Here is a 72089-nt window from a genome sequence, read left to right as displayed (position 1 = left end):
AAATTACAGGCAAGAAAATACTACAAGCAGGTTTATGGTGGCCTACTGTGTTGAAGGATGCTCATCAATATGCTAAGGAGTGTTTGCAATGCTTGAAGGAAGGTCAACCTCTTGACAGGGATAGAATGCCGGATCATCTTGTATTACCACTTGAACCATTTCAAAAATGGGGAATTGATTTTGTTGGATCTGTCAAACCAGCAGCTAAAGGCACAGGTAATAAGTATATTTTGGTTTGCACAAACTATGCCACAAAGTGGGTGAAAGCACAAGCCCTCAAGGATACTAAAGCAGTTAGTGTGGCCAAATTTTTGTATACTAGCATTATGACTAGGTTTGGATGTCCTATTGAGCTAGTCAGTGACAGGGATAAACATTTTTTGAATCAAGTTATTCGGGACCTGACTGTCAGGCATATGATCCTTCACAAGAAGTCAACTCCATACCATCCTCAGGCTAATGGGCAAGCTGAGAGTTCCAACAAGATCCTACTCCGTATCTTGAAGAAGATCGTTGAAGATAACAGGAAGGATTGGGATGTCAAGTTGGATTCTGCTTTGTGCGCTTTCCAGACTGCATACAAGATGACAAATGGATTAACACCTTTTAGGTTAGTGTATGGATTGGAAGCTGTTGTCCCTATAGAATTTGTGGTTCCCAGTTTAAGAGTTGCTGTTGAACATAAGTTGGATCCGGAGCAGTCAGTGCAGCATCGGATGGAACAGCTCCTGAAGTTGGAGGAAGACAGAGTGTTAGCTGCTTATGTGTCAGGAATCACGCAGCAAAGGAGACAGGCTTGGGTAAATCGACACATCCACAAGAAAATTTTTGAAGAGGGGAATTGGGTAGTTGTTTATAATTCTCGGTTGGGAAAATTTCCCGGCAAATTGAAGCTTAGATATGTTGGACCATTTATTATTCATAAAGATATTGGGCAAGGTACATTTCTACTCAAAATTTTGCAGGGCACTATCCTGAAGCCTGCGGTCAATGGTTTTCAGCTTAAAAGACTACTGAAACCTTATTATCCACCTGTTAATTTAATTTTTCATGTTAATATAAAGGAATCAAATTGTGAAGATTACATGTGTGAAGGGTCACTTGTGCATGATGTTGACATGACATTTGGCACGCAACATAGTTCCCTTGCAAAAGACTTGGACCACTTTTCAAATGGAGAAGGAAGCAGGCATTCTTCGTGATTCTCCTCTTTCTCCATCACCGTGTGCTGTGCGCCCTATTCGTGCCGACATGACACATACACGCCAAAGTTCTGCCCAGAAGCTGGTTCTTCCAAAGCGTGCTCGCCAAGAGGAGGAGGACGATGAGGAGTATGAGCTGTTTTGGAGAATGTGTCTGATTCGAAACCATTCTCTTCAGTGGATAATGTAGTGCATGTTGATGATCAACATGTAGAGTCTAGTTCTCATCAAAAGGATGCTGACAGTGATAAGGTTTTTGCTGGCCAAGAGCAGCAGAAGGCTATATACAGGGACTTGATGCAGGTCGGCTATGATGAAGCCTATGCTCGTAAAGTTGCCTTGGATTTTGTTTCAAAGGATTCTGTCTCTTTGGATGATGCATCAATTCATGAAAATAAGGGTAATGAATATTTTCTTAAGTCTGCTGGTTATGGGCATGCTAAAAAGAAACCTAGAATTGGTAAGATTTGGTTGAGAAGCATGCAGGAGCCTCACGTTCAGCAGCAGACTTTTTCTAAAGACCTTATGGTATCTGTAGCATCTTTGGATGTTAAAGAGCGGGTAGATGTTGTTCAGCCCAGTGTTCCCTTGGTTCCAGATTGCTCTCGGGTGGATGAAATTGCTGTCAGTAGTGTGTTAGATGCTTGGACTGTTATGAAAAAGGTGATGTCATTTTTTTAGCAGGCTGACAAAAATAGTGCTCAAACTGCAGCTGAATGTAAACAGGTCAAGTTCCAGTTAGATTTTTAGCAGAAGCAGTATGATGCCTTGGTTAAACAGTTGAAGATTAAGCAAGATGAGTATGATGCTTTGCAAATAGAGTCTCTTGGCAAAATTGCAGCTTCACAGTAGTTAGTGGATAATATAAAAATGTCAATTGCTTTGTTTGAGAAATGGACTCAAGAGTTGCAAGATAAGTGTATGCATCAGTTGCAAAGTTTTGTTGATATGCATGCTAAATTGCAGATTGAGCATAAATTGTTGTTGGAGAGGTTTCAGCCTCTTAAACATGTTGAAGAGCAGATTTTGAAGAATTTGGAAGTAGATGTGGATGCCTCGGTTGTATTGAAGTTTGAATTTTTTGAGATGCAGCAAGCTTTGATTGGTGATGTTAGAAACAATTGGTAGCTGGTGATGGGAAAATTTGACACTTTGGTTTCTAGACCTTATAATATGCTTAAAAATGCTTTTGTTCCAGCTGAGTTTGATGCATTAATTCAGGAAAAGGATGCATTGCTTTAGCAAGTTGCAGATTTGCAAGCTGTCAAAGTGGATCTTACTGCTAAGTTGCAATATGCTTTGGATGAGAAGAGAAAAAGTGATGACTATGTAGCATCTCTTTTGCAGTGGAAGGATTTTAAGTTGGAAGATAGGGATGCTATTTTGCAGCAAGTTGTGTATGAGGTGTAGGAAGAGATTAAGGTTACTAGTAGTAGATCTGTTGAAGACTATGCTACTGCACGTTTGGAGTGTCAGATTTCTACTTGCACAGATATTATTCTTGTACACTCCTAGTTGGTTTACTACTTGACTTTGATTGTATCTTCTTTTTGCTCATGACATGATGTAATGACCTCTGCTAACACTTAGGATCAATTATGCAACTACACAAGAGGACTATGAGTATCCTAGAGGGGCTCTACTCATGGTTGCTCAGTGTGGCTTGTTAAGGGATGCAAGGCCTCTGGCAGTGCATAATTGTATTCTCTGGGTTATTTCTTACTTTGTATGCTTTCCGTTATATAGCTACATACTTGTGGGTTTGAGTCTTGACTGTCCCAGTCATCCACCGGGCTGTGCCAGGTGTTGAGCCTCGAATTGCACTATATTAGTACGTTTATACCTTAGTACTAGCATACATGTAGAACTAGCATATGGAAAGTGACCTAAGATGTCATATGAAGCATTCAGGTTTTTACCTGACATGCAAGCGCCTTCCTGACAGTCAGGAGTTCGTGCCTTTTGTATTCCTGCGTGATGAGAACTGATGTCTTTTTCAGGACAGCGCCAGATTCTGGTCGCTTATGTTTGGTTCTAATAATGTGTATCTGTGTCCTGACTATTTGCGCTGTCTACTGCAAGTTATTTGATCAAGAGTGAATATGATGATGATAAACTGTGTGATCGTTTTCAGGACAATGGTTCAACATTGATGAATATAATATGTAGTTCATGTTTGCATATTGTTCCTGAAGATTAAATGTACGAAATGGCTGTAAACTGTGTCAGGAAGTTCCTTGTAGTGCAAATTTCCTGCATTTTCTATTATGATCCTGAGGGGCCATAACAATTATTCCAAAAATGCCTTATCCTTGGTACTAATACTCCTTATGTCTATTGAACCTGCTAATGTGTGTGGGTGGTCTTGTGGCCTAGACTAGAGTTTTGCATGCTCCAATTCAAAATTTGAAGTTCTACCTAGTTCTAGGGCAACAAACCTAAGACTTAGGATTTACTAGAAACCATAGTTCTCAAATGCATCTAGAGACCCTTAGGGTGTATCATGTGAGATGGAGCAATTAAGATGTATCAATTGTTTGCATTAGTAAAAAGCACTATATGATTTTGTGAGGAGTTACAAGTTCTTAACCTCCTAAGATGAGGTTAAAATGTATCCCAAAGTGGTATAAGATTCAATTGCCTTAGTTTTAAGTGTGTCTATTGGTTATAGTTCTTGGGATGTGGAGCTCTACATAAGTTGGCATCCACTACGCATCTTGGTCATGTGGCAAGATATTATTCACTAGAATGTTAGGTGAGCAACATGAGGATGCACTAGAGATTCTACAACTAGACTACACATGTTAAGTCCATCCTTGGTTATGGTACATTTGTTGTGCCACCTCTTTTTTCCTTGGCTGGTTCATACTTAGTGACCACATGCACTACAATGATATCAGGCCATAGTGACGCCGATTAGCGACGACAAATAGCGGCGTCTCTATTTGTGTTGCAAATAGTGACAGTACCTAGAGCAAAAAAATGCGGGCCGAAACCCGAGCACGTTACATTTCGTGCATTCATGAAAGAGAGCGAGAGAGAGAGTGATTGTCTTGCTGAGAGGGAGAGAAAGAGAGAAAGAAGGCTTCTCATCGCCACCGCCACCGTTGCGAAGAGGAACCACCAAACCCTTCTTCGAGTCTTTACGGTGAGTGCATTCTCTCTCTCTTTTACTTGTTTTTTGAATAATTTGTGTATATTGAGAGAGGGAGAGGAAATGAGAGAGAGAGGGAGAGGGAGAGGGAGGGAGAGGAAATGAGAGAGGGAGAGGGAGAGGGAGAGGGAGAGGGAGGAAATGAGAGAGGGAGAGGGAGAGGGAGAGGGAGGAAATGAGAGAGGGAGAGGGAGGGAGAGTGCATTCTCTCTCTCTTTTACTTGTTTTTTGTATAATTTGTGTATATTGAGAGAGGGAGAGGAAATGAGAGAGAAAGAGAGGGAGAGGGAGAGGGAGGGAGAGGGAGAGGAAATGAGAGAGGGAGAGGGAGAGGGAGGAAATGGGACAGGGAGGGGGAGGAAATGAGAGTGGGATAGGGAGGGAGAGAGAGAGAGAAAGAGAGGGAGAGGGAGAGGGGGAGGAAATGGGAAAGGAAGAGGGAGGGAAAGGGAGAGGGAGGGAGAGAAAGAGAGGGGGAGGGAGAGGAAATGAGAGAGGGAGAGGGAGAGGGAGACATTGAACATAATAGGGAAATGAGAGAGAGGGAGAGGAAATGAGAGAGGGAGAGGGAGACATTAAACATAATAGGGAAATGAGAGAGGGAGAGGGAGAGGGAGAGGGAGGAATTAAGAGAGGGAGAGGGAGAGAGAGAGAGAGAAAGAGAGGGAGAGGGAGAGGGAGAGGGGGAGGAAATGGGAAAGGAAGAGGGAGGGAGAGGGAGAGGGAGGGAGAGAGAAAGAGAGGGGGAAGGAGAGGGAGAGGGAGGGAGAGAAAATGAGAGAGGGAGAGAGAGACATTAAACATAATAGGAAAATGAGAGAGAGAGAGGAAATTAAACATACGCTTGTACGGGTGGAGCGATGCGAGTGTGACCGAGTTGTTCAGGTACCTTGTACATACACTTCGTTGATTTCTTTTTGGCACTATTATTAAAAATATTTGTGTTTTTTCAAGGTGTTTTATGATTTTTTTTAAGGTTATTAAAATATCATATATTACCACCTGCAAATACCATGCCTGAGTCTCGTGATAATGCACGACATGTTTTAGGAAAGCTTGGCATAGACTACAACAACATCCATGCATGTATCAATGATTGCATACTGTTTCGAGGAGAATATGAGACTATGGAGACATGTCCAAAGTGTGGTGCTCACAGGTATCGACAAGACTTGCAAGGGCAAACCATCCCTCAAAAAGTTCTCAGACACTTTTTGCTTATCCCCCGCATAAACCACATGTTTCATATGTCTGGCATGGTGAGCTTGACAATGTGGCATGCACAGAATAGGTCCACGGATGGAGTTCAACAAATATCAGCGGATTCATGTGCATGGAGCCACATTGACTCTACCTTCCCAGGCTTTGCTTGAAAGCCAAGGAATCTTCTGCTCGGTCTTGCAATGGATGGCGTGAACCCATTCGGTCTACGCTCAACTTCTTATAGTGTGTGGCCTATAGTCCTTGTCAACTACAATATCCCTCCATGGCTTTCTATGAAGAAAGGACATCTCATCCTTAGCTTACTCATCCCTGGCCGCTACAAAGCCAAAAATATGGACATGTATCTTCGCCCATTAGTCAATGAGCTTAAGATTTTGTGGGAGAAGGGGGTCACTGTGCAAGATATGAGCAAGCATAATGGTCGATGGTCTGCCAATATTCGAGCCATTCTCATGTGGACGATGCATGACTTTTCGAGATCCGGAGAGTGCTCAGGTAAATAGGCTTCAATTCTCGTTGGTAATATCTATATTTTATCTTGTTCAAGCTTGTATTCACTGGGTCATGGTGTTGGAATAGGTCTGGTTACCTCAGGTTATCATGCATGTCCATTGTGCGGGCCATAGTTAGACTCCCGAAGGTCATGAGCCATGAAGAAGATGGTATATCAAGGACACGCCGCTTTCTTGCTAGAGGGTCATGAATTCAGGGAAGGTTTTCTTGGACGACCTCCAATACGTATGAATGCCGCAAGTTGGTACGAGCTGAAAATGGTCCACGCAGAGTCACATCCAAATGGAATGCGGTGGTTCTCAGTTTTCTACGAGTTGCCATATTGGACCCATTTACAGTTTTCTACGAGTTGCCATATTGATCCCATGCATATTTTCAAGAATGTGAGCAACTTGCTATGGGACCACATCACAGGAAAGAGAGACACTATAGGGGCACGAATGGATTTGAAGGAGGTAGGTAAGATGGAGCCACTTTGGCCGCAGTCGAGTGCTGATGGTTTCGTGCAGCTACCTTGCGCTCCTTGGGTTTTGTCCATTAAAGAAGAGTGCATTGTGAAGCAAGTAGTCAAGTCTATCCACACTCCGATGGGTATGATACGTTCTCTCAAGTCTGCATTTTCTAAAGACGACCAATTATCAGGGCTAAAATCCCATGACTGGCATAAGATATGCCAAGTTTGTACTACGAATGGATTGTAATTGGCATGCACATTTTGCTATTTGGAGTGTAGCCATTGTTCATAATGCTTTCTCATTTGTGGCAGTTTGTACTACCGATCGCGATCGCAGGATGTCTTACTCCAGAAATACGCAGGGCCATTTACAGGTTGCCAAATTTGGTGCAATGGATCTCACAGAAGGAGATTAAGACGTCCTCTATTGAATCTGCGAGGCGGGGAGCAGTGGAGACAGTCTGTCTCTTTCAGAAATACCTACCTACCAGCATGCTCACGATACAAATCCACCTTCTTGTGCATCTTGTAGATGAAGTGGAGATTATTGGACCTATCCATATGCGATGGATTTTCTTCTTGGAGCGCTTCATGAAAACCCTAAAAGGCTTTGTGCGACAATGAGCTCGGCCAGAAGGTAGCATGGCTGAAGGTTGGTTGGTGTCTGAGGCGCTAGTGCATATTTCACAATGGCTACCAATGGTGGATCCAGACAACAAAATGCTATGGTCGCTGAAGGACGATGATAGACTGACCGGAGATGTGGTGGTTGGAAATGGGGTAGAAAAAAGAATGGCTCGCCAAGTACCAGATCACTAGGCAAGATCGAGAGGAAGCGCGATTTGAATTTCAATGTAGTATGCGTCATCGACCGACTCGATATCCCAAGGGCATGGAGGCGATGCCACGGTTCATGTCAACGTTGTCGAAGCGGTTTTTGTCGAAAGGTCGAATCCAATGGGGATTAGAAGTAGAAGGAAGTAGAGATAGGAGATGGAAGAGAAGGTAGAGAATATCCAAGTGGTAAATACGACAAAAAAAAAATCACAATGAATTGAATAAATATGTATTGAAAGAACTTGGAATTTTTGCACTATTCAGGACCAATCTCTAGGCATTAGTTCTCCTAGAGCTCCTTCGTAGACCAAAAACATAGACCAGAAAAATTAGCTCTTTCTTTGCTATCTGGAACCCAAATCTGATGGCTTTGTTGGCTCCGAAAGGGGGGATAAAACCGCAGGACACTTGCTCACGAATCTCCCAGATCACTCATTTTTCTTCCTTCAGTTCAATCTATAGTTTTCAGCTTGTTTTCAACGATCCCGACGCGCACAATTTCGTCAATTTGTCTTTTTTATGAAAAATCTCCTAATTGGCTGAGAAAAAGCAACTAGCTTTTTGCATGCCATCCTAATCTAGAAGCTTTTTCTAACTTTTTTAGATTTTTACAATAAATAATATCAAAAATAGACTAAAGTTTTCCAGAAATCTAGTATTTTTGGATAATCCATGCAAATCACATTAGTACTAATGACTCAGATCACATTGACTCTCTAGATCAATAGAGAAGTGATGCATTCCATACTTTTTCACACTGTGTCCTCATAACATCACGACATCCACCCCCTCTGAACCTGCACATCCTTCGGTATGTGCCAAAATCCTAGTTGTCACCGGATTTTGAGTCCTCCTCATCCTTTGCAACCATATCCTTTGCTTCTTCATCTTCCATATCTTCCTGGCTAGCCTCTGTATCATGGCCACTATTTTCTTCCAATTCTGGCAACTCATAGGCAGTTGATTCCCGCCTTTTGAATAATTTGATTCTTTTCCCTGCTATCGGAAGTTTTATGGCTGTCCCATCCAGCTCATTTAATGCATAAGTAGCATTATCAAACGCCTATCTTACCACATAGGGTCCAAATCATCTTTTGGAAACTTTACACATGGCACTATGCTGGTTATCTAAACTGCTATTATAAACCAATACCCAATCCCCATCTTGTATGTTTCTTGGTCTCAGTCTATGTCTTTTGTCAAACCGTATCTTGTTTTGTATCCTTGCTGCCCTTAACTTTGCAGTTGCTGCCTTTATGTCTTCTGACTTTCTTTCCAATTGTCTAATGCGTAAGGCCAACAACTCCTCTCGATTCAACTCCTCCTCCCAAGATAACACACTCCATGTGACTGTCATCTCTTCTATCGGCATGATAGGTTTTTGACCATACATCAATTCTACAGGCATATATCCTGTAACATCACTATGAGTTGTTTTGTCAGCCCACAAAGCATAAGGGAGCAATCGTGGCCACTCTTTTATCTTCTCTCCACATGCTTTTGCCAATGCCTTTACAATAGGTGGATGACCTCTTTCACTTTTTGCATTTCCTTCAGGGTTATAGGCTGAAGTTAAAGCAAGCTTTATTCCCAACCATGCAAAGAAAACATAAGTTCATCTGCATCCAACTCACCCCTATCTGCTGTAATTTATCCCACACAGCCATATCGACAAAAGATCTCTTCTAAGAGAAAAGTACATACGGCATTTGTCGTCTTAGTACGTAGAGCTCTCCCTTCCACTTGATTAGTCAAGTCTTCACGAGCAAGCACAAGATACCTCATTTGCCAAAGACCTATGTAATGAAAGAGACCTAATTGTCCTAACTAAGGGGAAGGAGAGAGAAAAGGGCTGCACGAGAAGAGGGAGAGGAGAGAGAAAGGTAAAAAGAAGAGAGAGAAAGAGGGAAAAAGGAAGAAGAAGAAGAGGAAGGAGAAGAAGCCATGGAAGCTTGAGAAGGTGAAAAGAGAGTTTCTTGATAATTTTTGTGATCCTCAAAATACCCTCTTACACCTTATATATCGTTAGTGTGACTGGTATGTTCCCACGCCATGTTCCCGTGATCCCCGTTCATTACAAACCATCCCGTCTCATAAAGTTTTTGTCCTAAAAAACAACGGATGTGGTCATGTCCTATAAGAGTGTGCTGTAGGAAATCAGCCATAACTTTGTGTGAGAAACTCTGAATGGGACAATTGAGGTGTCGTTATGGAGCCCATGAGATGTACTTTCAGCCCATGTGGGTGGGGAGGGGCTGCAAATAGGTCAGGACTAAAACTGCTACAAAATAGAGGGTTGTCCAGGAATTACTAGTGTGCTATCCTAGATGGTATGGCCGGAGAAAAATAGCCATAACTTCCTCTAGGGAACTCCGATCGGGGCAAGTAAGGTGTTGGCACAGAGCCCTTGAGGTGTACTTTCAGTCCATGTATGGGGGATGGGGCTGAAAATGGACGAGGACCAAAACTGGTGCAAAACAGGTGGCTGTCCAGACGCAGACTGCAGCCCAAAATAGGTGTCATGGTTAAGTTCCAGCCAATACGGCCTCCTTGAGGTGTGAAAATTCATCCAAGATAGATGCTGGACGCCAAGAGGCTTCCTCTATTGGTAGGCCTTACCATTTGATCAGGTATTTATGTATGGAACGGGTGCGGAGTTGCTTTTCACGTTGACCAATGATCGCTTTAGGAATATACTGGATAAGTCCCTCCTCATCTATGGGTGGTAGCTCCTCTACATGATCTTTGGGAGTGCCAATGAAAGGTTTCAATTGGCTCACATGGAAGACATCATGGATCTTAGTAAGGGGAGGGATTTGGAGATGGTAAGCCAAGTCCCCGACCTTCTTAATGATTTTGTAGGGCCCATAGTAACGGTGTGCCAACTTGTTGCAAGAACCATCCTTTAGTGTAGCATAACCGGACTTGGGGACCTTGAGGAGTACTAATTCACCCTCTTGAAAGTCAAGGGGTCTTTTTTTTGCATCAGCATGGAGCTTCATGTGCTCTTGAGCCCTTTTGAGGTTTACCTTGCATTGTTGAAGTAAAGCTTGCATGCGGTCAAACTCTTCTTTTCCAAGGGGTTGAGATTTTCATTGAAGATCACGGTAGGAAGGGCACCTGATAACCATTCAATGCTTCGAAGGGAGAGACTCCAATGCTCGAATGAGTGGAGTTGTTGTAAGAAAATTCAGCCAAGTGTAGCCATACATCCCAAGAATTCTGCATGTCATGACAAAAATATCGCAAATAGGTTTCAAGCCACTTATTGTCTCCCTCGGTCTGCCCATCCGTTTGGGGATGATAGGCTGTAGACGAAGCCAATTTGGTCCCCATGGAGCTGAGAATTGTCTGCCAAAATTGACTCATAAATTTGGAATCCCGGTCATGTACTATGACATGGGGTAAGCCATGCAACTTAAAAACATGCTCCATAAACTGAGTGACAACTTGAGATGTTGTAAACTGAGATTTTGTAGGGATGAAATGGGCTGCTTTAGTGAGTCAGTCAACTACCACATATATGCTATCCCAACCCTTCTTGGTTGTAGATAAACCAGTGATGAAATCCATGGTAATGTGGGTGCATTTTCCTTCAAGGATAGGTAAGGGCTGCAACAATCCACCCAGTTTAAGAGTGCTATCTTTATTTTGTTAACAAGGCACACATCTAGACACAAAGTCTTTAACATCCCACCATAGGCCTTTCCAATGGAAGCTTTTTGAGACTCGGTCATATGTTTTGAAGACCCCTAAGTGGCCAGCAATCAGTGAAGAATGCATCTCTTCAAGGATCCTTTGGGGAAAAGGAGAAGTATGGGGAATCACAATATAGCCATGGATCCAAATGAGGCCGTTGTGGAGCTGATATTGGGAGTTGTCATCCATGACACCTTGCTGTAATTTCTGGAAAAGAGGGCTAAATTCAGCATCAAGCAAGTATGCCTCTTGGAGCTCTTTAATCCAATCATGGTGGAGTTCAGTGATGGATGAAACCTTGCATGCCCACATGCGAGAGAGTGCATCAGCCACTACATTGTCCTTGCCATGGGTGTGGGTAATCTCAAAGTCATAGTTTTGTAGGGTAGCCACCCATCTACGTTGTTTGGGAGAGAGGTTGGGCTAAGTCAAGAAGTATTTGAGTACACGGTGGTCACTTTTCACCTTAAATCTACTGCCATACAAGTAGTGATGCCACTTTTTGATAGCATGAATGACTGCCAACATCTCCTGATCATAGACATGCAACTCTCTCTCTTTATCATCCAATTTTCGGCTCTCAAATGCTATTACCAAGTGTTCTTGCAGCAAGACTGCACCAATACCCTGTCCACTAGCATCACACTGGATGGTAAAATCCTTTGAAAAGTTGGGGCATACGAGGATGGGGGCTGAAGTGAGCAAGTCTTTTAGCTACTGAAAACTGCGATCAGCCAATTCATCCCATAGGAAAACCTCTTTTTTCATCCTGTCTGTTAACGAGGCTTCAATTGTGTCATAATGGTGAATAAATCTCCGATAAAAAGAGGAGAGGCCAAGAAAACCATGTAAGGAGGTAGTGGTAGTGGGGGTGGGCCACTCCCAGACACATTGCACTTTCTTAGGATCAGCTTGGATGCCTTTTTCACTAACAATGTATCCCAAGTAGTCAATCTCTGTTTGCATGAAGACACACTTGCTTTCTTTGGCAAATAGCCGGTGCTCTCTTAATACATCAAAAATTTGCCTGACATGCTTCAGATGCTCATGCAATGACTTGCTGTAAATGAGTATATCATCAAAGAATACCAACACAAACTGGAAAATCCATGGCTGCAATATTTTGTTCATTAAGCTCTAAAACGTGATGGGTGCATTAGTGAGCCCAAATAGCATGACAAGGAAATGGTACAAGCCACGGTCAGTCCGAAATGCTATTTTGACTTCATCACCTATCCTCATTCCGATTTGGTGGTAACCGGATCGCAAATCAATCTTGGTGAAGTAGCGTGCTCCCTTGAGTTCATCAAGCAAGTCATCAATTCGAGGGATGGGGTATCTATTTTTTATGGTGATTTTATTGAGATCACGGTAGTCAATGCACAACCAGAAGGATTCGTCCTTTTTCTTAACCAATAGAATTGGGGAGGCATAAGGGGAAGAGCTAGGCTCTATGAATTCCATTTCAGTGAGCTCCTTGACTTGCTTTGCTACTTCCTCTCTCTCACATTTAGAGAGTCGATATGGGGGTTTATTGATGGGCTTGGCATGGGGCTCCAAGTCAATCGGGTGATCCACCGATCTCTGAGGGAGAAGGGTAGTGAGGGGCTGAAATAGGTCCTCATATTTAGCCAAAAGCGCATTTAGTGCTGCATTTTTCTTCCCCAAGGTGTGTTGGTTATCATTATTCTTATGCAAATGCAAGACAAAGATTTAGGAGCGTTTCTTGAATTCCTTTTTGAGTTGTCTTGTTGTTATAAGCTGAAAATCAGCAATTTCTTTGATTCCCTCCAAGTGTACAAGCTACCCATGCTTTACAAACTCCACATATAGCTGAGAGAAGCCCATAGAGATTTTTTCCAATTGCTGAAGCCAATCACATCCCAAAACAACATCCACGGGGCCATATCAAGGGTAATTAAGTCCACCTTTGTTGTGTAATTTTGGGCTAGCATAAGAGACACTTGTGTACATACATGGGAGCTCACTTCCTCATTTCCATTGGCCACTTGAACCCGAAGAGGTTGCTGTAATTCAGTGGGAACACATGTCAAACAGCCAAGAGTCGATTTACTCACAAAATTGTGCGTGCTGCCACTATCTATAAGAATGTATACACTCTTGCCATCAATGTTACCATGTACTCGTAGGGTGTTAGGGCTCCTAGAGCCGGTCCATGCATCCATGGAGATCGAGCAGGCTGATATAGTGGTGAATGAGGGGTGCCAAGGGTCATTCCCAAGCATGTCATCAGTGGGGCAGCCACCAGGGTCAAAAGGAAACCTGTCCGGTGAGTCATAAAGCTGATCGGTATCAAGATCCTCTTCATATTCAACATTTTCAGCAAGTGTCATCATGGAAGAGTTGTCATGCAAGTCCTCTTCTAACTTGTCACTATCTTCTAGCACATACATGCTATTAAACTTGACAATGGTGTTCCTAAAGGGGCATTTGGATGCATGATCAGTCACGTACTTATCCCCGCATTTAAAGCACAAGCCTTTAGCTTTTCTATCCTTGATAACTTCAGGAGGAATGAATTTTTGACCGTTAGGACTGAAGCCATTCCGTGTCTTATTTTCAACATACTTTGGGTCACTTTTGGAGGGTGGTGTCTTATTTTCAGCATACTTTAGGTCACTTTTGGAGGGTGGTGCTGTCCCAAAACTGCCATATTTCCTTTCAACATTAAAAGTGGGGTAAGTAGGGATTTTGGGACTGCCATTCCCTGCATTGTTGCTGCGATAATTACTAGCATATGGGGGTTGCCTGATAAGGTATCTTTGCTGTCCTACAATGGGTTGCATGCCCTCATTGCGACGGTATTTCTGACCATAGCGTTCAACCAATTCTATGGCTGCAAACAGAGTGGCTGGTTTTTGAGCCATTACATCAGCTAAGAGATGCACATCTAGCCCATAAATGTATTTATGCAATTTGGCCTCATCACTAACTGCCTCAACATACATGGATAGGTTCATAAATTGGTTGGTGTGCTTCCTCACAGTGAGATTTCGCTGATCAAACTGATACCTTTGCCTAGCCAAGCATTCTTTTTCCACCGGGGAGACAAAAAATTAGATCATATGCATCTTGAACTCTTTCCAATCACAAAACTGTTGATTTTCTCTTTGAACGAATCTCCACCATGTGTGGGCAAAACCTTCTAAATGAAGGGAGGCAAAAATAATCTTCGCCTCATCGATACAGGGATAGATGAGAAAATAGGATTCCAATTTAGAGGTCCATTCCTCTAGTTCAGCTGGGGATGAGGACTGCCCATTGAGTTTAGTAAGCACAATCTTGTCACGCAGCTCATTTGGGCCTTGCTACCCATGAATGCCATGTGCTACATGCTGCCCATACATGCCTTGTTGTCCAATCCCCGGCTGTCCAAAATTTCCATGGGGGCCATGCTGCCCTTGCATTACATGAGGACCAAATTGCCCATTAGGACCTTGCTTTCCAAAATGTCCATGCTCCCCATTACCATATGCATGCTGCCCATGTACTCAGTGCATTCCATGCTGCCCAAGATTTGCATTGGAGCCATTCCCCTGAGTGTACAAATAGCTTCCGTTACGAGGGAGTTGGGGTGCCAAGGATGGGCTTGAAGGATTCGTAATAGGGGAGGGAAGGAGGGGTTCATCATATCGGGTGGAAGGCTCACCCATCTCATAAGTGCTATTGGGAATGATATGGGTACCACCGAGACCTTGTGGGCTACGCCCGGTCTCCAATGGGGAAGGGCGGTTAGCCTCATGGGAAGGGACATACTCCTTGGGTCGATCCAAGGGGGGGCAATGGCGGGGATGAGGGCACCCATGCGCTCTATGAGTAAGTGCATCTTGGCCATCATCTCAGAATGATGGTGATCCTGGCGGGTTTCCATCTCCCTGTGGCATTGCTCCATCTCTCAATGTCGTTCAGCATGATGGGTCTCATGTTGGCATAAGGTTTAGTTGAGCATAGATAAGCGGTCTATCTCGGGGGCACCCTCTTCAAATGCCTTCATGATCCTCTTGGGCTGAGCTAGGATCATTCATTGAGGCACTGGAGTCCCTTATTTCACGCTGGAAGTCCTCCTGGGCCTTTGTTTTACCCTTGTGGCCTGCCATCCCAAGTGCAGTCCACTAGACCCCTTGTTACAAAAACGATGATATCTTAAGCTAGAAAGCTCTGATCGTTAAAATTTTTGATTCAAATGAAAGCCCTCAATCCCCTCTATGAGGCTATGTAAAAATATCTCTGACAGTAAATGATCAGGCCTTTGCTGTAATCACTTTTTGTGGGCTGACTGTGAGGACTGCTGCCTGTCCCACAGTACCTCTGGGCACAAAACTGAGCGTATCTCCCAAACCATAGGGCAGAATGGGGAGATTTTAAGTTCAGATCGAAGGGGAGGATTCCCTCTTTGAATCAAGCTATAGATTCCACACTTAGTCACACAAGAAGGCTTTGATGTAATCAACTTTTGTGGGCTGACTGTGTAGGACTGGTGCCTGTCCCATAGTACCTCTAAACACAAAACTAAGCGTATCTCCCAAATCGTAAGGCAGAATGGGGAGATTTTTGGTTCAGATAGAAGGGGAGAATGCCCTCTTAAAATCAAGCTATAGATCCCGCACTCAGTCACACAAGAAGGCTTTGATATAATTAACTTTTGTGGGCTTACTGTATAGGACTGACTGTTTGCAGTACCCTTCAAAGACTCCTCCAAGGAGCATACCTTGTCCCAATGGTGAGGGTCTTATCCCAGACATCCAGGGCCTCAACGGTGGCCCTTAATGCCACATGGAGCCATACATATTTTGCATCCATAGTTCTATTGCTGAGACCATTTCCATGACTGCATACCTTGCCCTTCTTGCATGCATCCACCATACATTTCCAAGTGATTCATGACATTACCAATGCATGTAGGGGGCTATAGACTCAAATGATCAAGGCTCGGGATATTCCATCAAATATACCTACACCTACAATAATTCTTTGAGCTCTGGATCACCGGGAGGTGGGCAAAGTTCCCCCCGGGCTGGGTTGTGCACCCCTTCAGGGTCTTTGATGGCAAGGGAGGGTCACCCCTCTTTTGTCTTGCCACCTCGCCTAGCATCGGGCTTTTCCTCACTCAAAATATATGTGGTAGATATTTATTATTAAGCAACCAGCATGATATGCATTTACAGATTGAAGATTGGGCTTTTCATGATATGCATGATCAATAAGGAAATGGGATTGGGAAGGGGATTATCTCTGCAATTCAGTGACTCAATGATTGCATGACTTACCCTTCTTACAATTTTTATCAATAGGAATCAAACAAGAGCATGGTTAAGGATTAGAGTAAAATCTTAATCAATGGGAAAGAGACTGAAGATTATCCAGCTATGCATGCATTCCCAGGGTGTGGACTGAGGTGGGAATCCCATTGGCAATTATTGACCCAAGCATTTCTTCCATCTCTCTCATCAAGTGGCTGAGCTCAACAATTGGATGTAAAAGAGAGAGGAAGAACTGATTAACATACCTTGTTCAAGCCTGGGGAAGAGTTAATGGTTGCCTCCTTCAAGAGCTCAGTGGTTGCCCCTCTTCTTTCTGCCCAAGGTTGTATGGGGGAGTCTTCAATGTCGTATATCTTCACTTGTTGAAGCTTGTGGCTGCTCCCAAGGCCCCCGCGAACAGTATATTGAAGGAGATTCAGAGTGTTATGAGTTGGGCTGAAGGTTCAATAGCTGCCATGGCTGCTGCCCACAGTAGGGCTTGAGGAGATGCCAAGAACTGATGGGAGGGTCAGTACCCATGTTCAATCTTGTCCAGGGTGTGCCAAAACTCAAGAGAGGCAAGGGAGGGTTGGGGCTGAGCTGGAGCGGAGGGAGAAGGCCAGAAAGATCAACGCAAAATGCACTGTGATTTTTGGGCTGCTCCCTAGAGGCTCCAGACAAGGTAGGCCGGGCTTTATGCTGCTCTAGATGTTGCTTAAGCTGAAGGGGAAGCACTGGGACCAACCATTCTTGCTGAGGAAGAGGGGGAAGCAAGATTTCTGAGGTTCTTGAGCTGGAGGTTCCATGGCAGCTTGGAGGAAGGAGGAGAGAGAAGGTCTTCTTGAAAAGTAATTGAGCTTTTGGTCTTCTCTAACTGTGCTACACTCCTTTTTGCCCAAAACCCTCAAGAAACTTAAATAAAAATTAGTGACGACCTATCAAATTTTTCTGCCCGCCTCCAGATGTGTCCATGGTTCTTGGGAAAGTCGAAGAAAGGCTGCCATAGTCTTCAAGAGAGCTGATAGCCTGCATGAGTACTCCTATGTACCTATGAGAGAGATGTAACTGGAGTTTTCTAACTGTGGGAAACTGTGAGAGCCCTAAATCTATGGGAAAGAGAAGGATCAAGGACAAAGCTCTGATACCACTTGTAATGAAAGAGACCTAACTGTCCTAACTAAGGGGAAGGAGAGAGAGAAGGACTGCAAGAGAAGAGGGAGAGGAGAGAGAAAGGCAAGAAGAAGAGAGAGAAAGAGGGAAAAAGGAAGAAGAAGAAGAGGAAGGAGAAGAAGCCATGGAAGCTTGAGAAGGTGAAAAGAGAGTTTCTTGATAATTTTTGTGATCCTCAAAATATCCTCTTACACCTTACATATCGTCGGTGTGACTGGTATGTTCCCATGCCATGTTCCCATGATCCCCGTTCATTACAACCTTTAGGCATTGTGACCAAATCCACCACCCACTTTAAATGAAGAGATAATGGATATGTGGGTTGCAATCCATCCCAATGTCTCACAGTTGAATACATTTGACATGTCGTTCATGTTTCCACAAGGTGAGTGAGGGCTGAAATGATGAACGGGTTGCCTCTTACCCATCCAACCTCCAATCCTCACTAAGAGAACTAAAGAGGGGCACCACCTAGCCAAAGGGAGGATGGGCTAGGACATCCATTTTCTCAAAGAGAATCAAGAGAACCAAGACACAAATTTACAAGAGAGAATATATGTACTAGACACCATATTGAAATATAAGAGAGAGAGAGATGAGAGGAGAGGGAGACAAGAGGAGAAGAGGTAGAAGAAGCTTACCATTCTGCTACATGGAATGAGAAGATGAGAAGAGCGGGAGATAATAGGAGAAGAGGTAGAGGAAGCTTACCATTATGCTACATAATAAAAGAACTCACTCATAGCTTACCTCAAAGAGATGAGGATATTCTAGAGTGCTCTCATGGACTTATCATTGTCATTCTCCTTCTTTTCTCAAAGATAATCAAGAGAACCAAGACACAAATTTACAAGAGAGAATATATATACTAGACACCATATTGAAATATAAGAGAGAGAGAGAGATGAGAGGAGAGGGAGACAAGAGGAGAAGAGGTAGAAGAAGCTTGCCATTATGCTACATGGGATGAGAAGATGAGAAGAGAGGGAGATAATAGGAGAAGAGGTAGAAGAAGCTTGCCTTATGCTACATAATAAAAGAACTCACTCATAGCTTCCCTCAAAGAGATGAGGGTATTCTAGAATGCTCTCATGGACTTGCCATTGTCATTCTTCTTTCCTTCCTTCTCCATGGGCTCTTCATATAGCCTCCATGAGGGATTAGATTAAGCTAATCTTATTGATTAACATAATCCTAGATGATGTATGGCATCTTTGAAAATATGGAGCATAGTGAATGGGACAAGTCCCCACCTTGGTCATCATGCAAGAAGCCAAGGGTGGTAGTAGACAACATAGAGAAATGGAGCTAGATTACAAGAGGTGGGTGCCCAAAGCACATTATTATAATATATTTACAAGAAGGATAGAGTGGAAAGTTGGTGTGGTGAAAGAGAGAAGAAAATTGCATGTAGCCAGCAGTCTGCGCCTTTGTAACTTCAAATCCGTGAGGAATTTGGAAAAAGTTTCTTCTGCAACTTTGTAGACCAGGTTGAAACCGATCGGCCTGCGCGCGCGAATTTTCTTGAAATTCGCTTTTTCTTGGGAGTTATTGAGATGATTAAAAATGGCTTTCAAAAGCTGCTTTGACTTTAGTCCCCCACATGTATATAAATACATATAAGCATGTGACAAAAGGGGTCCATGCTTGTAAGCTTTTGTGTAAGATCCAAATGACACCATGATGTGGATATTGACTTGTGTGCAAGGGTGAGGTGTCCTCTAATGATGGTGATAGATTCCAAATCTTAGTGATGCAGACGGGGCCCATGTGTAGTTGGAGACTAGTCCTTTGAAAAATCTATGCATTCACTCAACTCCTAGGTGTAATCCATTTTCATCTTCACTAAGATAACCATCCCTTTGACCCTTTACATTGACATGCCTTCTAAGAACTTGTTCCCCCCATTTGCTAGAGTTATCGTAATCGAGAAGCAATGTAGCATACCTAGTGCTTGAAGAGTAAACCCAAAGTGATATGGTAAGCTCTTGATAAGGCCTTTGGCCAAAATTTTGTGGTAATAATCCAGGTTGTAAAAAACCTGGATCATTAGCCCTCCCCTTAGGCTAGAGGTATTCATGCCTCTAGCTTGATAATGATGGTCCAATAGAGCAAGGAGGACTGCACCCCCTCATTGGTGGCTCTTATTGAATGACTGCTCCAAGGTGTTCATATTTCTTTGAAAATAAGGCTTCAATCGCCATCCATTTACCCTTGTCTTGTGAACCTTCCCATCCATGTCACCGAGCTTATAGCTGCCATTTGGATATCTCCTTATGACCATGAATGGCCCTTCCCACTTGAACACAAGTTTAGCATCCTTTCTGTTATCAAAGTGGTTATCATAGCGTAGCACAAGTGATCCTTCCCTTATGTGTTTGCTAGCCAACTTCTTATTAAAGGTCTTCCTCCTCTCTTCAGCCTGCATGGAATAGTGTTGGACTGCTGCTTCTCTATCTAACTCCAGCCTCTCTAGATCCAAGATCCTTTCCTCTAACTTCTTATCTTGATTCTTCTCTTGATTGGCTACTAAAATACGCAAACTGGCCAGTTCCACCTCTATAGGAAGCAAAGCTTCTTGGCCATAGACGAGGTGAAATGGAGTATAGCCAAGTGAGGTTCTAAATGAAGTCCTGTAGGCCCAAAGAGCTGCATTCAATTTTTTATCCCAGTGCTTGGGGTGCATGTGTACCTGCTTGGTAATTATCTTACAAATCCGCCCATTCACTTTTTCGACCAAACCATTACATTGTGGATAATAGAGAGTAGAATGCCTGTGCTTGATTTTTAGCCTTTCCATTAGCTCCCCTACTAGGTTCGCCCTAAAACCAGGACCCCGATCAAAGATAATTTCCAAAGGTGTGCCAAACCTGCAACAAATATTTTCAAACACAAATTTTCCCACTTCTTGGACTGTGATCCTACTAGTTGCTGAAGCCTCTGCCCACCTCGTCATGTAGTCTACTCCCATTATGATGTATTCCTTGCCAGATTGAGTTCGTGGGAGTGGCCCTATTGCATCAATCCCCCATTTCTCAAATGGGCCATATGTAGTTATGGGATTTTGTTCCTCATGCACTAGCTTCCTTGGTCCGGTCTTTTGGCAATCGTCACAAGTGCGGCACCAATGTTGCACATCTCGATGTAGACTAGGCCACACAAAACCGGCTTGGAGAATCTTCCTGCTGGTTATTTCTTGAGCAAAATGTCCGCCACAAACCCCTTCATGGTAGCTCTTAATCACATCTATAATTTTCTTTGATGTTGGCACCCTTCTAAGCACTGCATCCTTTCCTTTGCAATACAACACATCATTTATCAAGCGGTATTTAGTGGCCTTAGTAGCTAGCCACCTTTTCTCACTTTTACTCATATGTGTAGGTGCCTCACCATGCTCAAGAAAATAAAGCACATCTTGTAGTTGAAACTTACCCTGAAACAAGGGAAGCTTTACTACAATGATACCCACCATTATCTCTTTCAAATTTTCAGCTGCTAGAGCATCTGCGTGGCCATTTGTGCGCCTTGGCACAAAATAGATTTGGGCTTTCTGTAGCTTTCTCATGAGAGTTTTAGCTTTCCTCATTTTCACTGCTAAGTTATCATTTTTACAAGCCTAGATTCCTTTCATTTGCTTAACAATTAGCATAGAATCCCCAAAAACATTCAGTCGAGTGACACCATGTGAAAGACACCACCTCAAACCTAAAAGCAAGGCTTGATATTCTGCCTCATTGTTAGAATGGACATCCTCCAAGCTGATACCTTCTCCATAAAGTTTGTCACCTTTGGGACTGAACACCACTATTCCTGCTGCCGCTTTGTCTTTAACACACTTGTAGGCTCCGTCAAAGTAGAGGGCATGGGCATTCTCCACCCGTGGCGGCTCCTCAAGAGGAGGTGTCTCCTCTTTTACCTTTCCCTTCTCCTTTTCCTTCTTTTGATGGCATCTATGGGTCAACAAATCACCTAGGCAAGCTCGAGTAGAATCCTCCACCTTGAAGGTGTAGTCAAACTCTTGGAGTTGTATCACCCACTTAGCGATTCTAGCTGAAACATCCATGTGCTATAAGGCATAGGGAAAATGCTCTTCTGTCGTGATCACTGTGAATGGCCTAGGGAGAAGATAAGGACGAAACTTTCTTATAGCAAACATTAGAGACAAAACCATCACCTCGACCATCTTGTACCCTCGTTCTGATGCTGTCATTACTCTACTAGAAAAGTAAACCGGTCTCATTAGGCCAGTTTTAGCATCCTTTTGTATTAGTGCTACCCCTAGAGCATCTTTCCCAAAACTTGGATTGACAAAAAACTCCTGATCCCAACAAGGCTGTAAAATTATAGGAAGGGTGCTAAGAGCCTTCTTCACCTCGTGAAAGCACCTTTCGCTGTCGTCACTCCACAGGAGCTCCTCAGAGTGGGTTAATTGTTGCAGTGGAAATATTAATTGGGAGAGGAGATGAATGAACCGCCCCATATATCGCACCTTCTAAATGAAAGAGGTTAGTTGCTTCACAGAAGATGGTGATGGCACCGCCAATAGGGCCTTAACTTTGTTTGGATCTGCTTCAATTCCCCTCTCACTTACGACATGCCCTAACAAAGTTACACTGCTTTCGCCAATGCGACACTTCTCATGGTTTAATTTCCCCCCCATTTGTGCAAGGCGGTTGAAAGCTTCATCCACCTTTCCTAGATGTAAAGCCTTAGAACTATAAATACAAAAGTCATCAATAAAGACCCTGATGGATTTCCCAAAATATGGCTGGAAGACATAATTCATGAATCGTTGGAAGGTAGCTGGGGCATTTGTTAATCCAAATGGCATTACTTTGTAAGCAAAACAACCCCAAGGTGTAATGAAGGTGGTCTTCTGTTGATCTTCCTCAGCTATTCGGATCTGGAAATAACCTGAATACCCATCACAAACAGTGTATCTCTCATGCCCGGCCACCTCGTTGAGTATTTCATCCTGAAAGGGAAGAGGAAAGTGATCTCTCTTTGTTGCAGCATTTAGCGGCTTGTAATCCACACAAATCCTCCATTTTCCATTCTTCTTGGGTATCACCACCACAGGTGAAACCCACTCTAAATCCCCTATTGGATAGATGAAGCCTGCCTTTAAAAGTCGTTGCACCTCAATGAGTAGAGCGTTTTGTTGAACTACTCCCAATCATCGTAGTTGCTGCACCACTGGCCGTGCTCCCTCTTTTAGATTAATGTGATGTTGTACTACTGTCACACCTGTGATGTGTTCATAATCAGAAATAAAAAGTGCAGAGTGTTTTATCACCACATCCATGTAGGCTGCCTTCTCCTCAACTGATAGATCCTTAGCCAACATTTTTTCTAACCCCTCCTTCTCAAACTTTGGAAGCTGCTACAGAATTTCACTACTAGAAGGCCCTTTTAATGTAATCCCCATCAATTCTAGAGAGCTTTCTTCCTCCTCATTAGAAGACTCTCCCTCTGTCATAGATGACCAACCCTCGCTGGAACTCCATTCATCAGCGGTGGTCTCTAACACAAGATCCTCCTGTCTGCCCTCCTTCATGTTGTAGATAGTGCTCTTCCATTTTTTATGCAGCCCCTTTTGTGGCCTTAGCTCTAAAGCCCCTATCTCCCAATCTTGTCTGGCTTTCATTCCCATTAACCATGGTCGCCCAAGAATGAGCGGATAGTCGTCCCCTTTCACTGGCATCACATACATGTCAAGCTCCAATTGCACTCCACACACCTTTACCTTGACTTAGTTTATAACTCCCAAACAATTTACTACTACATTGTTAGCCATTTTGGCCCCAAATTTAGTAGTTTCATTTACCTCTAATCCCAAACGATGCATCAACTTTTCCGTCATGACACAAATCTCTGCACCTCCATCCACATATGTCTTTGACACTCTCTGCCTATTGATTTCGGCTTCCACTAGAGGCACAATATCTTTCATCTTTCTAGCCTGGATTGCATTCACATGTCTATTCTTCATGGGTCTAATGCTTACCATCTTTGGCCATTGTCGTCGCACTGTTGGAGATAGATGTAGTAATTGTGGCCATGAAATTTTTGGCCCTTGATTCCTCACATCAACAAGCAAATCATAAGCTTTAGTACCTTTACCCAGGGAAAAATCATCTGGCTCAATGTGTCGGCGTGAGCGAGCCCTCCTCTTTTTACTGTTGCGTGTCTTTGCAGCCATTGATGACTCTGCCTCCTCTTCCATGTTTTCAACCTCCTTTGGTGGTGTAGGCTCCATTTTCTCAATTCTCCGGGCTTTCTTCACCGGCATTGCTTCAACCTCTACTACTTTGGCCTTCCCTTTGACATCACTCTCATCTAAACTAATTATCCTAACATCATGATTCTCTGGCAGTTGGACAGGCAAGGGCGGCACCTCTGCAAGTGGTCGAGGATGCTGGAGAACTTGAACTGGTGGTGGAGGCCCTGGATTTGGTGGAACAAACCTTTCCCTAGGTGGTGTCACTTGTTGTCCCCTCCTTCTTGGTTGGAACCCATTTCCTGGAAAATGCCTGGGATGAGGGCAAAAGTACATACCATGGCCAGTCTCCCCACAATTATAGCAAACATACTCTCTTTCTTGTCTTCTTGGACCTCGATTGCCTTCATTTATGAGGGGAGGGGGTCGTACTCCTTGCACCAAATTTAACGAAAGGCTTTCAAGTTGATTAGTAATGTGTTGTAGGAGCTCTTGCTGTGGTATCTCCAGTTCAGGTGGGGCCTCTACTATTTCTCTAGGCCTTGGCATGGTTGGTAAAACCTGTATGGGTTCAACTCCCCCCTTCAACTGAGCTTGATACTTTAATTTTCTATCTTTCTCCCTTGCATAAGTAACTGATTCTTCATAGGATGTGGGAAACTTTCCTTTAACCTTATCCCTTAGTAGAGGATGGAGTCCGGCCAGAAAACAATCTTTCTTAAGGCAATCAGGTACTCTTTCTCCCTCGGCTAAAGATGTCCATTTATCCCACAATTTTATAAACATGCCTTCATATGCTTGGTACTCCCCTGGTAAGGTTTGGCGAAGATCTAAGTGCTGTCTCCAAATATCTTCAGGTGGCTCTGCATCTTGGTACTTGTGCATGAATGCGGTCTTGAGATTCTCCCAATTACCCCTTGTAGCCTCCGGGAGAGCTTGATACCACACTCGAGCATCACCCTTTAGAACTAAACGAAAGGCCCGTTGTCGAAGGGTTTTCGAAAGCAAAGTCGCAACCACAGAGGATCTTGACAAATTTCAGGATAGAAGATCAATCACGAGAAAATGATACCAAGTAATAATTATATTAATGTTATGAAGTTGGCAAAAGTCAAGATGACTTCAAATCTGATCAGTCCACTGATTTTAGGCCTCCCAATTGAATTCTGCTACATTTGTAGATCCTTGACCTCAAACACTGTGTACGGAAATCATGAATTCAAAGATACAACACTATCGTGATCTTCTTAGATTCAGGCTGTCTAGTAAGACCATAAAAAACTTCTTGTGGAGGAAGTAAAAAAAAATCTGTTATGATGGAGGTACAACATAGGAGATCTTAGGTCTATAAGTATCCAGCTGAGCTCATTCAAGACAAGATCATTACAGTCTACCCAGAATTTGATTGATCAATTATAAGGAAAATATTTCCTTGTTCACTGTATCTGTCGCTTTCTGGAAGTGCACACAGCCATTGAGAGGTTCAAACAATAAGAGGATTAGTATAGCCTTTCAAGTCAGCAGTGAAGAATTCAAGCTCTACAAACTCTTTTGCCCTCCTCAAGAATTCATGTAATCCAGGGTGCTCTGGGTAACTATTTGTTTTCAGTTTAGTGTTAGCATCTGATTTATGAATATTCTGCTCTTCCTCCAAACATTGATGAAGGTGGTGTTTTCAGTAATTATAGATGTATGACACCATCTCTCAGGAACTCAAAACACTGAATCTGTTTTCAGTAGTTATAGTTGTAAGTGTTGACTGTCTTCGTCTTGGCTCATCACCTCGTCTTCTTCTGTTTCTCTCTGGATGCGCTTTGTGGTAACATGGACAGTTCCACCGCAACGTAAATCGTGTGAGCTATTGCCTTGGCTAGTCTGAATCCTTAGAGGCTTCTACTGCAGATTCCCTTCATACATATCTAAATTAGATATCCTAGTATCTAGAAGCTCAAGAAGAAAGTTTCTCTGCTACTATATCCAGTAACACCTCTCAATTATACCTCTACTATAATCCACATCAGCAGGAATAACACCAGAATAAAATTGTAGACTGCTGTTGGACTAGTTTTTTCTGTTCTTCATACATTACTTGTTGTTTCCTCTTGTTGTATACACTCCAGCAGCAAGTGCAGTCAGTCCACCAATTGCAACTACTAATTTGTCACGATCAGTAAGAATTGCCCTCAAGCCACCTCCTATATGACCAAATGTAGTATTGATTGCAGCCATCCACTTGTCCTTTTCCAAAGCGGCTCGCTCCACAAGCATTCTTCTGTTGACATCTTCAGCCAGCTTAGCTTCATGTGCTCGTCCTTCAGCCTCAGCCATAACTCTTACTCTGATGGTTTCCCTTACTATATCTGCCCTTTCTCTTTCTGTCTGTCTACGCTGAGCCTGAATTTGCTCTTCAGTTTGTCGACGGAGTTGCTCTTGCCGAACAGAAGACTCTTCTTGCATTTTAACAAGCTCACTATTCCTGACTCTTTGGGCTTCATGCTCTGCCTGCATTCTCTTTCTTGCAAGTTCATGATTGCCGATTTAACAACAGGAAAGCAGGGAATCTCGTTTGCAAATAAATGGAGCCAGAATGTTCTTGATGTCATCTGCGCAGGGATTGATCATCAACAGAGCTCCATTTCTGCCACACCAGCCGATTTTCAAACATCCGCGTCCCATATGTATCTCCACAGTCGATTCCTGCTCTCCACAGTCGATTCCTGCTCTCCACAGTCGATTCTCTCTTCCCCTTCTGTAACTTGTCGATTTCAATTCCACATAATTCTCCTCCAATCTCTGCGTGTCGACTAGGACAGAGTGCAGAGCATCAATGCCAGAGGGAAAGGCCCTCTTCTCCAAGAAGCCAATGATCTCACCTCATGAGGGCCGAGAGGAAGTCCTGGTCGCAGGAAATGAAAACAGAGCTTTGAAGTCCGACATATATTTTAAAATGATGATTATAAAAGTTGCGATTGCTGAATTGCGTTGATCTCGACAGACAAAAATGGAAATTGGACCAAAGAAGACAATTCGATCCTCTTATCCATTTTCTTGCTTTCTCTCTTGACTCAGCATTCAATCCTCCCCAATCTCTTTCTCGAAGTTCTCATCCTCATCTGAAACTAAGCCTTCAAGCTCCGCAGCATCCTTCGAATCATCATCTTTCTTGGCCGACTCTTCCAACTGTTCTTTGTACGCAACCAACAACTTCAATATAGCTTTAAAAACCTGATCAAGACCAAACTGCAACTCCTGTGGCATTAAATCAGCAGGAACAGGAAGTACAGAAACCAGGCCGAGAATACACACTTTCTTGTCATGCTCCCTGCGAAAATGGACAGGCTGACCACTTTTCTTTGACTCATACAGCATGCTAAACCAAGAACGAAATATCTCCGTCGTAGCCCCAATCCGCTGCAGTATACTCAGGGCCAACCCTCCATTGTAATACAGGGCATTTGCCACCGTTCATCATATCAGCAAAGAAGACGAAAGGATCAATACTGTCTATGGGTGACTGAAACTCCTCATCATCCGCAAAGTCATCATCACTATCATCATCTTCTGCTGACCTATAGAATGAACTTGCCTGAGTAGCTAATTTCTGTAATTTTTGAGTATCCACTGCATCATCATCGTCGTCATCATCCCCAATCTCCTTGATCACCGTTTTTCTCACTTCCTCTTCAATAACTCCACTCAACTCTGCACACTTTACATCCGCTTCAGCTCTTCCTCTTCGCGGACATCTGCGTACCTCCTCTCTGTTTTCAATTCGTATCCTTTTTTCTTCCGCCCTGATTCGATTGAGGAGCCACTCTTCCCCCCAAAATACCTTCTTCTCAAAATAGCTCCCAAAAGCTTCTCCTTTTTCCCCCCTCTTTAGCCTTTCAAAAATCCCCTCTTTAGCCTTAATAGCTCACATATCATTATTTTTGGTTCAAATTCAAACTATCTATTCTAGAGCTTGTAGAAGTTTTAGCTTCTTCCTTCTCCTCCGATGCGTGTGTAGTCACATATGCATGCACCTGTGTGTGCTCATGGCCATGGCCACCGTGCTCCCATGGATGCCACAAACCCAGAAGGACAGGGCCATCCTCTTTCACTCTGTAGAAAACCCAAAACCACATGATGAAGCAGCCTCAGTCATTAAGCTTAAACCATGAATCCGTCCAACAGTCAATGGCTCCTCTTTTTGCTGAGTCTACGAGCAATAGTGCTGATGGATTTTGGCAAGCAATGATTCCAAACCTTTTTGCAGCAACATGTATCAACATAGGCTGAAAGCATCTCATCATGTTCACTCATGCGCAGAAAATAAATGTAAACACAACAACTAAATATGTACAAAGTACCAAATCCCATGCACAACTTTTGGGTGGTTTACACACCTCGAATGCGCAGCAATACGACACCGTACTTTGGTTGCTTCATCATCCCGGTCTCTGACTAGGAATGCCATTTCTAAGTCATCCAAAAAGTCTAGAGCTTTCTCCCCTTTGTGCCCAAAAAAAACTTGGAAATGCCATGTTCCCTTAGTAGAGTATGAAGATGAAAACGTCTAGACTTAAGTTGTATTTTATAAGGGGAAAGATGAATGGGTTCACAGATGCATTGATTTCAGCAAGACGTTTAGGCCCCAGTATGCTTCTAATAATGCCTTGGAATCTAAGCTTTGTGCTAGCTACAATATACATAGTTTGCATAGCAAGTGGACGGATAGGTCCATACAACTCGTTTTGATTCATGAGAAACTATTATAATAGGATAAATACATGTACATTGAAGGATGCATTGTAGTCTAGATGGGAAGATTATAGGTTCTGGTGATACAAGAATCTCCCTTAATCTTTCAGCCCCAAAGTACATGACAAGACGCTGCTGGAAGAAAATCTTCCTACTGATGCATACATTAACTCGGATGTTTTGTACAAAGTGGAAGGTGTAGAAATTTGGACCATTGTTATTATTCATGAGTGAAGACTACTTAAGGGAGTAGAGGGAATGCACTTTCTTGAATTATGATGGATTTTTCCCAGAGTGTTTCTTTTTGGAACCCACCAACTTTGCTATACGGAGAATTTGCTCACCAGTGATTGTTCTTGCCTTGGTGTGTCCATCCTCGGCAACATATATTTCATAAGGTGTGATGGCCACCTTTTCAACCAAACTCAACCTTCGAGCTAACAACAGTTGAAGGTAGTCTCCATACTTTGCACTTCTACAAAACTCCACACTGTTCATGCATAGTTGTCCTCCTTTGATGTGGATTAGGCCAGAGAGAGAGAGGGATTTGATGATTTGGAGACGAGGACCTCTCGGAAGGGCTTTCACTTTGTTTGCAAAACACTCACCACAATTATGAGAACCTAGCAATTGATGGCAACATATTTTTTTCCCTTGTGAGATAATGGAATTTCTAAAGTGAACACCTTTTACCCGCATGCGTGCCGTCATCCGATAGGCATACTTTCTTTCTTGAGCTTCTTTAGGAGACAATTTTGGGAGTCGTGGACTTCGACCAGCTTCAAAAATAGTTGGTGAAGGCGTTGAGGAAGAGCCACTTGGGGAACTTGTTATAGAGGATGCACCACCATGTGTTGTATCATTCCACATAAGGAGGTAGAGAATTGTGGTTGAGAATGTCCTCAGCGGGGGCACCAAAAATGAGGGCTGAAATGATGAACGGGTTGCCTCTTACCCATCCAACCTCCAATCCTCACTAAGAGAACTAAAGAGGGGCACCACCTAGCCAAATGGAGGATGGGCTAGGACATCCATTTTCTCAAAGAGAATCAAGAGAACCAAGACATAAATTTACAAGAGAGAATATATGTACTAGACACCATATTGAAATATAAGAGAGAGAGAGATGAGAGGAGAGGGAGACAAGAGGAGAAGAGGTAGAAGAAGCTTACCATTCTGCTACATGGAATGAGAAGATGAGAAGAGCGGAAGATAATAGGAGAAGAGGTAGAGGAAGCTTACCATTATGCTACATAATAAAAGAACTCACTCATAGCTTACCTCAAAGAGATGAGGATATTCTAGAGTGCTCTCATGGACTTATCATTGTCATTCTCCTCCTTTTCTCAAAGAGAATCAAGAGAACCAAGACACAAATTTACAAGAGAGAATATATATACTAGACACCATATTGAAATATAAGAGAGAGAGAGAGATGAGAGGAGAGGGAGACAAGAGGAGAAGAGGTAGAAGAAGCTTGCCATTATGCTACATGGGATGAGAAGATGAGAAGAGAGGGAGATAATAGGAGAAGAGGTATAAGAAGCTTGCCTTATGCTACATAATAAAAGAACTCACTCATAGCTTCCCTCAAAGAGATGAGGGTATTCTAGAATGCTCTCATGGACTTGTCATTGTCATTCTTCTTTCCTTCCTTCTCCATGGGCTCTTTATATAGCCTCCATGAGGGATTAGATTAAGCTAATCTTATTGATTAACATAATCCTAGATGATGTATGGTATCTTTGAAAATATGGAGCATAGTGAATGGGACAAGTCCCCACCTTGGTCATCATGCAAGAAGCCAAGGGTGGTGGTAGACAACATAGAGAAATGGAGCTAGATTACAAGAGGTGGGTGCCCAAAGCACATTATTATAATATATTTACAAGAAGGATAGAGTGGAAAGTTGGTGTGGTGAAAGAGAGAAGAAAATTGCATGTAGCCAGTAGCCTGCACCTTCGTAACTTCAAATCCGTGAGGAATTTGGAAAAAGTTTCTTCTGCAACTTTGTAGACCAGGTGGAAACCGATCGGCGCACGCGAGAATTTTCTTGAAACTCGCTTTTTCTTGGGAGTTATTGAGATTATAAAAAATGGCTTTCAAAAGCTGCTTTGACTTTAGTCCCCCACATGTATATAAATACATATAAGCATGTGACAAAAGGGGTCCATGCTTGTAAGCTTTTGTATAAGATCCAAATGACACCATGATGTGGATATTGACTTGTGTACAAGGGTGAGGTGTCCTCTAATGATGGTGATAGATTCCAAATCTTAGTGATGCAGACGGGGCCCATGTGTAGTTGGAGGCTAGTCCTTTGAAAAATCTATGCATTCACTCAACTCCTAGGTGTAATCCATTTTCATCTTCACTAAGATAACCATCCCTTTGACCCTTTACATTGACATGCCTTCTAAGAACTTGTTCCCCCCATTTGCTAGAGTTATCGTAATCGAGAAGCAATGTAGCATACCTAGTGCTTGAAGAGTAAACCCAAAGTGATATGGTAAGCTCTTGATAGGGGCTTTGGCCAAATTTTTGTGGTAATAATCCGGGTTGTAAAAAACCCGGATCAGTGAGCAACATCCTTATACATACCCTGCCACCAATATCTTTCTTTGATCTTTGTAAAAGTACCTCAAACACCTCTATGACCACAGCCCACAAGCTTTCATGAAATTCTTGCATTACTTTTACTTGTGAAGCTCTATCACCCAAAACTCTCAATGGCATACCCTGTTTCTTTTTAGCACGTTTCCATAAGTATCCATCTTTTAAGAAAAATCCATAGGCTTTCCTCTTGACCTTCTTAAACTCCTCATCTGACCATTCATCTCTCTTTGTTAATGTATTGAGATATTGACCAATTCTCAGCCACTCTCCTACATATTTGTCTTCCAGAAATACTTCTGCACAAGATGCAAAACATCTAAAGTGTCTTCTCTTTGTTTCCCAAGCTTCTGTTAATGCTATAGCAACACCTTGCATTCCTAAATTCACTCTTGCAACATCATTTTTATCTATAAGAAAGTCATCTTCTTCCTCCTCATCCATCATCCCATCTTCATTCTCATAGCATGCTCGCAATAACATGTCTACCCCACAGGGTTATCTCTTCCTGCAATATGGTGAAATTCAGGGTTCAAAGATTTGATGTATGCAATCCACCGGAGCATAGCAATGTCCGGAGTAGCACAACTAGTAATCATACCCAATACCGGCAAACAATCAATCTCAATGACTACATGAGCACCCATAAAATACTCCTTATCACATTTAAGGGCTGTCACAATTTCCCATAATTCTCTTTTTACCTGTGGATATCCTCTCTGTCTTTCATTCAATACTTTTGCACCAAAGCATATTGCATATCTTTGCCCTTCCTCATCATCTTGCCCAATTGCCCATCCAATCCCGATTGGGCTTGTATCAACAGTAATAATGATAGGCTTTCCATGTGAATAGTCAGCCTTTCTCAACGTAGGAGCAGATTTTAAGAGTTGCTTCAATTTCTTCATTGATTTTTTATGCTTCCTTTTCCAATGAAATTTTTGACATTTCCTTAGAAGCTAATAAAGAGCATTGGCTACATGTGCGAAGTGAGGAATCCATATCAAATAGAACACACATGCACCCAAGAATCTACGCACCTATGATACATTCGTGCATACATCTCGCATTCTATCAATCCCATCTATTTTTGCTGGTGATGGCCTTCGCCCATAAGGCCCACATATATGCCCAACAATCAAAACCTCTTCAACTCCAAAGACAGACTTTTGTCCAGAAAGAGTTAAATGCACCTCTTCTAGACGTGTCAAAATCCTCTCACAATCCACAATATGATCTATAACAAATTGTCTGCATCCATGAGCATCCGTCTCTTCATTCTTTTCATCCACTGCACACCCTTTGATCGGAACATCATCCAAGAAGGAAATAGTCAATTGTGGTATAAAATCCCTGAGTACCCTATTCATAGCATTTGTCATGTGTGCCACTGAGTTTGTTGCACCTTGTGGGAGAGTACACATCCGTACTAACCCCAAAAAGGAGTCTTCATGGTTGTGATATCCCTGCTTTCAATTGCAAGATGAAATTGATCATACCCGAGTAAAGATCACCCAAAGAATAGATCGCTCTGCCTGCAAATTCATCAACCACAGGACCTGCACCCACATTTCTTATGGTCACTTTATTGACCGGTTGCATGTCTTGAATAAATCTCAAAGACCCATTCTTTTTGGGCACAGTAGACCAACAATTTGAGTACGGGACTGAAGAAGGCTCCACGATCTTCATGCGAATCTTTTCATTTAGCAAATCCATCAGCTTTGGCAAGTAAGCTTTAGGCACTGGAATAGGCCTCAAGTTCCATGGTACATGCGGCACAGTAAATATGACCATAGGAGAGACAACCACCTATTTCACTTGGTTGAAATGCAAATGCCTTCCCATGTCTAGCTAACATCTGCATAAAACAGTTTCTCTCAGCAGGCAAAAGAAGCCCTTCTGCACCAACTTTCAATTCCTGTAATGTTTCAGATGTAAACTGATGACCTATATCTTTAGGATCCCGTAAGCTTGGCTACCTTTTGACACTTTTTCATACATACCCTCACTCTCTGGTGGAAGTGGCAAAGCAATTGGTTTCACCTTTTTGTCAACTATCTTATACTTTGTCTCCACAAGTGCTTCAGCCCATTGTAATCCTTCCTACTGAGCAAACAATGCTATAACATCATACATATCCAAAGAACATACTGACAACACTCTGTTTTTAGCCTCATTTTCTGCATGTATAGTTGCTGAAATTTCAGCCATAGTGTCAGTAATATTCAGACCATAAAAGATGCCTGAAATGCCATCATTTTCAGCTAACAGCCCCAATGATCTTAGTTTCTTAATAGCCCATTTCATAGATATGCGTTTATCCCTACACATAGCTTCCATAGGCTTAAACCAACATGAACTATTTGCTATAAACTGAGAATTACCAATAGTAAGTACATGCTTCATTTCATCAAGAGGCGAGTACACCCTCTGAACAGCACTATTATAGCCCCGCATTATAGCAGTGCTTAATGAAAATCCAGGTCTTTGAATTCCCTTGCATTTGGAACCAAAGGAGACTCTTGAAGTGTATCACGATTTCTAGGATGATTAACACAAACAGTAAGAAATTGGAATGCTTTCCTCCCATCTTTTCTTCTGACTCTTGCATAAGCAGAACCATCATCAAGTACTGTCCCAAAATCACTACATATGAGGAATTATCTTGCATAAAGAAGTGTTGCTCTTCTTGTACATCACCAATCGTCACTTTTACATTAGGACATGCAGCATAGAGCTCCCTTGAAGAATTATTTGCATCCCTCATATGCCAACCATGATCAGCGTCCATAGGCCATGCACCATTTTCATATAGTCCCCGCTCAATGACATTTATCTCGGACCCATGGTCAAGTAAAGCAACACAAGGAGTTTCACGCTCTCCTATTTTCACTACCGTTTCAGTGGTAGCTCTAGCCCAATGATTTCTTGTGTAGTGACTTTGAGGAATAAATCCTAGAGTCTCTTCTCCATATTGTTGCATTTGCCTTACTCCACCATGCATATTGCTACAAGACAATGCATTTCCAGCCACTTTCTTCTCTTTTCCGCTTGCTGTCCATTGATTAGTAGCATCTTGCATAGACAATCCTGTACTTACTTCATGCTCATATTCAGCCCGAATACCCAACAAACCAGTTTCCTCTTCAAATTGCAGCAATGTACTAGTGGTATCACCAAGAAACTGACGCTTCCTTTTAATTATATCAATGATCTCATCATGAAATTCTCGCTTGGCAATGTCAAGCACCTCTCCCAAGGTAAATTCCACCCAATTGTTTAAGATCCGTTCTTCAAGAACCTTCTTAAGATCTGTGGCTGTCTCAATGTCAGATTGCAACTTATATCATGGCTGCTTGCTCTTCTTTTTGCCCTCTTGTTTGTTATCCTGTTTTTGCTTCTGACTGACCTCTTCCATAACATGCTTGGGAGGTGGCTGATTTGCAGCTTTAGGCTGATCCACACTTCTTCTTGTCATTCTTTTAGATGTCCCTGCAATATATTCATCTCTTTTTCATTTTTCTTCCACAAGTACATCCGTGTTTTGTACCTTTGCTAAATATGCATACACTGAATATGCATTTATCGGTGCCATGAATGTCTTGCCCTACATGAGACATTTCACTATCAGTGACCTTTCTCTTTTCATCTGCATGTAAAGCATGTGTCCATATTTTAGCCTTTGGACCAACCATCACTTGGCCATGCATTCTATCCAACTGTATACCAAAAGTAGAAGCATGTACTGCTGCATAAGCATTTTGGACAGCCAAGTCTTCCAACAACTTCTACATACCTCCCTTTCCAAAATTCAAAGCAAGAGGCAACCCCGTTTCTTGTGCATGGATCTTGCCATCTTTCCAAAAGATAAGCTATCATGCTAAGGCCTCCTGATAGGCAGCACAATCCTTTCTCTCGTGCTGCAAACTGTCACACCACATACATCTTTTTCGAGGCTTAGGGACTGCTTCCCGTCCCCTTTCCTCTTGTCATTTTTCATCCAATTTTGCAACCTTCAATTGAAGATCCCGCATCCCTTTAACCAATTCATCTAAGACATCTTCCCTAACAGAGGGAACAATAGCAGGTACAGCCATAGGGTTAGCCACAGAAGCGGGTGGCTTACCGGATACTTTAGCTATCTTACCGATAATAGTGGGCAAGCTTGAGATATGCAATCATTCTCTTCTTCTGTGCTTCTTCACAAGCGCAGTAACAGCTTCCTTGACATGTCTCCACTCTGTTTTCAAACCTGTCTCTATAGTCTGATCCTCCAGCAAATCATCAAGCTTCTCTTGAAGCTCAAGATCAGCTGCCTGTAGAAATAATTCAATTTTTTGACTTGCAAGAGCTTGCTGTTCTACAAGATCCAACTGCTCAAATCAACTTTCAAACTCTCTTAATAATTCCGTAGCCACAAGACCCTTATTGGGTTGTATAACCCGCTCCTGAAAAGTCTTGCGCGTAATCAAACTGGTGTCCTCAATGTAAAATTCTTCCCTAAGTGTTTTCTTGAAGGCTACCCAGTCTACATCCTGCAAGTATAATTCAATTATCCGTGCTTTCAGTTCATGAACAATAACACGTACAAAATACCAACTCCATGCAGATTGAGCCACTCCAAAGAATTCCATCTTCTGAGCATAGGTATGTACATATGCAGATACATTCCTACCATTGAATAACTTCACCTCAAGCTCAACTGCTTGCAAAGCATTCATCACAACACTTTCTGTTTGAGCTGAAGCTTGCATCACTTGTTGTTGTTGTTGTACCTGCATAAGCATATTCATATTTTGCACCAATTTTGCAAAATATCACTAGAGAATGTATTCAAAGATTCTCCCATCTTATCTTTCCTTCTTTTGTGTCGACCCTTCATGTCGGGTTCACCAATGTCGGAGGGGTTTTTGTCAAAAGGTCGAATCCACTAATCACAATGAATTGAATCAATATGTATTGAAAGAACCTGTAATCTTTGCACTACTTAGAAGCAATCTCGAGGCATTAGTTCTCCTGGAGCTCCTTCATAGACCAAAAACGTGGACCGAAAAAATCAGCTCTTTCTCTACTACTGTTCGGAACCCAAATCGGATGGCTCCGTTGACTTTGAAAGGGGAGTAAAATCCTAGGACACCTGGTCACGGATCTCCCAGATCACTCCTTCTTCCTTCCGTTCAATCTACAGTTTTCAGTTTGTTTTCAGCGATCACGACGCGCGTGATTTCGTCAATCTGTCTTTTTTATGAAAAATCTCCTAATTGGCTGAAAAAGTAACTAGCTTTTTGCATGCCATCCTAATCTAGAATCTTTTTTTAATTTTTTCAGATTTTTACAATAAATAATATAAAAAATAGACTAATATTATCCAAAAATTTAGTATTTTTGGATAATCCATGCAACTCACACTAGTACTAATGGCTCAGATCACATTGACTCTCTAGATCAATAGAGAAGTCAGACGATGATGCATTCCATACTTTTTCACATTGTGTTCTCATAACATCACGACAACGTAATGGTTGCATGGAGCTTTGACTGCAGCGTCTCGCAAAGGGGCAGAGGTCTCAATGGAGGAGTGGGAATTCTCGAGGGGATGTAGTCCAAAGGTGATGAGGTGTTTAGGATTTGTCGTATCTATATTTTATATGCAATAACTAATTTGAGTGTTTCAATGTATAGTACAAAATATATAGTGCAACATGGTCACGCGGACGACATTTTTGCGTGGAGCGTATTGACAAAAATGCGCTCCACAATGGAATGTGGTATCATGGCAAGGTTTGAGCAGGAGAGCCGGTGACGAGCAACAGATCCAAACACGGTTATAGATGAGATGGAGTATTTTGTAAACTTGCAAAGTATTGTTACGGTGGATTACCGTAGCTTCTCCATGATACTATTCGATGTGCAATGGTTCAAAGTGGTACTTGAAGGAGCTAGAGCAACAGTTCGACGAGGTCCATTTGGATTTCTCAAAATAGATTCCAAAAAAAATTGGATGGATTTGCGCGACACCTTTGTGTTGCCGGCCCATTGTGAACAGGTGCATGAACTCATTTGTTTGTTAATTGTATTACGAGATGGTACATGTCACAATAGTTTAAACTCTCTTGTACGTGTTTGTGAACATGTAATCTTCTATCCAAACCCCCGACAACCTTGATAGTGGTATGTTATACCTTCAGCTCTCCGAAATGCGAGAGTATATAATCAAAGAGATGTTCCGAGCATAGATGAGGACAATATGCAAATAGAGGGGTCGATATTGCAAGGTGTGGAGGCCACCGAAAGCTTGGAGCTAGCATTAGCTAACAATGATGGAAATACACGAGTCCAAGAATTCTTTGAGAATGAGGTGGACTCATCCTTTTGTGGTGACATGTCTATCGACCTTCCAGTGTATGCGGAGTTGTGTCAGGAGATTGACATGGGACCATAGGATACTTCATACTTGGAGCATCCACTTACTGAATTCGTTGACTAATCGCTTATAAGGGTACATAAGTTATGCATTTTAAGTGAGATTATTTTTTTAAGGATTTATATTACCGTGCTTTGTATGATTTAAATTGATTATGGTAACATCATTTTTTTGTCTGTGTAGGTGACATTTTCAGGATGAGTCGAGGGATGAGCGATGAGGAGTTGTAGGATATCTTCACGCGCATGTCTCCAGATCAGATCGCGAGATTCAGAGACATGGCAGACCAGGAGTTGTCTCGGACATCGTCAGGCCACTCTGCTAGATCTATTTTGGCGCGATCGAATGTTTCAACTTTGAACAGACGAGGTCAATGCTCCAGACTTGGGCTAGAGAGAGGGAGTGCTTCAGGGTTAGGGGGATGCTGTAGAGATACAGAAGCAGTGAGTCCATGGTTGGCACGGGATACATGTGCGACTCCTTGCTCTCGTGGCAGTTCTAGGGAGCGTGGCTCAGGCTCAAGTGAATGTTATGGAGACACAAAAGCGGTGTCTCTGTCTCGTCATTTTGCTAGAGTTGCGTTACCTCCAGGATTTGTCACACCTGTGGGGACATCTACTCCAATTACTTCACCTTTTGCTCAGCTGAACAGGTGGAAACCCCTACGGGTGCCACTCCAACAGATATTACCCCGGTCAGTACACCGGATGGACAGGGGTCTCCTGGATATGCCCAGGAGCGTGGACGCAAGTGGGAGAGAACCCATCTTAGGTATACCCCAGGGGGATATGCCTATCTTGTCGATGATAGGTCAGGAGCCATCATCATGAATTATGAGGGGAGGAGGGTGATGGCTCGCATGAGAGAGTTGTGCCAACAAGTTTTTCAGCACAACATCTTAGATCATTGGAAGAACATACTGGAGGGGAGTAAGGACTACATAGTAGCATCCTTACATGAGGAGTTTCCGATTCCAGCCTTAGGAGATAGATTTTCTATGGGCTGGATGATGGACTGCATGCGTACATATATGTCACATAGACGATCGGACGCACGCAAGGCACTCAAGAGTGGGGTTGCAAAGCCCGAGTAGCTAGATGTGGACGACTGGCGCCGACAGAGGAAGGAGGCTACAGATTCTCCAGGACGTTCACATATCTGGAGAACTTTGTAAGTTTTTCTTTTGTTTTACTTGTTTATTCTTTTACAATATCCTTTGTACTGACAATCATATTTCTAACAGTTAGTATTTTGTTTTCTTTGCAGTACTCCATTACAAATCGTGATTCGACCGGCCTTGAGACTCAATATGCAGAGAGGCACGGTCTCACTGCATTGATCGACCAATTGTATAGACGCGGCGGCCCTGTAAGTCACTCATCTTTCTTGTCCATAGTTACAATGTTTAATTAGAATGCATTATTGTATGGTGGACTGATGTGTTGTTGTTTCTTTTTTTGCAGAGTTCGTTCGATGCTCCTTTGCGGCGGGACGAGCTTTCAGATGGCGAGGATATGTAGCTCGCCCTTGGATCCCTGGAGCTCACACACCTTTCCTTTTTGGTCGCCTGATATGTGTAGATATTTTCTATGTAGTAGTGATATCTTGTCATGATTGTACCAGTCACTTTCATTATGCAATCATGTATTTATTTCATGTATCAATGTTATGATTTCAGTATACTTTGTTTTTATTTATACGAGCATTGTACACAGTGTAGAAACTATTCTGTATGGCCCAAATAAAGCACATAGTGCTATAGCTGCCCTGCCACAAATTTTTTTTTCCATGTTACCGTTGCTATTAGCGTTGTAAATTTAATGCACGCATCGTTATTGGCGTCGTTATTAGTGTTGTAGAGCGTCGGTATCAGTGTCGTTTATTGGCGTCGGTATTTGCGACGCTGATACCGATACCAATAGCGATGTTGATACCGATGCTGATACCGATTGTTCTATGGCGTCGCCAATAACGACACTTTTTATGACGATAGGGGCAAATTTTGTTATTTACATTTTCGTCGCTTTTAATGTCGGTATAAGGCTAATGGGACCTCAAATGGGCTGGCACTAGCTATGGCGCTAGCCGGACCTCATGCTCATGACAGGCGAACACACCCTCACGGCCCCGCGGGCCAGGAGAGTCTATATTTTGCCAAAGGACAAACTGCCCTAAAGCCTAATCTATGCATTTATAGTTTTGTAGTCCAACTTTTCACTTTCTATAAACTCCTCAGAGGGAGAACCCATACACATTGGCAATAAATACCACGATAATCACATACATGGGAGGCAACCTCTCGGTAGAATCACCACGGCCCCACTACAGCTCTCCTACATCGCAGGGATTGGCCCCTTAATGCACTGCTCAACATATAGAATAAACGAACAAACTTCGCTCTTTCATTTTGCAAGTATTCCAGGAGATACCATGTGTCCTTACCAAATAATCCCCCAAGAAACAAACGTCTATCCTACGGCTTAGAATGCCTTTCCACACTCAAGAGTGGATCATTGTCATTGAAAACAGGTGCTATGCATCCAGTCTTTTTATTCCGACACCATGATTGACATGCACATGCAAAGTGGATGATCCTAAAGTGCTCAAACATCATTTTAAATCAGAAACATGTGGTGTACAATCAGGCTTTCCAATGCATTTCACTAACCCGTTGCGGCGATGTAAGGATAGCACCGAGACAACACCCGTGCTACTATCCTCTTAATTAAAATACAATGGACTCTATGTCATGATATGCATCAAAAAATCAGCAACAATCGGAATGCAAATCACACCATTCAAACATCCCAACCCCCTACGTTTAGGTATTGCTTTCATTGCATAGGTGTAGAGGTTCATTTTGTCATGTTTTGATATATAAAAAGAAAGAGATCACAAACTCTGACAAAGAGATAGGGAAAACTGAGGCTAAACCTCATGCTTTGCCACTACCACACATCCACAAACAATCATTATATTTTTCCTTATTTTTGTAAGACGTATTTCTATTTTTTTTCTTATTTTTTCCATTTTCTTGATTTATTTATCAATAAAATGTGCTATTTTCTGGTTTTTCTTATTCCAATCACTTCAGCACACTAACATTCAATTTATCTTCCATATTCTCCCCATGGGAACACCTTTTACCCACCCGAAACAGAAAAATTACCATTTTACTGCTTAAAAAACTGCATTTCGAGTTTACGGTAATTAAATAGAGCATGTAAATCATTGAAAAATCAATATTTTTTGATACACAGCAATTACTCATGATGCAACCAGCACAAAAACATATTGTCATCCAATAAGAACATAATTATCATCATAAACTATAAAAAATCCTTCATTTTCTTCATAAAAATGGTCATACAATGTTTTTACGTAACCCGAGATGCCTTGAATGACTGCATAGCCAGCAGACAGAGCCTCCATTGCTCTCAATCCAATGTTGTACATCAATCTTCAGCATCTCCATCAATCTTCATCACCACTGTCTTCATTCTCCTTCCCCGATTCCTTCATCAAGATGGTGCACATGAACAGCCCATAGGGAAGAGAGAGAGGGAGGAGAGAGATAGACTAGATTATGATCTCTTCATCCGGACAGCCATATCTCGTGCAAAGACCGGCGATATGATCAGCCAAGAGGGAGAAGTTGATGCCCAATGTCTGATTCATGGGGTACTTTCAGCCCACATTCATGATTTCAGGGGGGGGGGAGGATGGCGCATTTTTCAGCACCTGTTGTTGTCGCCTTCCTCCATGCCATGCTCACGCTTCCTCCACATTTTTTTCCACAAAAATTGAGGGGGAGGGGGGGGGTAAAATTCCCAAAGGGCACCCCCGCTTTGGCCTAAAATTTGTCCACCTTTTCGAATCTTGGCCCATTTTTGGCCTCTTCCGTGTTCGGGCTCCGTTTCGGCCTCTGAAAAATCTTGCGCGTCCATCTCGGCATCTCACACTGACTGGCAACTCTTGGAATCCCGCATAGTAGTCGAAAAAATGATCAAAAATCCACAAGTGTCGCTCGGGCGCCTTTTAAAAGCCGTCTTTCACTTGGTGCTTAAAATCGTCCTAGCTGCAGCCGCCGCCTTCGATGTCAAATATTTTTCCCCTGAATTCTGGAATTTTTGGCAAATTTTAGGTACATCCCGGGCTCAAAAATTCCGCTCTCACCTTGGATGTTAAATATTTTTCCCCTAAATTCCGGATTTTTTGGCAAATTTGAGGCACATCCCGGGCTCAAAACTCCGCTCTCATTCGCGACCACAGGATAGGGCGACTCAGCCCGTCGAAATATCCCACAACAGATCTACACAAAACAACCAAAGGAAGCATCAAGCTGATACAAAATAGACACATATTAAAACACAGCACAGTGCTCACCCTACCCCCTGACAAAACCAAGGCATGACATCCACAAGGAGTAGACCTAGCATAATCTGATAGAAGGTCCGAAGCTAGTCGCTAACCGACTGCTCCAACAAGGCCAAACTAAAAAAAACTATGAAAGAGGTCGCCCTAAGTGGTGGTCTGAACTACCTACCTAACTAAGGACAACACAACCAGGAGCTCCTACTAGGCAAGGAGTCCTATATCCTGATCAAGAAGTATTTCTGTTAGCACATTTCTTCTTTTAGGTTTTTATTTTTCCATACTCGAGCATGTAAAAAGGAGGGAGTTGAGCGTAGTGACCCAAGGAGAACAGGGCATTGGCCTCAGGTCCTGTCTCGGTACCCAAGAACCTACTAAGCCCTCGTAAGGCGACACTGAATCCTTTTCTGATGCTCACTTTTATTTTCACTCCAACCTTCCTTACTTTCTTCTTTTCCAACAAGATGCCACCCCTAGGAAGACAAGGTATCGACTCTGGGTCTGACTCGTCCCCAAGAACCTACCAGGCCTTTGCAAGGCGATGATTAACTACTTATAAATTTTCCTTTCTTTTCTTTTCTATTTTTATAGGGGTTAGAACCCATTTTTACACACCTTTGTATATATTTATTTTCATTGAGATATTCAGAGTTTTTTTTCCTCTATCATCATCATCATTTTCCTTCGGCAGGCTACTTTCTAAAATAGGTCTTTCGATGCCTGGCAATGTCTTTACAGGAGGCAACGACTACTCAAACCTCCCTCAGACAGACCTAACCTAAACCTAGGACTTCATGCCTTGGACGCCGGTCCCCAAGAAGAAAAGACAAATCCCCTACACGTATACAGACACATATAACATAAAAACACGGTACTCGTAAAGGAGAAATATCACCTGGATAGGGCCACGAGAAGTCTCCTGCACGACATAGGCTCTTTCCAAGCTCTTCTTTAAACCTGTCTAGCACAGAACTAAAACAAAAACCCATTAACCACACATGTACTAAATAGAAAACTGGCCCTCTTGGCCTAATGAAATAAAGCATTTAACACCTCACAAAACTAGCCCTCTTGGCCTAACGAGATCAAACAGAATAGCACCTACACATCCCTTCCCGAAATAGTATAGATATACAATAACATGCTCCTTTCCAAGGAGGAAAAATAGGGCTCACAGCCCTAAGCTAAATGCATAAGATTATGACCCATCCCTCCTGCATATATAGCAAGAGGTGTATGCATAACATGTTGTCTAATCAGCCTATGGGTCCAGGATAACAATGGTAGATGGGTCTCGGCTACTCTTTGCATCACCCATATCAACCATCGCCTACCATATATTGCATGCTCTGATAACATTCCCCACAAGCGACCGGGTCCTGTCTCATTATTGATAGCAATATCCAAACTAGGACCACAGTTGAAGAAAAGGTCTTCTTCATAAGCAAGGTTTGCCAGTGAATCCATAAACTGGTTCCAGTAATGTGGAATCAGCTGAAGAGACAAGTTTGATGATACATACAAAGGATGGGATTTCGCACTGTGTACATCCCATCTAGCTGATTCAAGATCAACTGGGAATCCCCTTTTACTAACAACCGCCGAATACCACCTTGCTTGGCAATATGCAGTCCCATAATCAAGGCTTTATACTCCGCCATGTTGTTAGTGAATCCTACCCCGAGATAAGCAGCTAACTTCATCGTAACTCTACGTTGGGGATCTCGGATTACTACTCCAACACTCTCTTTTTTATTAGGGCCCCTAGACGCTCCGTCAAAATATAATGTGTACGTCATCCCACCTTCTTCTTTAAACTCAACTGGGATACTTATCAACATTCGTAAACAGTGATGGCAGAAGACTTTGATCTCCCACACAAAGGTTCCATCTTCTTGCTCAATCACTTTGTATCCTTTGCTCCATCGGATGAGTTTCCCCTGATGGTATCTCTGCTCCAAATATGGGTGCTCCAAATAAAGAATTAACCGCTTCATCAACCAGCTTTAAGCTCTTTTGCAAGTCTCAAATCTGCCCCAGCATGGACCTGCAATGCATTTCTCCATGTTAGCATACTTAGAAATAATAAGGTTTAATTTTATTAAGATTAACCTTATTTTTAAATTCTACTCCCTGCAGATTAGCTAGTAGAGCCATAGACCTATTTTTCCCTATCCTGACAATCTTGTAGGGGCCATCCCATCTAGGTTCTAGCTTCCCTGGAAACAGCTCCCTATGCGCATCGTAGTATAGAACTAATTGCCCTTTTTTAAAGGTATACTTCTTTGCTTTAAGGTCGTGCAACTGCTTCATCTGACGTTTAGCTACCTCCTGGTGTAATAAGCTCTGCAATTTCAGCTCATCCAGGTGGGCTATGGTCGTGAAACGTTCAAAGAGTGAATCCTCATCTCCCAAAGAGTGGTTAATTGCAAACCGTATGGTTGGAAACTCGATTTCGAGGGGTAACACACATTCTTCCCCATAAACTAATTTAAATGGAGTATAGCCGGTAGCTTGCTTGAATGTTGTATTGTACGCCCATACTGCCACATACAACTTCTTGTCCCAGTCTCGTTTCTTCTCCGAGACTATTTTAGACAAGATACCCACAAGCTGCTTATTAGTACTTTTGACTTGCCCGTTGGCTTGTGGATTATAAGGGGTCATTTTGTTGTGCTTGATTTGCCAAGCTTCAGTCAGGCTTTTGATCACTTTATTCAAAAAGTGGGTTCCATGGTCTGACACTAGTTCCTTTGGTGGACCGAAACGGCAGATAATCTACTCTAAAAGAAAACTTGCAGTCTCTTTTGCATTGTCCTGCCTCGTCGCCCGCGCTTCCAAGCATTTTGTGAAATAATCAGTTGTGCTGCTATAATGCACCTCTTCTAGGTAGTAGATGATGGGGTGATAGGACCCACAAAATCAATGCCCCATTTCTCGAATGGAAGGATAGCCATAATAGGCGTGAGTGGGTGTTTCCTGTTCTCTCTGCTGTCATGTCTTTGATAGGTATCACATCTCTTAGCGTACTCAAAGGAGTCTTAGAAGATGGACGGCTACCAATATCCAACTCTTAAAGCTTTCTGTGCCTTCAATCGTCCAGCGAAGTGCCCTCCACATGCAGAGTCATGGCACTCTTCCAAGATGAAAGGAACCTGGTCAGGCATCACACATCGACGGTAGATATCATCAACACCCTACCGATATAGTGTTCCTACGATCAAGGAAAACTTGAAAACCTGTTGTCTGATTTTCCTCTTTTCAGATTTTGATAAACTAGCTCCAGTCTCTCCTGTTGATAGATAATGCGTGATAGCAGCATACCAAGATGGGATAGAAGATGTATCAATTTTAAACATTTCTTCAATATCACTTCCTTCAGCCAAAGTCTCTTTCGGCTCCCCAAAATCCACAAGGCATTCCACAATCCCCTGCAACTTCAGTGGTTTACTCTTAATCTCATAATCGAACTCTTGCAAAGTGATTAATCACTTTGCCACACGATCAGGCGGTTGTAGCTTGTTCATAAGCAATCTAAGCCCTTCCGCCTTTATATAGAAAACTACCTTCTCATAGAGGATGTAGTGCCTGAATTTTTTAGTCACAAAGACCATCTCTAGGAACAACTTCTCCATGTAGGTGTAGTTAATTTCTGATATGCCCAATTTTCGACTAGCAAAAGCTATCGGATGATACCACTTTTCCTCCCACATTTGGGCTAAATAGTAGCTGATACTATGCATGGTGGCCGCTGAAAATATGTAAATACCTCACCTCTTTTGGGTACTTTTAAAATGGGTGCTTTTACTCACCAAAAGTCTTGTCTGCTGTTCGTTGCCATGATCCAGGTGCATTGCACAATCCAAAGGCCATCACATGGTATGCAAAAGTACCAAAGATAGTAATAAAATTTGTTTTCAACTTGTCCTCTTCTGCAATTGCCCTCTGGTTGTAACCCGCAAAGCAATCCATAAACGAGTATATTTCCCTACCCACTAATTGATCCAAAATCTAGTCAATAAATGGCAACGGGTAGTAATCCTTAACCGTCTGCTTATTCAGCTCTCTAAAATCTACACATAGTCGGATCTGGTTGTTCTTCTTCTTCCTGATAACAACTAGTAAACACCATTCTGTGTGCTATATAGGGAAGATTAAACCAGCTTTTCGTAACTTCTGTAACTCCTCAAACAGCCCGTCCCTCAATTCAAAAGGCATATGCCTTACTTTCTGATGCATAGGACGACTGCCTTCTTTTACAGGAATAGTATGAATAGCCAGGTTGGGAGGAATGCCTCTCAGCTCGTCATAACTCTAAGCAAAGATATCGCAGAATTCTTGAATCAAGGACACATAGTCCTCCCTTTTTGCTGAACTGAGCATGGAACCAAATTTAATTGGCCGCGAATCATTCGGTGTGCTAAGGTCTAACTCAATCACATCTGCGTCTCTTATCCTATCTTGCGGCTCTATCAGCTCATTTAGAGTTATCTGATAAATATCCTCTGTAGTAGTGGATCCCTCTTTAGATTCATCACTGGATGATGTCTCACTACTAGATGGATCATCTGTTGTTTCTAATTCAGTAGAGGATAAAGGAGCTGTCTCACTCTGAGGAGACTCAAGGTAAGCATAGACTATTATTCGATTAGCACCTCTACCTAGAACCACTCGACTTGCGGGTATATTGACTTGACAGTCTGTTCGTAAGATCCAAGGCCTGCCTAGCAAGACTCGATAGCTAGGACATCCTGCAAATCTTATTACCCTAAAGTCCAAGAAGCATTCTACACTTGCAACTGTAACATGGACTTTAGTAACACAACCTTCTAGTTGCCTTAGGCTATCATTAGCCATTCTAAGAAGGGTGGAGCTATCTTTTTGGATACCTAGACCCAACCTCTCCATCAACTCTGAACTCATGATATTGACGGAGGACCCAGTGTCTACGATAGCATGCTCCACTAATATTCCATCCATGTATGTTGGAACCCTAGGGCAATTCTTTTCAGCATGATTAAACCAATCTTCCCCTACTCGTGCTATGCCCAAAGGTTCTACAATATACCCAATACACAGGATCTTCTTGAATTCCTTGCGTACTCCTGGAGATAATTTAATCAACTGTAAGAGGTTTACATCAGGTTTGACTTTGCAAAGAGAACTTGCCAAATCAAAATCATGATAGGTAGCCAAAGCTCTCTTTTCTTGCCAAACCATCCTTTCTTTTGGTCTCGGGACCGGCTTTGGTGCTTCTTTTTTAGCTCTTGCCTTCTTTCTTGGCACTTTCTCATCCTTCTTAGGATCAATTTTTTTGTCAACAGGCCTTAGAGGTCCACCTTCCATGCCAGGATTCAGGACTTGTGTCCCCTTATCCCCTTGCTTAGGGTTTTCCTCGACCGGTTTTGCGTTATCTTTATCACCCTCTTTAGCCTTTTGGTCTCTTGTCATGGCTCATAGGTTAGAGGTTTCAGCGCCATTGACGCGTACAGCCTCGATAAGGCTGACTCCATTGCCTTGTGGCAACTCCTCTCTATAGAGCTCTTTCCCCTTTGCAGTATTTGTCTTGGTCCATCACTTTGTTGGAGGTTATTACCTTGCGCTCTATGATTAACTAGACTCGGCTGTTTAGTCCCTTGTTGAAGGGAACTAATCTTACTCCAACAGGTAGCAGCTAAATGGCCCGACTTCCCACAAATATCACATTTAACATTTGGACAGTTTCTAGGGAAATTTTGTCCGCCACACCACTTATAGTTGAATCTTGAGGGACCACCCTCTTCAGGGCATCGACTCCCTATCAGATTCTGCTGCTTCTTCAAGAAATTGACGTCAACAGCTATTTGTCGATATTGTTCAAAAATCATGTCAGGGTAGTGCTTCATCATATCCTTAACTTTGCCAAGGACATTAGAGGCACTCGGCTCATAGCCTTGATCGTCTATCCGTCATTCCATTGGCCTAACAATTTGATTGGGCATTGGTTGTTGACTCACAGGAACAACATTAGGGTTTGAAACTTGGCCTCCGATATTTGGTGGAGCCAACTGACTACTCATAGGCATAGTCACACTGGGAGGAGTTGGCACAGCAAAGGTACATTTTGAACCATGCTTCCTCTCCCATTAGGGTTATTCATACGCATCCCTTGACTTCCATTTATCAATGGTAGATTGCCTCCAGGTACTAGGCCCGCATTCAGATTTATTAGAGAGGAGTAGGCCGTTTGTAATCGTGACTCTACTCCTTCTGCCCGCGTGATGGCGGTGTCTATATCAGCCAAAGCCGCACTGCTCAATTGCACCTAAATATTGAAATCCAATCCATGTAAAAAGTATTGCAATTGGGCAGCCAGTGAAATGGGAATGTAAGTTTGTAACTTACGAAACACTTCCTTAAGCTTCTTAGCATAGGCTTTCACATTCTCATGGGGGTCTTGGCGTGTTACATTCAAAACGTGCAACCAGTATTGGCCACCTCTTTCAGGGGCATATTATCCTCGGAAAGTTGCATAAAATTGGTCAATTGTGGTTATGGTTCCAGTCTCTATGCTATGATACCATACTGTAGCTCTTCCTTTTAACGTCATGTTAAAGAACATCATAAGATGTCCCTCATCTTGGATACGGTAATTAAACATTAATCTTTGGAATTCACAAATGTGAAACTCCGCATCTTCTTCGGCTAACCCATTAAAAATGGGCAAAGGCACTCCTAAAGCTAGTAAATCCAACGTCCCTACAGGAATTGCAATGGGTTGTGCCATGACGACAATCAGATTGACAATGGGAGTTTGGACTGATGGGATCACACCCCCACTTGAAGTGGGTTGACTTGGTGGAAGAGAGGAAGAACTTGCGCTTCCTCCTGCACCTAAAGGACTATGTGCAGCAGTTGGGTTACTAAGACCACTGCCTCTTATGCATATCGGGCTACTCCTTTGAGGAGAATAGCGACTTACGATCTCCAACCGCCGTCTAGCCCTCTCAGCACGTTCTGCTTTTTGTATTTCGGCTTGATTGTCCTTGTCAGAGGACATAAACCAACTTTTTTGGTCCCTAACAACCCTAGATTCGAGAACCACTACTTGTTGGCAACTCTTGACAGACGCACCACTAATGGAACCTCAAATGGGCCGGCACTCACTATGGTACTAGCCGGACCTCATGCTCATGACAGATGAACACACCCTCATGGCCTCGCCGGCCAGGAGCGTCTATCTTTTTCCAAAGGACAAACTGCCCTAAAGCCTAATCTATGCGTTTATAGTTTTGTAGTCCAACGTTTCCCTTTCTATAAACTCCACAGAGGGAGAACCCATACACATTGGCAATAAATACAACGATAATCACATACATGGGAGGCAACCTCTTGGTAGAATCACCGCGGCCCCACCGCAGCTCTCCTACATCGCACGGATTGGCCCCTTGATGCACTGCTCAACATATAGAATAAATGAACAAACTCCGCTCTTTCATTTTGCAAGTATTCCAGGAGATACCATGTGTCCTTACCAAATAATCCCCCAAGAAACGAACGTCTATCCTACGGCTTAGAATGCCTTTCCATACTCAAGCATGGGTCATTGTCATTGAAAACAGGTACTATGCATCTAGTCTTTTTATTCCGACACCATGATTGACATGCACATGCAAAGTGGATGATCCTAAAGTGCTCAAACATCATTTTAAATAAAAAACATGTGGTGCACAATCAGGCTTTCCAATGCATTTCACTAACCCATTGCGGCGATGTAAGGATAGCAACGAGACAACACCTGTGCTACTATCCTCTTAATTAAAATACAATGGACTCTATGTCATGATATGCATCAGAAAATCAGCAACAATCGGCATGCAAATCACACCATTCAAACCTCCCAACCCCCTATGTTTAGGTATTGCTTTCGTTGCATAGGTGTAGAGGTTCATTTTGTCATGTTTTGATGTATAAAAAGCAATAAATCACAAACTCTGACAAAGGGATAGGGCAAACTGAGGCTAAACCTCATGCTTTGCCACTACCATACATCCACAAATAATCATTATATTTTTCCTTATTTTTGTAAGACGTATTTCTATTTTTTCCTTTTTTTTCTATTTTTTTGATTTATTTATCAATAAAAAATTGGATTTTCTAGTTTTTCTTATTCCAATCACTTCAGAATACTAACATTCAATTTATCTTCCATATTCCCCCCATGGGAACACCTTTTACCCACCCAAAACGGAAAAACTACCATTTTACTACTTAAAAAACCGCATTTCGGGTTTACGTGAATTAAATAGAGCATGTAAATCATTCCAAAATCAACATTTTCTGATACACAGCAATTACTCATGATGCAACCAGCACACAAACAAATTTTCATCCAATAAGAACATAATTATCATCATAAACTATCAAAAATCCTTCATTTTCTTCATAAAAATGGTCATACCGTGTTTTTACATAACCCGAGACGCCTTGAATGACTGCATAACTAGCAGACAGAGCCTGCGTTGCTCTCTATCCAATGCTGTAAATCAATCTTCAGCATCTCCATCAATCTTCATTACCACTGTCTTCATTCTCCTTCCCCGATTCCTTCATCAAGATGGTACACATGAACAGCTCATAGGAAAGAGAGAGAGGAGGAGAGAGAAAGACTAGATTCTGATCTCTTCATCTGGATAACCATATCTCGCGTGAAGACTGGCAATATGATCAGTCAAGAGGGAGAAGTTGATGCCCAATGTCTGATTCACCATATCTCGCGTGAAGACTGGCAATATGATCAGTCAAGAGGGAGAAGTTGATGCCCAATGTCTGATTCATGGGGTACTTTCAGTCCACATTCATGATTTGAGGGGGGGATGGCGCATTTTTCGGCGCCTGTTTTGCTGCTGCCTTTCTCCACGCCATGCTCACGCTTCCTCCACATTTTTTTCCACAAAAATTGAGGGGTGTGGGGGGGGGGGGGGGGTGGAGGGGGTGAGAATTCCCAAAGGGCACCCCCCCCTTTGACCTAAAATTTATCCACCTTTTCGAATCTTGGCCCATTTTTGGCATCTTCTGTGTTCGGGCTCCGTTTCGGTCTCTGAAAAATCATATGCGTTCGTCTTGTCATCCCGCACTGACTGGCATCTCCTGGCATTCCGCACGGCAGTCGGAAAAATTATCAAAAATCCACAAAAGAGAGGTTGCAAATAGCTTGTTGGCTACAAAAACCTACAAGAAAATTCTCCTTGTCACTAAGAATCCATGCCTCAAAACACAAGAAAAATGGCACACAAGAGATTGATAAATGCTTCCATCCTCACTCTCTTCCTCTTCTTTACTCTCCATGAGAAATTGTAAAGGAACACAAGAGAGAAAGAAACAAGAATGAGAAATGAGAGTTATGCCAAATGAGGAGAGAGGGAAATGAACTGTAAGGTGAGAAGATAAAGAAAGAGAGAGATGTAACCACCTCAACCTCCCACCTCCTCAAATCCCATGGTTGCAACCACCTCCTTTTCCTTTCTTGAATTATAAAATCAAGTTGCATACATTGGCTAAGGAATAGAAGACCCTTGATTTTCAGAATGGGACAAAGGTGTTTGACCTTTTCTTTTCCTTTCATGCTCTAAATTGTGATCCTTTGGACCCACACTTTTACATTTCTTCATAAATGATTTTCTTCACAAGAAGTACAAAATAAAAGTGCCACTTTTATGAAAGATGTTCCCATGTTGAGCACACTTTTGTACCTTTATTTGCACATATTTCTTGGTTATCATTTCTCCTACACTTAAGTGTGAAGCGTCCCCATGAAAAAAATTGGAGAACAACAACAATTAGCTATAGCAAAAATCTTCATTGTCATCTTTGATATTCTTTTCTTCATTGTCTTTGAATTGCCATTGGATAGGGAAAGAGAATAACACATAAAAAGAAAGACATATCTAGGTCATAAAGCATAGGTTTCAAAGCACACCAAACAAAAATCACATGTAGATCACAAAGGATAGGGCTTTTTCACAAATTGAACACAAGGTCAACATCACAGTTGAGATAGGAAAGAAATAGTAACCACAACACGAAGCTCTAAAAAGAGACCCGAAAAAGATATCACAGAAAAAAACACCCTTATAAAGGATTTTACAATGGAGCTCTCCCACCCGAAAAGATAAATGAAAAAAAAAAGTGAGGGAATGTTTTATTAAGGATAAATCTAAAAACTAAAACAAAACAAAGTAATGGCTTGTGTGGATTGATGAGCATGGGAACTCTTTAGTGGTGAAGGAAGGCACAAAAAGGAATAAAACCAAGTGTGTGAACAAGGTTTTCTATAAAGAAAATAGGTTGTTGAGATTAAATGATTTGTGTTAATGTTCATCTTGGATTAAAATTTGAGGATAAGGCTAGAATATGCTTTTGGTCATCATGATTCCACGTTAAGGAAAAGAGATGTTGGTGTTGCAACACCACATGAAGGAAGAAGAAGCATGTGGAGGAGGATCAGAAAAATTTACTATCACTATTGTGCAGATGTGATACGATCATGATGACTCTAGTAGAAGCCACCACATGGACATGGCAGACAAAGAGCGCGTCTCGAATGTTCTGCAAGCCTTCATTAGGGTCGCTACCTCCATTGTCCTCACCAACAATAATGAGTGGCTTGGAGCCTTGCTTGTGTTCCTCCTCCTCCAAGACCTATACAGTTAAGGATGATTATATTCCAAAAAAAGTGAATATGGCGCACTCTCGTACTGTGATTAATCCATTGCTTGAAAGTAGGTCTATAGGCCTTTTGTATGTGTCTAAGTTGCTCAACTTCTACAGACAAAGCTAAGAGATAGATCTTTTGGCTATGGAGGAGAGGAAGAAGTGCAACTGCACATCAATAGCATGGCCAACCCAAAGGAGCCAAAAGTGACTCCTTATGGAGAGCAGAGGAGGTGCGATCCCATTTGTATTTGTTCAATCCATTAAAAGGGTACACTCTGTGATTCCGGATTATTTTAGAAGAGACAAAGGATAGCTTCAAAATGGTAGCATTCTTCGAGATAATGAGGCACTTTCGATGAGAGAGAGGGGCATAGAATTGTTGACTCATATGTAGGGTAGCAACATGAAGCTTTTTTATAGCCTCATCGACTTCATCTCCTTCATTCCCCATTAACAACACAAACGATTGTCTTCATCCCTTTCTATTTTTGCAAATTGTAGCCATTGAAAATAGCATTCCATAGCCAAAATGCAGTTGCAAATCCATCTCTTGCAAGCTTCATAGCCACGCCACTGCACCAAATGAAGAGTACCCTACCATGGCATATCGAGAACCACAAACCCAACCAAGAGAGGCTGAAAATAGCTTGCTGGCTACAAAAACGTGCAAGAAAATTATCCTTCTCACCAAGAATCCATGCCTCAAAACACACAAGAAAAATGGCACACAAGAGATTGATAAATGCTTCCATCCTTACTCTCTTCCATTTCCTTACTCTCTATGAGATCTTGCAAATGAGCACAAGAGAGAAAGAAACAAGAATGAGAAATGAGAGTGATGCCAAATGAGGAGAAAGGGAAATGAACCGTAAGGTGAGAATATAAAGGAAGAAAGAGATGTAACCACCTCAACCTGCCACCTCCTCAAATCCCATGGCTGCAACCACCTCATTTTCCTTTCTTGAATTATAAAATCAAGTTGCATATATTGCGTAAGGTATATAAGAGTCTTCATTTTGAGAATGGAGCAAAGGTGTATGACCTTTCCTTTTCCTTTCACACTCTAAATTGTGATCTTTTGGACCCACACTTTTATGTTACTTCATAAATGATTTTTTTGACAAGAAGTACAAAAGAAAAGTGTGCCTTTATTTGCACATCTTTCCCGATTATCACTTTGACATCCATTATCTTTAGTGGATCACCAACTATGGTAAAGAGAATAGGTGCGATAAAAAATCCTTGTTTGACTAATCTCCTTAAACTAAAAAGGGTGGGATATGTATACATTGACCCCCACTTTAGTGGCTACATTGCTGAAGAGTTTATTTAGCATACAGAAAAGTCATCTCCCCATTCCTAGTTTGGCCATGACTGTAATGAAAAAATCCCTCCAAACCCTATTGTAGACCTCCTCTAAATTTAGATTGATGATCGCCAAGTTTCCCTCACTTTCTATTGCTATTCAATGTTAGCCTTTCAATTGAGGATTCTATTATGTATTTTCCTTCCATAGAGGAATCCATCTTGAGACTTATATAGAACCTTTGGTAGTATGAGCTTCACTTTTCATGCTATCACCTTTGCAATGATTTCATTGATCACATTTAAAATGCGAGGGGGATATATGGGTTTGGTTTATCTTGAAACCAAGACTTGGGAAGTAGTTGAATTCTTATTTTATTTTAGCAAAGCTAGGGATCTCACCTCTTGAAGTTCCTACATAAGCATTGGAAAAGGCTCATAAGTCTCTGCCAATTGATATCCTAGACGGTCTCATATACCTCAAGTGAAAGATATCAGTTCAACTAAAAATTTTCCTATTTTTATTTTTCTCAACACGTAGTGGAGTTCCTCCTTTGAAATCATTTTGGCTACTAATAAGGACATCTCAATGAAGAAAGTAGATTGCACTAGTTTCAAGAATGGATAAACTAGAATAGAATATTTAGGCTCACCAATAGGTGACTAGCCATCTCTATTGGATTGGTGGTCTAGGTACTTTGCAAAGATTTTGATCCATATCTATGGTACAACCTACCATCCTCCTTGATTGGCTAATCTTTCAGGTGGAGAGTTGTCATGCAAGTCCTCTTCTAACTTGTCACTATCTTCTAGCACATATATGCTATTAAACTTGACAATGGCGTTCTTGAAGGGGCATTTGGATGCATGATTGGTCGTGTACTTATCCCCAAATTTAAAGCACAATCCTTTGGCTTTTGTATCCTTGACAACGTCAAGAGGAATGAATTTTTGACTGTTAGGACTGAAGCCATTCCTTGTCTTATTTTTAGCATACTTTGGGTCACTTTTGGAGGGTGGTGCTGTCCCAAAACTGCCATATTTCCTTTTAGCATTAAAACTGGGGTAATTAGGAATTTTGGGGCTGCCATTCCCTGCATTGTTGCTGTGATAATTATTAGCATATGGGGCTTTCCTAATAGGGTATCTTTGCTGTCCTGCAAAGGGCTACATGCCCTCATTGCGGCGGTATTTTTGACCATAGTGTACGGCCAATTCTATGGCTGCAAATAGGGTGACTGGATTTTGAGCCATTACATCAGCTGAGAGAAGCACATCTAGCCCATAAATGTATTTATGCAATTTGGCCTCATCACTGACTGCCTCAACATATATGGATAGTTTCATAAATTGATTGGTGTACTCCCTCAGGGTGAGATTACGCTAATCAAACTGATACCATTGCCTAGCCAAGCATTCTTTTTCCACCGGGGAGACAAAAACTTGGATCATATGCATCTTGAACTCTTCCCAATCACGAAACTGCTGATTTTCTCTTTGAACGAATCTCCACCATGTGTGGTCAAAACCTTCTAAAGGAAGGGAGGCAAAAATGATCTTTGCCTCATTGGTACGGGGGTAGATGAGAAAATAGGCTTCCAATTTAGAGGTCCATTCCTCTAGTTCAGTTGGGGATGAGGATTGCCCATTGAATTTAGCAAACACAATCTTGTCACATAGCTCATTTGGGCCTGGCTACCCATGAATGCCATGTGCTACATGCTGCCCATACATGTCTTGTTGTCCAATCCCCGGCTGTCCAAAATTCCCATGGGGGCCATGCTGCCCGTGCATTACATGAGGACCAAATTGCCCATTAGGACCTTGTTGTCCAAAATGTCCATGCTGCCCATTGCCATATGCATGCTACCCATTAATGCCATGTGCATACTGCCCATTGCCATGTGCATGTTGCCCATTGACATGTGCATACTGCCCATTGCCATATGCATGCTGCCCATGCACTCCGTGCATTCCATGCTGCCCAAGATTTGTATTGGGGCCATTCCCTTGAGTGTGCAAGTAGCTTCCATTACGAGGGAATTGGGGTGCCAAGGATGGGCTTGAAGGATTCGTAACAAGGGAGGGAAGGAGGGGCTCATCATGTCGAGTGGAGGGCTCACCCATCTCATAAGTGCTATGAGGAATGCCCTGGGTACCACCGAGACCTTGTGGGCTATGCCCGATCTCCAAGGGGGGAGGGCAGTTAGCCTCACGGGGAGGGACATACTCCTTGGGTCAATCCGAGGGGGGGGGGGGGGGGGAAATGGCGGGGATGAGGGCACCCATGCACTCTATGAGTTAGTCCATCTTGGCCATCATCTCGGAATGACGGTGATCTTGGCGGGTTTCCATCTCCCTGTGGCGTTGCTCCATCTCTCGATGTCGTTTAGTATGATGGGTCTCATGTTGGCATAAGGTTTGGTTGAGCAGAGATAAGCGTTCTATCTCAGGGGCACCCTCTTCAAACATGTCTTTACGATCCTCCTGGGCTGAGCTAGGATCGTTCATTGAGGCATGGGAGTCCCTTATTTCACGTTGAAATTCCTCCTAGGCCTTTCCTTTACCCTTGTGGCCTGCCATCCCAAGTGCAGTCAACCACACCCCTTGTTACAGAAACGATGATATCTTGAGCTAGGGAGCTCTGATCACCAAAAATTTTTATTCCAATGAAAGCCCTCAATCCCCTCTACGAGCTATGTAAAAATATCTCTGAAATAAATGATTAGGGCTTTGCTGTAGTCACTTTTTGTGGGCTGACTGTGTAGGACTGTTGCCTGTCCCATGGTACCTCTGGGCAGAAAACTGAGGGTATCTCCCAAACCATAGGGCAGAATGGGGAGATTTTTAGTTCAGATCAAAGGGGAGGATGCTCTCTTCGAATCAAGATGTAGAGCCTGTGCTCAGTCACACAAGAAGGCTTTGCTATGATCAACTTTTTCGGGCTGACTGTGTAGGACTGCTGCCTGTCCCATAGTACCTCTGAGCACAAAACTAGGTGTATCTCCCAAACCGTAAGGCGGAATGGGGATCGGAGGTTTTTAGTTCAGATCGAAGGAGAGGATGCCCTCTTGGAATCAAGCTATAGAACCTGCACTGAGTCACGCAAGAAGGCTTTGCTCTAATCAACTTTTGCGGGCTGACTGTGTAGGACTGACTATTTGCAATACCCTTGCAAAGACTCTCTCAAGGAGCATACCTTATCCCAATGGTGAGGGACTTATCCCAGACATCTAGGGCCTCAACGGTGGCTCTCAATGTCACATAAAGCCATACATCCTTTGCATCCATAATTCATTGTTGAGACCATTTCCATAACTGCATACCCTACCCTTCTTGCATTGCATCCACCATACATTACCAAGTGGTTCGTGACATTACCAATGCATGTAGGGGCTTGTAGACTCAAATGATTAGGGTTCAGGCTATTCCATCAAATGTACCTGCACCTACAATAATTATTTGGGCTCTGATCACCAGGAGGTGGGCAAAGTTCCCCTTGGGCTGGGTTGTGCACCCCTTTAGAGTCTTTGATGGAAAGGGGAGGTCACCCCTCTTTTGTCTTGCCACCTCGCCTGGCATCCCGCTTTTCCTCACCCGGAATATACATGGCAGACATTTATTAATTAAACACCCAGCATGAGATGCATTTCAGGAATCAAAATTTTGGGCTTTTCATGAAGTGCATGGAATTGGAATGGGGAATAGGGATAGAGAGCTTATCGGCAATGACTCACTGCCTACTCACCCTTATACAATGGATTTTTTAATCAATTCTTGGCTTAGCCAATTCACAAGAAGCCAAACGGGTTATGGGTAAGCAAAATGTAATCTCAATGAAGCTTCAGCATGAGTAAAATCCATTTCAGTGCCATAAGATCAAAGGGAAATGACTGGGATTAATATTTAGCATGCATTCAATGTCTGGGACTCCTATTATCTACTTGGACTCATACATTCTCTCAAACAAGTGGATAGGATTCAACAAGAGGCTTAAATGGAGAGAATGAGAGCCAAGAATCCGTTACCTTGAGTCTTTTGGAGAAGAAGGCAGCCACTAATGCCACTTCAATCCTTCATGAGAGCTCCACTTTGATTCCAATGCTCCATAGCTCCAAAATGGTTGTGCTCCGTCAAGAAAGGGTGAAATGTAAGAAGCTGGGAATAACAAATTAGTGTTAATAATATTGATATTATGCCATGTCACACTGACATTGGTATAAAAGGAGAGAAGATGTAAATTTTCACATCTTTTTGACACATTAATACAATTACAATCTTTCTCTCCCTTCTTGCTCACAGCTTATATGGCTTCCCCTTCTTTCCCGTCTTTCTCTCTCTAAATCTAGTCTTTCTCTCTCCTCATCACTCTTATTCTCTCTCTTTCTGCAGTCATTCTCTCTCTTCTACAGTCTTCTCTCTCCTCTTTCTCTCTCCCTAGTTCTCTCTCTGACAAGTGGTATCAGAGCTTGAGTCTTTGATCCATTCTTTTCTTCCATTTTCAGTCCCATTTTCCTATTTCAAAATCAATTTCAGACAAAAATGGTAGAAGACAGTGACTAGTGGAGTGCTGCAGGACATCTACAGTTAGTAGGAGACTAGATCTGGAGATATCCAAGGGCAGATATGGCAGATAATGGCTTAAATGGCTGGACGTCATCAAATTTCATGCAAAAATGGAGGTAACTAGGATAAAGGATGGTTAATCGGGCTTAGTTAGAGGCTAAACTACAATTACTTTTCAAAAGAGAGCTTCTCTTCTCTCTTCTTCAAGCTTTTGGCTGAAGCTTTCATGGTGGCTATCAAGAAATTCCCAAATACCTCTCTCTGCTGAACATTTCTCACTGTCAAAGCATGGGGGAAATGATCTTTGTTGCATGAGCTTCAGGAGGAGTACCATAGTGAAGCAATGCTGCAAATTACTAGCTAGATAATAGCCCGAAAAATGCGCCGAAAAATGTGCTAAATTCCATGCTCCTTCTCCCTGCTCAGCCTGCTCCAGATCTTCAGCACATTGATCAAAGACTTTGAAGGCTTCATTAGACACTTGATTACAATCATCTTCATCCACAGAGAAACTCTGATCAGCCATTCTCTTGCTCAAACCCTAATACACAGTAGGGTAGCCATAGCCACAGACCTGGAAGCTCAAATTTCTCAAAATTTTGAACTTCCCCGACCTCCAAAGCTTCTCTAAAGCTAAGTACAAGCCGGATAGACTTCAAGATTGAAGACATTGAAGAGATTTTAGCCCGTGCATGACATTGGAGCTCAAATGGAAGGATTATTTTAGGGCTTTTCATCAAGGGGCTTGAATCTTTGATGTTCAAGTGTTCAAGCAAGGCTGGAGCATTGATTCTTCAAGGATTTCATCATATTGGAGCTTGTATGGACTGATTCTATGGATATTTCAAGCTTTATGACGGATTTATGATGGATTATGAAGAACTTTTGCATCAATGGGATTGAAGCTGATATCCATCATATTCTTCAAGCTTAATGGAGGTATTTCCTTTTACTAATCTCTGAAATCTCTCAATAATCCAATTGCTAATGGCTTTTCCACTTGTTGATGGGAGATTATTGATCAATTAATTCACTGGATTGATCAATAGATCAGAGATTAGTGTTAATTGTCCTTGATTCCAGCCTATTTCATTGAATTCCATTTTGATTCAAATCATTACTTCATCATAGGTATCATTTGATCAGTTTGATGCATAACCTTGATTTGTTTTGTTGAATTTCTCTCACCCAAGCTGAAATATTGTAAAAGGGTAAGCACTAGCAATCAATGAGTCATTGAATTGCATCGGTAAGACCCTTCTCCTATCCCAATTTTTCAAAATCTCATTCAATTGTATCTCATGAAAGGCTGAATGAATATTTCAGGAATGCATATCATGATGATTGCTTAGAACACTAGCCTCTGCCATGTTGATATTCCCACCAAGGAAAAAGGTGGATGCCGGGGGAGATAGTGGCACAAAAGAGAGGTGACCCTCCCTCACTATCGAAGATCCCAAAGGGGTGCAACCAACCCACCCGAGGAGAACTTTGCCCACCTCCCAGTGATTCAAGCCCGTATAGGGAGCCTGTCATGCCGTTTTATCCCTCACACAGGTACAACGAGTGGAGGATTGAAGATTGAAAACTTTCCAAGGACTCAAGTACCTACAGGACCAAAATAGGGTAAAACAGGGAATTTACAGGTCACTTACAGGGTATTTACAGGTGGTTACAGGTACACCATTTATTACTGAAGCACAGGTGCACGTACTACAGGGTACCCACAGGTCCTACATACCCTTTTGCAGGGTTTGGTAGCCATTTGGGGTTACTATCTTACATTACAGGATCAAAACAGGGCACTTATAGGTTTAGACAGGGTGCAGGACTGGACAGTTCATACTCTGAAATTTAGCTACAGAATTTTCTGCTCTAAACCTGTTATAGCGTGCTATAGCTCATCTCAAAGAGGGCATTCTTAGCTTCGATTCGCAGAAAAAATTTCTGAAATCGGAGCTTCCTAGCTAAAGTTATAGCCGTTTTTCTGACAGGGGGTACTGTAGGACTGCACTAATATGGCAGGACATAAAGGCAAAAATAAGATCCAGGAGGATTATGCTCAGCAAATCAGGGATTCCATGATGGATAGCACACTTCAAGAGAACCCTGAAGAGCTTCAACAACAAGGAGAAGTCAGTATACTCAATAATACTTTGTGTGCCCATGGACAAAGATATAGGGAATGACATGAGGCCATCTTGTCAAGAATGGAGCAGATGGTTCTATCTATTGATCAGACCAAGGCTTCTATTGATAAGTTGGTAGAATCCAATGAAAAACTCATGGCACAAATCTCTAAATTCATGCAGTTGCAAATGGCATCAAGAGAAGTTAATGAGAAGGCTTGTTCAAACAGTGGCCCTTCAGTCCCACTTCAGCCATCTAACCAAAATGGTCATGGAAATGGGATTATTGGAAGAAGAGGCATTCCAAATAGTCAGTATGAAGTAGGAGAAGCTTCACAAAGGCATGATGACTATTTGGGCAGTTTGAATGGGGCCAATACTCAAGATTTTGGACTGCATACTCAAAATTCCAGGGGCACTCTACCAATAGGAAGATTACATAGTAATTCTCAGCCACCTGTTGGAAGATTTCAGTCTCAATTTGGAGGCTCTGTACTTGGTAATCCTGATCAGCCAATTTTGGGACAGCAACCCTTTCATGAAAGGGAGTTTAAGGACAAAATTATTTTAGCCAAAGTTAATGGCCAATCATCTTCACCGTCTGATTTAGAGGAATGGACCTCTAAGATGGAGTCTTACTTTGATATATACCCTAAAACTGATGATATGTAGATTCACTTTGCTTCCTTGCATCTAGAAGGATTTGCCCATACTTGGTGGAGGTATATCAAGAAAGAAAATATACTCGTAGAGAATTGGAAAGCTTTCAAGGTACTTATGGCTGAAGTCTTTGTTTCGCCTCTTGAGAAAGAGAAGTTAGCACGGAGATGGTATGGTTTGGAACAAAGGGGCCTAAATGTAAGAGAGTATACAAACCAATTCCTCAACTTGACCATGTATGTGGAAAGCATCAGTGATGAAGCTAAGCTTCACAAGTTTATGTATGGTTTGGAGCCACTTTGTCAGCTGATGTTATGGCGCAAAATCCTACTTCACTTTTCAAGGCTATTGAGCTTGCAGAGCGCTATGGAAGAAAGTATAGGAAAGAATCTTCATTTTAGCCTAGTTATGGATAGCCAAGGACTGTTTTAAAGCAGGGACAAGTTGGTAACACTTATGGCAGCAATCATGTGCCTAATGGGAGCTTACGGGTACCAACTTATCCTCCATTTAATGCTTCTAGGCCTCAAAGTAATTTCAGGACAGCAAACAGTCCAAAAGATGAATTCAAACAGGGGGACATCAAGCCTAAGTCCATTACAGCTAATACAAATCCCAAATCTATTCCCATGGATCTTTACAAGGAAACGAAGGACAAAGGCTTATGTTTCAAGTGTGGAGAAAGTATACACCTGATGATGCTTCAAAGTGTGTATACAAAAATGTCAAGCCTAAGCTTCAGAGTATGCTAGTTTTTGAGGACTTTGAAAATGACATAGATGAAGCTAATGCAGTGGCAATTAATGCTGAAAATGAAGATCTTGAGGAGGAAGTTGGACTGGAGTACTTTTATGATCTAGGCGACTCTTTTCCTTTTGATCCAGGTGGAAATGTTCCGTTTGACCCTGGTGGATCTTGTGATGAGTCGCTTGCTGCCACTAATTGTTCTATCTCTATGGATGCTTGGACGGGATCTAAGAGCCCTAATACACTTCGTATGAAGGGAAGCATATGTGGAAAGCTAGTGTTCATCTTGATAGACAGTGGCAGTACTCATAGTTTTGTCAGTAAGTCCATCATGGACAAGTTAAATCGTGTTCCCACAGACTTACAGCAGCCCATTAGAGTACAAGTGGCTAATGGTGAAGAAGAAATCAGCACACAGATTTGCCCACAGGTTTCTTTGGAGTTGGCTGAAAATTTTGAAGCCAAAGTAAACCTGATCACTCTGGAAATGGGGCCCATAGATATTGTACTTGGTTGTGATTGGTTGATGACATTAGGCAGGATCACTATGGATTTCTCACAGTTATATATGGAGTTTATCTCCAATGGATAGCTTATTCATTTACAGGGAATTCCTATAGATCTGATTTTTAGCTTATCACCATTCAACAACTCAAAAGAGAGTACAAGAAGCGCTCACAAATATTTGTTTTGCATTTGAACAAAGAAACACAGGATCAGCCCAATAATTCAGCAAACCATCCAGCCTTGACAGCTCTTCTTGAGGAGTATAGAGATTTGTTTGAAGTACCTACTTCATTGCCTCTTAAGAGAGCGGTGGATCACCCCATTGATTTGGAACCCAACTCAAAGACAATCAATAAGCCACCTTACAGATTATCAAAGTGTGAACGAGAGGAAGTAGCCAAGCAAATCAAGGAACTTCTTGAAATGGGATTCATTGAACCAAGTTCTTCACCTTACGCATCTCCAGTCTTGTTAGTCAAAAAGAAAGATGGATCTTTCAGAATGTGCATTGACTATAGGGATCTCAATAAGATAACAGTGAAGAACAGGTATCCTATACCTAGGATTGATGATTTGCTTGATGAGCTTAAGGGGGCTCGATTCTTCACAAAGATTGATTTGAGATCAAGGTATCATCAGATTCGCATGCGAGAGGGTGATGAAGTCAAGACTGCTTTCAGGACTGATCGTGGGCTCTATCATTTCTTGGTGATGCCACTTGGGCTTACAAACGCTCCAGCTACCTTTCAAAGCCTGATGAATAAGATCTTGCAACCTTTTCTCTTTCAGTTTGTCTTGGTGTTCTTTGATGACATTTTGATCTATAGCAAGACTTTACAGGATCACTTGGCACATATGAGGAGGGTTTTTGATGTATTGAGACATCATAGGCTTTTTGCTAAGGAGAAGAAGTGCTCTTTCATGCAGACTGAAGTGGAATACTTGGGATATATAGTCAGTGAAAAGGAAATACAGGCTGATCCCAAGAAGGTGCAATGCATAAGAGATTGGCCAATGCCTACTACTACTACCTCTCTTAGAGGATTCCTTGGTCTATCTTCATTTTATCGTCGATTTATAAAGCATTATGTGGCAATTGCAGCTCCTTTGACTGACAGGTTGAAGAAGGAGGCTTTCTTTTGGGATGCTCTTGTAGATAGCAGCTTCAACCAGTTAAAGGAACTCCTTACTTCTGCTCCTATCTTAGTATGCCCGGATTTCTCCAAAGAGTTTACTATATAGTGTGATGCTAGTGGCCGTGGCATTGGGGCTGTTTTGCTTCAGGAGTGAGGGCTGAAATGATGAACGGGTTGCCTCTTACCCATCCAACCTCCAATCCTCACTAAGAGAACTAAAGAGGGGCACCACCTAGCCAAAGGGAGGATGGGCTAGGACATCCATTTTCTCAAAGAGAATCAAGAGAACCAAGACACAAATTTACAAGATGGAATATATGTACTAGACACCATATTGGAAATATAAGAGAGAGAGATGAGAGGAGAGGGATACAAGGGGAGAAGAGGTAGAAGAAGCTTTTCATTATGCTACATGGAATGAGAAGATGAGAAGAGAGGGAGATAATAGGAGAAGAGGTAGAAGAAGCTTGCCATTATGCTACATGGAATGAGAAGATGAGAAGAGAGGGAGATAATAGGAGAAGAGGTAGAGGAAGCTTGCCATTATGCTACATAATAAAAGAACTCACTCATAGCTTCCCTCAAAGAGATGAGGGTATTCTAGAATGCTCTCATGGACTTGTCATTGTCCTTCTTCTTCTTTCCCCAAAGAGAATCAAGAGAACCAAGACACAAATTTACAAGAGAGAATATATGTACTAGACACCATATTGAAATATAAGAGAGAGACAGATGAGAGGAGAGGGAGATAATAGGAGAAGAGGTAGAGGAAGCTTGCCATTATGCTACATGGGATGAGAAGATGAGAAGAGAGGGAGATAATAGGAGAAGAGGTAGAGGAAGCTTGCCATTATGCTACATAATAAAAGAACTCACTCATAGCTTCCCTCAAAGAGATGAGGGTATTCTAGAATGCTCTCATGGACTTGTCATTGTCCTTCTTCTCCCTTTCTTCTCCATGGGCTCTTTATATAGCCTCCATGAGGAATTAGATTAAGCTAATCTTCTTGATTAACATAATCCTAGATGATGTATGGCATCTTTGAAAATATGGAGCATAGTGAATGGGACAAGTCCCCACCTTGGTCATCATGCAAGAAGCCAAGGGTGGTGGTAGAAAACATAGAGAAATGGAGCTAGATTACAAGAGATGGGTATCCAAAGCACATTATTATAATATATTTACAAGAAGGATAGAGTGGAAAGTTGGTGTGGTGAAAGAGAGAAGAAAATTGCATGTAGCCAGCAGTCTACGCCTTCGTAACTTCAAATCCGTGAGGAATTTGAAAAAAGTTTCTTCTGCAACTTTGTAGACCAGGTCGAAACCGATCGGCCATAGCGAGAATTTTCTTGAAATTCTCTTTTTCTTGGGAGTTATTGAGATTATAAAAAACTGCTTCTAAAAGCTGCTTTGACTTTAGTCCCCCATATGTATATAAATACATATAAGCATGTGACAAAAGGGGTCCATGCTTGTAAGCTTTTGTGCAAGATCCAAATGACACCATGATGTGGATATTGACTTGTGTGCTAGGGTGAGGTGTCCTCTAATGATGGTGATAGATTCCAAATCTTAGTGATGCAAACGGAGCCCATGTGTAGTTGGAGGCTAGTCCTTTGAAAAATCTATGCATTCACTAAACTCCTAGGTGTAATCCATTTTCATCTTCACTAAGATAACCATCCCTTTGACCCTTTACATTGACATGCCTTCTAAGAACTTGTTCCCCCCATTTGCTAGAGTTATCGTAATCAAGAAGCAATGTAGCATACCTAGTACTTGAAGAGTAAACCCAAAGTGATATGGTAAGCTCTTGATAAGGGCTTTGGCCAAAATTTTGTGGTAATAATCCGGGTTGTAAAAAACCCGGATCATTAGCCCTCCCCTTAGGCTAGAGGTATTCATGCCTCTAGCTTGAGAATGATGGTCCAATAGAGCAAGGAGGACTGCACCCCCTCATTGGTGACTGCTCCAAAGTGTTCATATTTCTTTGAAAATAAGGCTTCAGTCGCCATCCATTTACCCTTGTCTTGTGAACCTTCCCATCCATGTCACCGAGCTTATAGCTACCATTTGAATATCTCCTTATGACCATGAATGGCCCTTCCCACTTGAACACAAGTTTAGCATCCTTTCTGTTATCAAAGCGGTTATCATAGCGTAGCACAAGTGATCCTTCCCTTATGTGTTTGCTAGCCAACTTCTTATTAAAGGTCTTCCTCCTCTCTTCAGCCTGCATGGAATAGTGTTGGACTGCTGCTTCTCTATCTAACTCCAGCCTCTCTAGATCCAAGATCCTTTCCTCTAACTTCTTATCTTGATTCTTCTCTTGACTGGCTACTAAAACATGCAAACTGGCCAGTTCCACCTCTAAAGGAAGCAAAGCTTCTTGGCCATAGACGAGGTGAAATGGAGTATAGCCAAGTGAGGTTCTAAATGAAGTCCTGTAAGCCCAACGCAATGGATTGTGCCATGATGACAATCGGATTGACAACAAGAGTTTGGACTGATGGAATCACACCCCCATTTGAAGTGGGTTGACTTGGTGAAAAAGAGGAAGAACTCACGCTTCCTCCTACACCTAAAGGACTATGTGCAGAAGTTGGGTTACTAAGACTTCTACCTCTTATGCGTATCGGGCTACTCCTTTGAGGAGAATAGCGACTTACGATCTCCAACTGCCGTCTAGCCCTCTTAGCACGTTCTGCTTTTTGTATTTCGGCTTGCCGATCCTTGTGAGAGGACATAAACCAACTTTTTAGTCCCTAAAAACCCTAGATTCGAAAACCACCACTTCCTGGCAGCTCCCGGCAAATGCACCATTGATGGGACCTGAAATGGACCGACACTAGCTATGGCACTAGCTGGACCTCATGCTCATGATAGACAAACACACCCTCATGGCCTCGCGGACCAGGAGCATCAATCTAATGATGAAGGACAAACTACCCTAAAGCCTAATCTATGCGTTTATAGTTTTATAGTTTTGTAGTCCAACGTTTCCCTTTCTATAAACTCCACAGAGGGAGAACCCATACACATTGGCAATGCCATGATAATCACATACATGGAGGCAACCTCTCGGTAGAAACACCGCAGTCCCACTGCAGCTCTCCTACATCGCAGGGATTGGCCCCTTGATGTGCTGCTCAACATATAAAACAAACGAACAAACTCCACTCTTCATTTCCAATCCAGGAGATATACCATGTGTCCTTACTTAGCAGTCCCTTAGGAAACCGACCCTCTATCCTATGGCAAGGGATAACCTTACGCTCTCAATTGTGGGTCAAATTCCTAAGAAAACAAGTGCTATGCAATCCAGGAGCTTTTACGTTGATACCATGAACCATGCATAGTGCATAATGTGAACGGTTTAGTGCACAAATAGAAGAAAATCAGCATTGTGCATTGTGCGAAACCAGTCTTTCCATGATTTCCATGCTAGCGTGTATGTAGTGCAATGAGCAAAGACACCGAGCCTTACGCTCATGCTGCCTTTCCCTTTATTTTAAAACAATGCCCTATAAGCATGATGCAATACATAAACCAGATTTTAGTTTATATTTTGATGCTCAACCTCCCCTCTCACCCTGCCGTTTAATATTTTGCATTTGTTGATAGGTGAAAGGGTCGTTTTATGTGTGTTTCCTCACAAAGAAAGCGATAAACATGAACGAAAACATAGAAAGGAGGGCAAACCGAGGCCAAAATCGTGCTTTACATTCATTATATGCTGCACAAACACACATGCAGTTTTCTAGAATTTTCCTTTTACCGTTTCCTAATTTTCTCCCATTTAAAACCCAGTTTTCACCATTTTTTGGTATTTCTCCTCTATTTTCTTCAATAAAAAATGACTAAAAATTAAGATTGATTGTGAACTATGGCCCTTAGGTTCCTTGACAGTAAAATTTCAGGTTTTGTAGGCATTATGTCTCATATTTCCCATTTATTTTGCAAAAACCCCATTTTTACCCCTTAAACGCGTGTTTTTTGGGTTTTATAACATTAATTTCAGCCCTACCACTTATGATTTTCTGATTTGCAGATTATAAACTATTGAAACTCATAGAAAACAACATCATAATGAATATTGAGCCCATGGGAACAATGTTTCATCAATCAAATGGCATAAAAACTCATTTTTCTTCATTAAAAATTGAATTACCGCTTAGGTTTCGTGTCTCGCGATTTCGGTTTTGCTCCGGGACTGCAGGTCAGCCCACATTCAATGTCTAGCATCTTCACAATCAGCAATCTTCATGTCTACATCGACCCAAAAGCAATCCGGTCCCAACCGGACAATCTTTCCTTCACCGTCCTTCATTTCCTCTTGCACCACAGGAACAACCCTTTAGAGGAGAGAGAGGGAGGAGAGAGAAATACTAGATCTGGTTCTCTTCATTTAGTCCATCATTCCACAAGTGAAGGGCGGCGAGAAGACCAGCCAAGCGAGGGAAAATCAGCCCCATTGTCGATTCTATGGGGTACTCACAGCCTGCAAATCACCCTCCATCAAGATCAAGCGAAAAATGCGCCCGTGCAGTTCACGCCATGCCCACGTTTCTCTCTCCATGATTTGCATCTTTTGTTTGCATAACATTTTGGGGGGCCCAAACTCCAAAAGGCACTACCCCTTTTGGCCTCTCAAATGTCCACCTCTTCGAATCTTGACCATTTGTTGGCTCCTTCCTCGTCCGACATCCGATTCGAGCTCTGAAAAATCTTGGGCATCCAGCTTGACATCCCGCATTGACTAGATACTCCTGACATCCCGCACAACAGTCTGAAAAATTATCAAAAATCCACAAGTGTTGCTTGGGCGCCTTTTAAAAGCCGTCTTTCATTTGGTGCTTAAAATCGTCCTAGCTGGAGCTGCCGCCTTCGATGTTGAATATTTTTCCCCTAAATTCCGGATTTTTTGGCAAATTTTAGACACATCCCCGGCTCAAAACTCTGCTCTCAACTTCTATCGTCAACAAGAGACATGTAGTGAAGACGATGAGACCATTGTAGAGAAATTCACCATATCTCTTTAAAGCAAGCAAAGGATCACTAGCCAATCAGAAGTTGAGGTCGTAGTCTCAATCTACAAGAGAAGAGAAGAAGGTGGAATGTGAGGACATGATGGAGAGATCTTTGAGGAGGTTGAGGAGCTCAAAATTCATACTCAATAGCTAGCCCCATAGAACTTGATCGCAAGATCTTCGAGGAGGGCCATGAGCTCAAAGCTCAACTCAATAGCCATTCCCATAGAACTTGATGGCGAGATCTTTGAGGAGGGTGAGGAGCTCCAAGATCAACTCAATAGCCTCTCCCATAGAACTTGTTGGTGAGATCTTTGAGGAGGATGAGGAGCTCAAAGCTCAACTCAATAGCCTCTCCCATAGAACTTGATAGTGAGACAAGGCTCTCCTAGTGCCTCCCTTTTATTGATTTTCTCTTCTACTCTCACATGTTTGTGCTTTTTGGCTTTTCAAAAACTAAGGGTTTTAAAGCCTTCTGTTTTTCCATAAACCTTTAAAGCCTAAGTCACTAAGGCCAAAACATAAAAGCCTATGAGGCTTTTTACTACGCCTTTCATAAGTGCTACAATAATTTCTATCACATGCGTTCCAGAAATGCTATTTTACTTTCTCAAATTATGCCATAGCAACTGCCAAATCAGGCCGCCATTATCTTCCAGTAATTTATGTCAAATATGCCACCTTGTCTCTTCATCGTCGATTGTCATCACTTTATATGTTGTTTTACCTTTGATGAATGTTGTGAAATCATCCGTTATCAGTTTGCCACCCTTCATTTTTGAATGCCATCATTAATAGCAGTAGTCGTCATCATCGTGCTTTGTGGTGTCGTCAACCTTCTCTACAACAAGATAAGTGGAGCAGAAACTATTGCCAAAATGACCGATCATGTTGACATTGGCACCAACTGCGAGAGCTTCCATAATTTCCTTTGCTCTAGAACGAGCAATAGTGCCAAGTTTGTTGACAAGGTTTGGAATGCAGATGCTATTACCTTGTGATTCTGAATCACATAACAAATCAAGCCATCATCAAAATCAAAAGAAAACTTCCCGCTCATGAATCATTTGAACCCGCTTAGAGCTTGCTACCTTGCTATATTATTACCATCCCATATTGTGCTAATAATTAAAACACCGTTCCTCCTCTTGCAATACAAGTGACAACTTAATCGAAATATTTGCCACCTTCTCAAACTCACATAGTGGAAACCCACTTGCAGAGGCCACTTTGTCATAAGTTGTGTGACTTCCTCAAGCACAATTGATAGCATCCACAATATTGCCAAGAAAAATCTTGATTTCCTTATTAGAGGTAGTTCCATCAGCATAATCTGTTGTCGTTATCTCCAACAACTTTTTTTTAGAACCATAGCTAGCATGATCAGGTCAAGACATTGTGATATCTACTATTGCTGATGTTGTTGCAATAACATTACCACTTGACATGTCTGTGGCTTCACAATCCCCTTTTTGCAAGAGTCTCTAGCCATGTTCAAACTGACTGCTTCTCTCTTGATTATTCTTACAAATATTTTCTGTATTAGAGTTTGACCAATTAAGACAACTTAGGTATAATGACCTGTTTGGAGTAGGTGATGTTGGTGGTGGTTTCTCCAAACAACTCTTCGAAGGTTTAGAATCACTGCCTCCTCAAGCTCTTGCTCTATATAATACACAATCAGTGCATTCCATACTGTTGAGATATCAAGCTCCACTCGTGATATGCCAGGGTGACCTTTGTGCATTTATGTCATCGACTTGTTAGCTGCAGATGCGGTTGGTACACCACCCATGAATAATAGCTGGATGACAGCTATCCTTATGTACTCTAGTTCATGGCTCAATTAGTATGCCACCTTAGTTAGTTGAGTTTTGTTTGAGACCCACATATAGGGTTCTTCTATTTCTTTGTACTAGAGTTCTTTTTGGCTTACACAACTAAGAAGAGGAAAACTGTTTTCAACCTCCACCTTTGTGTGTATTCTCCCATTGTGTAAGTGAGAAAGCTACAAGTGAGACTCCTTCCTTCTCTCCCACCATCTTTACATGGTATCAGAGCCTGGTTCGTGGTAAGGAGCTCAAGAAAGCAAACCAAGTTCGCGGTGTCCTGGTAAGAGGACCAGTGTTGCTTTCATTTTTCGAGTTTGGAAGCAAGTCTCTAGAGGTAGCACAGTCGGAAAGTGCAAGAGTGCATTGTCTCAGATTGAGACGCCCTTCGCAGTGTAGCAAGAAGGCAGTATATGCTACGGGATAGGGCTTAGCCCTTGGTTATCCTATTTTTTTGATTCAAGGCCATTTCGGGGCCTATTTTGGAGGCAGAAGTTTTCTGCACGCACTCAGGAAAAGGCCCTATTTTTTGCTGTGTGACAACTGTTCTACAAGTCGGTGAAAATTTGCCACAGAAATTGCATCGTATGCCTGTGCACAAAGACATTGGGAGTTAAGAATCATCTTTGTTACCTGTTGATGCAAAATTGTCACTAGGAAGCGACTTGTGGTCAAATACCACTTTTGTCAGTTTTACAAATTTGCCCTTGTGAGGCTGAAGCTGTGTTTTTTGTAGCGACAGAATATTTTGCAGTGTTCTGTAATGGCATCTGATTCTCTTTCACAGATTGTCACTAAAAAGCTTGACAAGAACAACTTCCAAGCATGGAAGTTTAGAATGACGAATTTTCTTATGGGAAAAGGAGATTGGGAATTCGTTACAGGAAATGAAGAAGAACCAGTTCTTCCTGATGTTCCCAATCAATAGCAAATGTAGGCGTTTAAAGGATGGCATGAGAGAGCCAAAAAAGTTATGTACTAGTTGTCTATTAGTATTTCAGACTCTGTGATTGTGCATATTCAGGATGCAAGTACGCCAAAGGTGGCATGGGATACTTTGTCAAAAATATATAGCACAAATACGCAAGTCAGGAAAATGCAGCTCAAGCAAGAGTTGCACAATGTGCAAAGAGAAAGTATGAGCATCAATGACTACCACATGAAGGTGAAGAAGATTGCAGATGCACTTGCTTCCATTGGGTCACCAGTGGAAGATGATGATTTAGTTTCTGTGACCTTGAATGGTCTAGGAAAGGATTATGTACAAATCCAGACATCCATTTCCGTCCGTGAAAGATTTCCTGATTTTGAGGAGTTGATTGCTCTTCTAATTTCTGAGGAGCAGAGAAATGGTGGTGCATCTTCTTCAGGAGGAACTTCAAAAGAAGCTGTCTTCTACTCAAATGCTAGAAGAGGTAGATGCAGAGGCAGAGGAGGTTGATTTGGAGGCCGTGGTAGAAATCAAAATATGCAGCAAACTCAAGAAAACCAGTCCTATGGAGGAGGACGTGGTAACTCTAGAGGCAGGGAGAGCCAAAGAGGTCGTGGTGGATGGCAAAGAGGCCAAAATGCAAACAGCAATATTGAATGCTA

This window comes from Lygodium microphyllum, chromosome 13 (genome assembly GCF_053477565.2).
Source record: "Lygodium microphyllum isolate KBCC chromosome 13, Lygodium_microphyllum_v1.1.10, whole genome shotgun sequence".
NCBI classification, from domain to species: Eukaryota; Viridiplantae; Streptophyta; class Polypodiopsida; order Schizaeales; family Lygodiaceae; genus Lygodium; species Lygodium microphyllum.
The sequence above is the reverse complement of the archived record's forward strand: the minus strand, read 5'-3'. Positions refer to the sequence as shown.